Source organism: Zea mays, chromosome 8 (assembly GCF_902167145.1).
Source record: "Zea mays cultivar B73 chromosome 8, Zm-B73-REFERENCE-NAM-5.0, whole genome shotgun sequence".
Lineage (NCBI taxonomy): Eukaryota > Viridiplantae > Streptophyta > Magnoliopsida > Poales > Poaceae > Zea > Zea mays.
Genome location: NC_050103.1, coordinates 73,001,850 through 73,073,938, shown reverse-complemented (window position 1 = coordinate 73,073,938; position 72,089 = coordinate 73,001,850). Strand labels below are relative to the sequence as shown.

Below are 72,089 nucleotides of genomic sequence, written 5' to 3'. Positions count from 1 at the left end.
CGGAATGAAGAGGGAAATCGCAGAGCATGTGGCAATGTGTGATAGTTGTCGGCAGATCAAGGTAGAGCACCAGAGACCAGCTGGATTGTTGCAACCGTTGCAAATTCCTCAGTGGAAATGGGATGAAATCGGCATGGACTTCATAGTCGGATTGCCTCACACTCGAGCCGGCTACGATTCCATTTGGGTAGTAGTGGACCGCTTGACCAAGTCAGCCCACTTCATACCTGTCAAGACCAACTACAGCAGTGCAGTATTGGCGGAGCTGTATATGTCTCGGATTGTTTGTCTCCACGATGTGCCAAAGAAGATAATGTCAGACAGAGGAACTCAATTCACCTCTCATTTCTGGCAGCAGTTGCATGAAGCCTTGGGCACGCATCTGAATTTTAGTTCAGCCTATCATCCGCAGACAGACGGTCAGACTGAAAGGACCAATCAAATTCTTGAAGACATGTTGAGAGCCTGTGCGTTGCAAGATCATTCCGGATGGGATAAGAAGTTGCCTTATGCAGAGTTCTCCTATAACAACAGTTACCAGGCCAGCTTGAAGATGTCACCATTTTAGGCGCTTTATGGGAGGAGTTGTAGAACTCCGTTGCAATGGGATCAGCCTGGAGAAAAGCAGGTATTTGGGCTAGACATTTTGCTTGAAGCTGAAGAGAACATCAAGATGGTTCGAGAGAACCTGAAGATAGCGCAATCAAGGCAGCGAAGCTATGCAGACACAAGAAGAAGAGAGCTGAGTTTCGAAGTCGGAGACTTCGTCTATCTGAAAGTGTCACCGATCAGAGGAGTCAGAAGGTTCGGAGTCAAAGGCAAGCTAGCACCCCGCTACATTAGTCCGTACCAAATTCTCTCAAGGCGTGGAGAAGTGGCCTATCAGCTCAGTTTGCCAGAAGATTTGTCTGCCGTGCATGATGTTTTTCATGTGTCTCAGTTAAAAAAGTGTCTGCGAGTGCCAGAAGAGCAGTTGCCAGTTGAAGGTCTTGAAGTCCAGGAGGACTTGACCTACACAGAGAAACCAGCGCAAATCCTTGAGATGGCAGACAGAGTCACTCGAAGGAAGACCATCAGAATGTGCAAAGTCAGATGGAATCATCATTCAGAGGAAGAAGCAACCTGGGAGCGTGAAGATGATCTGATGGCCAAATACCCTGAGCTCTTTGCTAGCCAACACTGAATCTCGAGGGCGAGATTCTTTTAAGGGGGATAGGTTTGTAACGCCCTGAATTTGGAGGTAGAATTTTTTCTTCTTTTCTCTCACCAAATTCAGGCGTTACTCTTTCCTTTTCCCTTTTTCTCCTCGCTAAGCCTTGATTTTTTTCCAAAAGTTATAGCGAGAATTTGCTCGACATCTTGTGTAAGTAAAACCTAGAACTTTTTTTTGGTTGTTGCATCATGCCGGATTATGCACTCTTTTTGTTTGTGGTTGGGTGAGTTGGAGAATTAGGCATATAAGAAATAGGAGTTATAAAAAATGGAAAATAGGAAAAAGAAAAAACCTTTTCTTTTTCTCTCTCCCCCTTTCTCCCCTTTTGGCCCAGCCGCCCCCTCCCCCTTCGCGCCGGCCCAGCTGGCGGCCCAGCCGCCCCCCTTCCCCCCTTCCCTCCCCCGCCGTGGGCCGTCCCGGCCCAACCGCGCCCGCCCCCTTCCCCCTTTGGGCCCAAGCGGCCCAGCCGCCCCCTCCCCTCCCTTTTTCTTAAAATTTCCCTCCCCACGGGCCCCGCTCGTCACCCTCCCTCCCTCTCTCCCTCTCCCTAACCCTAACCGTCGCCGCCGCCCTAGCGCCGCCGCTGCCCCTTCCCCAGCGCCGCCGCCGACCGCCCCCGCCTCGGTGAGGCCCCCCTCCCCTCCCTTCCCCCTTCCCCGCCCGCCGGCGCCGCTCCCCGGCGCGCCACCCCGGGCCCGCGCCCGCCCCTCGCCGCGGCAAGGCCGCCCCGCCCCGTCCGCTCGGCGCCCCGGCTCGGCCGCCCCCCCGGCGAGCCGCCCCCCCCCGGCGAGCTCGGCCCTGCCCCCGTCCCCGACCTCGGCCGCCCCGTGCTCGGCCCCCTCCGGCGAGCCGCCCCACCCCTTCCCCGCCCTCGCCTCGGCCGCGTCCGGCGAGCCGCCCCCATCCCCGACCTCGGCCGCTCCCTCGCCGGCCCCGCCATGCCTCGGCTCGGCCGCCCCCGGCGAGCCCGCCCCGTGCCCCGGCTCGGCCGCCCCCCGGTGACCCGCCCACCCCCGTGCTCGGCCGCCCCGCCTGCCCCCGCACCCGGCTCGGCCGCCCCCGCCGCGCCCATCCCCGGCGAGCCCCGCGCCCGGCCCGGCCGCCCTCGTCGTCGCCCGTGTTCGCCCGCCCGCCCCGGCGTGCCGCCGGCGTGCCTTGCTCATGTCGTGATGGCCCCGGCGCGGCCTCGAGCTCGGCCCAGCGTGCCTTTGGCGCGCGGCCTCGAGCTCGGCCAGCGCACGGCCCCGACGCGTGCGTGACTCGTTCGCGGCACGTTAAGCGTGGCTTTGCGCGTGCGCGTGCCCGCGCAGCGCCTTGGCGTAGCTCATCGTGCCCGCGACGCGACGCATAGCGCCCTGTCGCGTCCGCGGCACGATCGTCTACCCCGAGCCACCCGTCTACCCCCCATGCATTCCGTGCGTAGTGATCGTGTTATGTAATCAATAAATGGAAACCCAAATTAGAAATTGTTTACGTTAGTTAATTTGTATAGCTAATCGTCTATCTTATTCAATGTTAATCTACTAAAAGTGGTCACGTTTACATTAGTGCATGTAGCTAATTCTTATCATTGAAGCTAAGTAGAACTAGAGCACGTAGCGTGTAGTTATTCGTCTACCCGTAGTGCGCCTCGAGCATAAGCCTTAACCCCTGTGAGACCGTTCCCCGTTTCTTTCTAACCATGGTAAATTCATTATCGTATGTGATATTCTATACATATTTACTTTATTTGTTCTCTTGTATGGTGTACTGTTTGTTTCCTGATTTGGGTGGATGGATGTATGTATGCTTGCAATCGCATAGAGAACGATTCGGTTGAGGAGCCCGAAGAACTCGCAGGAGAAGTCCCTGAGCAGCAGTCGGTTGGTGGAGGCAAGTGTCCCTTGACCTATCTCTGTCCTATTCATTCTTTAATTCACCTCCCGCATTATACATTTATGCCTAAGGATTGACTAGTTTTGTTATCCATGTCCTTGTTTACCTATTTGGGTTGGATTATTATTGTTTAGCTTTATGCTATTGCTCAACTATAATTCAATGAACATGATGAGATTATTTGTGATACGCTGTTTTCCCTTCTCTTATTATGATGTTATACTTGTGGCCTTTAAGGGGGCTTGAGCGGTTTCTCGAGTGCCTCTCCGTAAGGACCTGTACTTTGGATGACCGCCCGGGAAAACAGTGCAACCATGAGGGTGGAATGGGGTGCCCTTAGCTGAATAATTAGAGGATCTGGGGTGTAGTTCGCTTCGCCGTCGTGCCGTCAATGGGGCTCGGTGTATGCGGCTCGCTCTGCCAAGGTTGATTTGTCCCTTGGGGAGGAGTGCGGTACATTTTGGAAACCTAACGGGTGGCTACAGCCCCGAGGAATCTTTGTAAAGGCTACGTAGTGAGACCCTACCTACTCACCTTGGGAGTGTTCAAGGGTCCGTACAACCCGAGGCAAAAAGGGAATCACGACTCATGGGTAAAGTGCGCAACCTCTGCAGAGTGTTTGAAAACTGATATATCAGCCGTGCTCGCGGTTATGAGCGGCCAAGGGAGCTCCAGTGATTAGTGGTACTTGATCAGGGATGTTCGGATTGCGGGTGGCAATGAGATTGATGGTTCTTGGTTTTGACTCTGGTAATGGTAAGTGGTACTCTTTCCGTTCGGAAAGGAGTACGTTTAGGTTAATAACGTGGGTTAAACCTAAAACTTGGCTTTCTCTACTAGTAATGATAATCTGACCAACTAAAAGCAACTGTTGACTTACCCCCACATAAAGCTAGTCCACTACAGCCAACCAGGACACTTGTTGAGTATGTTGATGTGTACTCACCCTTGCTCTACACACCAACCCCCCCTTCCCCAGGTTGTCCGCATTGCAACCACTGCTCAGGAGAAGATGAAGCCGTGGAAGGAGACTTCCAGGAGTTCTAGGACTACGACGAGTTCTAGGTGTGGGTTAGCGGCAACCCCCAGTCGGCTGCCTGTGAAGGCCGCGTTTATCTACGTTTCGTTTTCGCACTTTGATTTATTGTAAGGACTATGTGGATGTCTCAGACATATGATGTAATCGACTATTATTTCCCTTTTTAATACTATTTGAGCACTGTGTGATGATGTCCATGTTATGTAACTGCTATGTACGTGAATTGCTGATCCTGGCACGTACATGGTTTACATTTGGTTTGCCTTCTAAAACCGGGTGTGACAACAACCAATGAGGTAACATCTACAGTTATGTGGTGTAAGTCATAAGGCTCAAGATCAAGCTCGGGAAGTGAACAAGGGGGTTGGAGCTCAGATATGTCAATCTAGATCAAGTCAAGTTGACTTGATGGTTTAGAGTCCAACATCGACCTCAAACATGCCAAATTGGGTAAAACGATGAAAAAGTTAAGTATGTAAGGTTTGAGTGTTCAACTATTTTGCATACACCTCTTACTACAAGTTTGGTGCTTTGGTTTGCTCTCTATCTCTTTCTGTAGAGAAAGTGCCATTCTGATCTCTGCTTGAGGAGAAACAAAAAAGCTAGGAGAAGAAAAAGAAAGAGGTAAGTTTCTAGAACTAAATCAATTGGATTATACTCTAAATGTGTTTGTTTAAGTCTCAGGAAAATCCTCCCAAAAGTTGAAGTCAAACGGAGAAAGAATGGAGCACATGTCTGGTGCACATGACAATGAATAGTAACTGTCCGGTGCACAGGACAGTGAATAGTAACATGTCCGGTGCACATGACAGTGAATAGTAACATGTCCGGTGCATAGGACAGTGAATAGTTACCTATCAGGTGCACAAGACAGTAAATAGTACTCTGTCCGGTGCACAAGACAGTGAATAGTAACCTGTTCGGTGCACAGGACAGTGAATAGTAACATGTCCGTTGCATCAACGGCTAGCTCTTCCAGAGAAGGAAACTGTCAATCAGATCTGTTACTGTTCACTGTCCGATGGCGCACCGGACAGTCCGGTGCACCCGCTACCAGGGAAGGCTGGGAGCTTCCACATGAAGCTTCAACGGCTCCTAGGCCCTTTGGGACTATAAAAGGGACCCCTAGGCGCCTCCAACAAGTACACAAGAGCAGCCAACAAGTCCATACATCATTTGGATCAATTATTTCTCTCCCTCTCTTGTGTATTTCTCTAGTTTGTGTAGAGGAGAAGTTATAAGCCTTTAGAGAGAGGGGAAGTGCTGCTAAGAGCTAGAGCAAAATCTTGAGCGCATTGTTACTCTGTCGGAGTGCTGTCGAGAAGATTGTAAGCAGCCACGACATCGTTGTAACTGATATCAACATAGTGGAAGGCTCTATCTGTCGCACTAACAGATCTGACCAAACAGAGGAAAGAGTTAAAATAGACTCCAAGCCAAGTTGTGGCTAACTCCAACGAGGACTAGGTAAGCATTTCAGGCTAGGCCGAACATCAGGATATATCCCTGTGTCTATGTGCTCTTCTCTGTGTTGTGTGTTGTTTCTCTGTCTTATTTGCTATTTATACTTGCACTTCAATATTTATATGTGGTACAAGCTATCTTCGAAGTGTAGGGTATTTTAAGACAGGAACTTCAATTCCGCTACAACCTACTCAAAGGGTTTTTCATTCCACTGCGATCTAGCCTTCGAGTAGAGTAAGAATTTCTAGTTTTAAAGTGATAATTATTATTCCTCTATTCACCCCCCTCTAGGCGACATCCAGATCCTGTTCCCGGGCATAGGGAACTTTCACCCTAGAGCGCAGTACTCCCCTTCTCTCCACTCCTAGTACATAATTGTCTTTTCACATAGGGAATAGTCGGGTTCAGGCTTGCCCATGACGAGGTATGTGGCCAGATAAAAGGTCTTAGATTAGCAGGCCAACAATCGGTATGGTCCTTAATCGACACAGATGGGCGACTTTTCATGCTCAGCGTCTGGTCTCATTTTAAACTATTTCAAAACTTTGGTGCCTGGTAGAGGGGCCATGCCTGGATAATGAACTCATCAACGTCTTGATGCCTTCATTATCCTATACTCATTTTTCTTTTGTAAAAACATGAGTCATAGATCAAAAACATTTTTCGTAATCTATCAGCGTGACTAAGCATCACTAGTTTTTATTAAACAGGTAACAAGGTATGGTAATCAAGCTTTCAAGGATGGTAATGCATCAAGAGTTTAATCAATCAACTCCAATCACCTAATGCAGCATATAAGTGATAAAATTTTATAAACACAATGGAGGTGGCAAATGCACCGGGGCTTGCCTTTATTGCAGAGAAGAGCCAATGACTAAGAAAATAAATTGCCACAAGTCTTCAAGGTGATAACCAACCTACAAGGAATTACTTCACAATGCGATTGAGCCACCAATAACGTGATCTACACGTAAAATAAAGATGCATGCTATGATCATGATGTGATGATGAATAGAGCACATTCTAAATTGAACTGAACTTTTAAAACGAGCTAATTTAGGCCTATGCAAAATTAAAGGCGAGTCAAGATTCGCGAAAACTACAACGAATCCGACTGAGGCGATTACTGAGCATCTGATGCACGACACACCATACTATATTACTCTACATGATTTACTTCCTTTCTTTCACTAACCGTATGACCGTGACACTCAAGCACAATTAAAGAATCCAATCCAATGACGTGGTTCACAAGTCAGGCCATAATCACTCGCGGACCAATCTCCCCTGAATCCTCTCTCGTTCACAACCCCGCATGAACTTACGACATCAAAATCACAAGTGCAAGAAGCGACGTGCTGAGAAAATAAATAATATGATTCGGTACGCACCCAAGAGACGATGGCGAGGCGAACGACGACTAGCGGAATCAGAACTGGAACGGTGGGTGGGGTGCTCGATCGGCAATCAAGAATGGATGTCGGGAACACGGAAACAAAGGCGAGCGTCGACAGCCGGCTTGGAGACTCGGCACGGCTGAGGAGGGGCTCGCCGAGCTCGACGAACGGACGAGGAGCGAGGAGACACCGATGAGGTGACTCCACGGTGGGATGCTCAGTATCGAATGTTGCTGCTCTGGCGAGCTGCTGGTGGCTGGACGACGTTGGAGAGATGAGGGAATATGCCGACATGGAGGAGACGATGTACATGGTGGGTCCTCGCCACCTCGGCTGAGGAGCACGGCGAGAGGGAGGAAGACGAGGTGCTGGGAACGAACGAGCAAAGGTCATGGTAATCCCTGAGCGCGTAATGGAATAAGAATGAAGTGCTGGTGAGGGAGTAGGACACGATAAAGAATATCCTAAAGAGATGTGTGCGTGCTTGGATGAGACTAAGGAGTCAATGGCTAGTAGAAACATGTAGAATCTTTCTACGTGGAGGGAATAGGTAGGCTGGAGAATTGGAGATGAGCTCGTATGATAAGGGATGAGAGATGGCGTGATGAGGATGAGAGAGAGGTAGGAAAACTGAGGTTTTCTTCTATTTCCATTTTTTCATCATACATACATATATATCTACATATATACTACCCCACAAACTAGAGTTTATAGCCTTTAATACTCCTTAAACATGATGTCAAAATTAAAGCCCCATTTAACTTGGGTTAGCGCCACAAAATCTAGAATTACCGAATCAGACTTAAATTTGAATCTAGTTTTAATCAAATTCATGTCGATTCGAAATAGTTCTAAACGAGCGGACACAATTCTCTCACCCTATCAATTGCAACGCAACTTTATTAGAGTTCACTACAAAAGTTTTGACTAATTCGTATTTGACTTTATTTTGAATCTAAATCTTTAATTAAATCCATACCGGTCCAAATTAATGCGACACAAAACGTAAAACCTAATTTTGATCCTAAAATTATTATTATCCCACGTCTAAATTGAATCCAGCCTGCCTCCACTTGCCCAAATGAATCGGCTTGAAATTTCCCCCTAACTACTAGCTCTTCACGTCTCCAACCACAGCTTCAAATTACTGACACATGGGGAGCATAACTACAATGTGGAGAGCTCTCTGCTCCCAAAACTGAACCAAGTTTTCAGTCACCGAAACTGAATTCAGCTCTAACCAACTGAACCCCCATCCTAAACCCCTTTGATCATCACGATTCCAAGTAATACATGCCAACCTTTGTTAGCAAAATTTGCTCACAAAATATAGCTCTAAGAAAGTGCTGCAGCAACCCAAAACCAAAGGTGCAGGGATGAAGAGTTATAATGCTCCAAAATAGAGTAAAAATATTTGAACTCAGCTGCAGCTAACTGTATAAGAATCTGAGCACAATATGCCTGACAACTGATCTTCGAACCATATTTTCTCCCAATTATGAGCAATAACAGGCCATCCTTTCTTAAGGAAACTTACTTACTATTGCATGGTCTCTAACTTTTCTATAAAGAATATGGCTCACAACTCTATAGACCATGCACAAAAGAGCTCCCAAGTTGTACCAAAACACAATTTCGGGTTCTAGTTTTTTACAAGTCTGAAATCCAAAACTGAACATTACATCTTTGGGCCATTGTTTCTTCTAGTTCCATATAGCTTTAGGGGCATAACTTTTAACCAAACTTACACACCAACTAGTGTTCTTCCACTTTGATACATAAACTTTAACCCATAGTGTCGGCGTTTTGGACCCGCGAGGACCCTCAACCGACTAGTGAATCTAACGCTGTGTGTCCCTGCCCAGATGGATTGATGCGAGATGAGACACAAGAGGGGGATGAGGCTTATGTTATCTTGCACCGGGGTGCTCGTAGTAGGGGTTACAAGCTTCGAGAGAGAGGGTTTGGCCTTGAGGTGAGCCGTCTGAGTTAGCCCCCCTTTCTCCCCTCCCTCCCTTTGGGAAGGCCCTGGGCATCCCCTTTTATAGATACAAGGGGATGGTCCAGCTGTACATATGGGGGTGTAGCTATATGCTAACGTGGCCGGCGGAGAAGTGCTTGAGCCCTGTAGAAGCGTAGCTGGCGGTGCGGCCCTGGGTCCTGCTGACGTTTCTTTGCCTTCGTAGAGAGCTGAGATGTAATACTCAAATTGTAAGGGAGAATAAAAGAGGAATTGTCTCCTTTGAATATATGTGCATCCCCATTTATAATCACATGTGTCTGGTCATGTTTAAAAATGAGTAAAACTTCACTACGACACAAATAAACCATTGCATCATTTTGGATTTTTGTTCGTGCATTAAAAGCAATAATAATATGAATAAAATGTAATGATAATGGGATGAGGATTTAAAATAAACCCTAAATCGAAAATTGATTTGAAAATAGAAAAGGAAGATGGAGATATTATAAAATATAAAACGAAGTTTATAAAAAAATATCAACTCAACCATACTGGTATGATTAAAAATCTATCTTTAATTTGAGTACAAAATTCAAAGTCCTACTTGAGATTCAAATTGGGAATTAAAAATAGGAGAAGAAGAAAATTAGAGAAAAAGTGAAAGGAATTTTGACCTAAATGGGCTGCAGCACTCATTTCAGCCCAGCCAGGCTTCCCTCTGCGCGTCGGACGGCCCAGCTGCACCCTCTCCCCTTTTGCGTGCACTACTGGCAGGCGGGCCAGTCACCAGACATCGCGCGTGGGCATTTTTTTCTGCGCGCTCGACCCTGCCGCGTGGGCCCCACACGTCGGGTGCTCGCCCTGTAGATCTTCTAGGTCCGTCTGCTTCGCAGCTCCTCCGCGAACCACGCGATGACCAAACGAACTCCGCTATGGAAGGAAGGGGGGTTATAACCGAAGTGCCGCAACCGCCGGCCGCGACTCCTTCGCCCTGTTCTCCCATAAACTCGCGGGTCCTGTGGATCCACTGCCTCTGCCGTCGAGAAAAGAGAGAGAGAGAGAGAGCTCGGGAGCTGGGGGGAGCAGGCCCAGGTTCTTCAACACGCGTGGGCCTGCGGTGTTCTTCGCGCAGTGGACATCATCCTCTGCGTCACCGTGTTGGGCACCGGGGCCTCGCCATCGCTGCTCACGAACGCAACGGCGCGCTGCTGGACGCCGGAGCCGGCTACTCTGCGCATCGAGCTCCGGTAAGAAACACACCACTGTGTTCGTCCGATGCTTATCTACGCATAGCGTTGATCCTGGCGAGGCTATTGGGTGCGCGTCAGTACGCATTTGAGGGCACCCCGCTGGCGGAGCTGTGTCTCCCGAGCACGCGCAGGCCGCGAAGGACGCCGTGGAGAAGACGACTCCTCTGCCGTCGATCCCTGGGTGGACAGCCATGATGGGTTAGGAATGGGATATGTGTGCAGCCGTTGGATCCTTGCCGAGCGATTAGGATTAGAAGTTGGGGCGACGTGTGCGTGGCCGTCAGATTCGGTTGGACGGCTAGGATTAAAACCCGAGAATACCGTTCACTGATTTCGCTTGAGCCATTGGATCAGGATCTGACAGTCGGGGTCGTGCGCGGTTGTGTAACTCACTTAGATTTAATCGGCGCCGTTCATTTCTAATCGGATGGTCGTTATCGGCCGATACCTCTTCACCGTGCCATTTCGCAGAAAACCCCTTATAATATTAGGAAAACTAACCCGCCAACCAGAGAGTACTATTCACTGAGTCTAGGGATTCTTTCACGCTTGCCCCTGCGCTTCCTAGTATTTGAGGCCCAATCCAGTAGTATTGAAAATCAGAAATTAATATCAGAAATTAGTTTTTAATGCATAAATAAATGTTAAAACTTGTTTAATTCATAGTAAATGCATATAAACTCCAAATTGGTCCATTCCAGTTCCTAAATTTTTGTAATAATATTGTCTACCCATTAGTGCCTCTGTTCTGACATGACAAACACATTAAAATTATTCTTTCACTTAATCTTGTATTAAATGCATAAAACCTTAGAAATCCATAACTTAAAATATATAACTCCAAATTTAATGATTCCAATTCCTGTGATCTTATTTTAATGTCTAGTTTATTACTGTATATTCTATTTGCATGTTTGATGTGATGTTAATTTATGCTATGCTATGTATGTATTGTATTGATGCCAGTAGACGAGCAAGCCACTGTGGAATCTGAGGTTCAACAAGTAGAGACTGCTGAGCAGGAGCTCGTGGAAGGCAAGTTGTGCCCTTGATCACTTCTTTTACCCATTCATGTTCTTATTATTCATAATGATCTGCATAGGATAATTTTGCTGGGACCCAATAGGATACCCTAGATTTTGACTATCTTTATACCTTGTTTCACCACTGGTTTTACTACTAAAGTTTTGGGTAGTTCATGCTATTGCTTTATATGGTTTTGGGTATAGAGATATTCACTACTCAGGATTACACTTGTTATTATTTATTCATTATTTTATGTTCATGATAAGATCATTATGTTAATGGGAACATGGAGAACCACCCGGGAAAACAGTGCTACCACAAGGGTTTAATGGGACGCCCTTGGCTGATTAACTAGGAAAGCTAGTGGAGGGCTACCTTACCCGAAAGGGGCAAGGGCAGTAGGGGAGTGGTCAGTGTAGGGAGGTCCTTGGGTTGATTTTGCTGCGATGGCGGTCAGGCAAGAACCCTGCACTGGAGCTTCCTATAAACTGTAGCGGGTAGTCTGAAGCTAGTGGAACTTTGTAAAGGCCTCGTAGTGGTACCCTGCCTCGCTTCCTAGGTAGAGGTGTATGGAGTCTGATCAACTCCGTGGCAAATGGGTAACACGACTTGTGGGTAAAGATGCGCAACCTCTGCAGAGTGTAAAACTGGTATACTAGCCGTGCTCACGGTCATGAGCGGCTCGGACACTCACATGATTAAATTATGGAACTTAAACTTAACCTGTCATTTCATTGCATTTGGGATTATTTTATTATTACTTTTACTTATTATTACTATGGTTTGGTATTTACTTACACTTAGTAACTGCTAATAAAATTTTGACCAACTTATAAAAGCAATGCTCAGCTTCAGCCTTTATTTCATTGACCAGCCTTACACTTCATGAACTCCCACCTTTGGTGAGTTCATGCCACATTATTCCCCACGACTTGTTGAGCTATGAACGTATGTGAGCTCACTCTTGCTGTCTCACACCCCCCCCACAGGAGAAGAACAGGTGGTCGAAGAGGAGCTGCCTAACACCGAGGCCTTCGACTTAATCTAGGTGGCGTTTCTCAGTCGACATTGGCGCCGACGATCCTTAGTTCGTTTTATGTTTACACTTTTATTTTGTAATAAGTCTTCCGCTATGTAATAAATACTCTGATGTTTTATGACATTTATCTCTATACACTCTGTTATTGTATATGTTGTCTTCTTTGGCGCATGTATGAGATGCACCCGACTTTGTTCTTTAAAACCGGGTGTTACAGAAGTGGTATCAGAGGAAATGTTGACTGTAGGACGAAACCTAGATAGAAATGGACAAAACCTTTACCTACCTACCTTATTCTGATTCATTCTATACTTACCTTACTCTGATTCTTTCCATACTTAACTTGATCCTATCTCACCTTCTACTGTTCCACTCTGATCATTCTTACCTTTTTATTCTAAGACAAGATGGATTTCATACCTTGGAATCCCTACCCCTATGACATTTTTAAGAGATAGGAGACCTAAGACAAAAAAAATATATTCTCTATTAAAAATGTTGTTTGATTGTTCTGATGATCAATGCCTGATTTGCTTCTTTGATTGATTGAAATAGTATAGATGGACATCTTAGCATGTACCACTATAAGGTATTGTATTAGCTTTAGTAGGTGACACACTAATCTACTTAGCTAATAAATCCCCCAAAGAAACATGATTGTAATTACTGCCTTGGCTACTATTTTCTTACCATATGTGTCTAACTCAGATGGTCAATACCAGGCGGGGTGGTGGAATTGATTTGCCTCCTAATCAACACACTCGAAGAATTTATAGACAACCTCAGCCACAGCCAGCAGGGATGAATCCTCCTAATCCTCCACCAAGGGGAGTTGATCCACTGGTTGCTGCTCAGATGGCGGTGATGCAGCAAATGGCGGACACTATGGTTGATATGCGTGCCCAGATGCAGCAGGAACGCCAGGAAATGCGTCAGGAAAGAGAAGATATACGCCAGGAGTTGCGCCAGGAGAGAGATGAGATACGCCAAGAAAGGAGGGCGCAACAACAGCAGATGCAACAACAACTTCAACAGCAGCAGCAACAGCAACAAGTGCCATTGCCTCCACCACCACCACCAGTTCCACCTCGTGATAAGCACCAAGAGTTTATGAGTCATAAGCCACCGACCTTCGCCAGTTCGCCAGATCCACTTGATGCAGACGATTGGTTGAAGTCAATTGAGAAGATGCTGAATATTGCACAATGCACTGACCGGGAGAAGGTTCTATATGCTTCTGGACGTCTGACAGGTCCTGCTGCTGACTGGTGAGATTCTTATACTGCTGCCCATGATGCTGTGGATACTATTACTTGGGCAGAGTTCAGTACACAATTCAGGAACTACCATATTCCAACTGGTATGATAAAGATCAAGAAGAAGGAGTTTCTGTCATTAAAGCAAGGCAACATGTCGGTCAGCGAGTACAGAGACAAATTTATTCAGTTGTCGAGATATGCTCCAGAGGAAGTTGCTGAGGATGAGAGGAAGCAGGAGCACTTCATTGAAGGACTTAATGGACCCTTGCAGTATGCACTGGTTGCACACACCTTTCCATCATTTCAGAGGCTACTTGATAAGGCTGTTGCTATTGAACACAAGCGTGTTCAACTGGGTGATTTGAAGAGGAAGGCTATCTCACAAGGACAGGGTAGCAGCAGTGTTTGTCCTCGCTACAGTTCACCACAGGGTACACCGACTCGACCAGGAGGACTGCGCCCAGTTCAGCAATCATCACTGAGGACTCCACCTCCTCGACAGGCTACTCCCACGGGCACCCCGACGAAGTTTTCAGGACAGAGTCCGGGCACTAAATGTTTCAAGTGTGGGAAGACTGTCATTATGCAAATGTCTGCCCACAGAGGATTGCTAATACTCCAGCTCAGAACAAGCAACAGACCCCTGGCAAGGGATATTCTATAGCCAGGGTGAATCAAGTCAGCGTTGATGATACTCCTGATGGTGGTGACCTCGTACTTGGTATGTTTTATGTTAATGCGATTCCTGCAACCATATTATTTGATTCTGGTGCTACACATTCATTCATGTCTGCTCGTTATGCCAACACAAATGAAATACCACTGCTAAATATGAGAAAACCCATGATAGTAATTACACCTAAAGGGCCTGTTGAGGCGAATCAAATGACACGTAGATTGACATTAACCATTATGGGTAGAGAATTTGGAGCTACTGCTATAATATTAGAGTCAAGCAGTATAGATCTGATCCTTGGTATGTCATGGCTAAGGAAGGCAAAGGCCGTTATAGCATGTGGTAGAGGTACCGTAGAACTCACTACCACTAAAGGAGAAAGATTTCAAGTTAATATTGCAGTAACCTCCTCATCCATGCGTGCAATGTTCTTTATGCCTGAGGAGTTTGTTGGTAACAACATCCAGGTGGTTAGAGATTTTCCGGATGTCTTTCCAGAGGAGTTACCAGGGATGTCACCTGATAGAGAAGTTGAGTTTGTTATTGATCTCTTACCTGGAACCGCCCCTATTTCAAAACAGCCATTTAGAATGTCCGTAGAGGAGTTGAAGGAACTGAAGAAGCAGTTGACGGAGTTACAAGAGGCTGGTTACATTCATCCGAGTTCCTCACCTTGGGGAGCACCGGTTCTATTTGTACAGAAGAAGGATGGATCACAACGGATGTGTGTGGACTATAGATCACTTAATGATGTTACTGTGAAGAACAAGTATCCGTTGCCCCGTATTGAGGATCTATTTGATCAGATGAGAGGTGCTAGGGTATTCTCGAAGATTGATCTCCGATCGGGATACCATCAGATGAGGATTAGACCATCAGATATTCCCAAGATGGCTTTCTCGACTCGATATGGATTATATGAGTTTACTGTTATGTCGTTTGGATTGACCAATGCACCAGCTTATTTCATGAATTTGATGAATAAGGTGTTTATGGAGTATTTGGACAGATTCGTCGTGGTATTCATCGACGATATTCTTATTTATTCTCAGAGTGATAGTGATCACGAGGAACATCTAAGGTTGGTGCTACAGAAGCTACGAGATAATCAACTCTATGCTAAGTTTAGCAAGTGCGAGTTTTGGATTGACAAGGTGCCATTCCTTGGTCATATTATTTCTAATGGAGGAATAGCAGTGGATCCTGCTAAAGTGAAGGAGATAATGGAGTGGAGAGTGCCCACTACAGTTACTGAGATTCGGAGTTTCTTGGGACTCGCAGGATATTATCGGAGATTTATTGAAGGGTTCTCTAAAATTGCTAAGCCTATGACATCGCTTTTGGAAAAAGGAAGAGAATTTAAGTGGGATGAGAAGTGCCAAGAAAGCTTTGATCAGTTGAAGGAGAGATTGATGTCACCTCCAGTATTGATTATGCCAGATCTGCAGAAGGGATTTGACATTTACTGTGATGCATGTGGCCAAGGACTTGGATGTGTGCTTATGCAAGAAGGACATGTGATTGCCTATGCATCTCGTCAGTTGCGGAAGCATGAACTGAACTACCCCACTCATGACTTGGAACTAGCTGTCGTTGTGCATGCACTTAAGATTTGGAGACACTACATTATGGGAACTAAGTGCCAAATATACACGGATCATAAGAGTTTGAAGTATATATTCACTCAGAAGGATCTCAACCTTAGGCAACGCCGTTGGTTGGAGCTCATCAAGGATTATGATTTGGAGATTCACTATCACCCGGGCAAGGCGAATTTGGTCGCAGATGCCTTGAGTCGGAAGGAGCATGTTCATCTAGCTGTTGTTGCCCAGTTACCCGATGAGATTGTTGAGGATTTCAGGAGACTTAACCTAGGGATAATTGCTCACACTGAAGGAGTTACCATTGAGTTGGAACCTACCTTGGAGCAAGAGATTCGTAAAGGTCAGGTTGGTGATGCTAAGATTCAAGAGATTAAGGATTTGATCACGGATGGTCGAGTTCCGGAATTCACGGAGGATGAGCAAGGTACTATATGGTTCAAAGATCGGATATGTGTTCCAGAGATCGATAGCCTCCGTGAGGCTATATTGAAAGAAGCTCATGATTCTGATTACTCCATCCACCCTGGAAGCACTAAGATGTATCAAGATTTGAAGCAAAAGTATTGGTGGTATGGACTGAAAAGAGATGTTGCTGCTCATGTGGCTAAGTGTGATGTATGTCAAAGAGTTAAGGCCGAACATCAAAGACCCGCTGGACTATTGCACCCGTTGAAGATACCCGAGTGGAAATGGGAAGAAATTGGTATGGATTTTATTGTTGGACTACCCCGCACCCCTGCTGGGTACGACTCTATTTGGGTAATTGTGGACAGATTGACAAAAGTGGCTCATTTCATACTTGTGAGGACGAATTACACGGGAGCCAAGCTAGCAGAATTGTATATGACTCGGATAGTTTGTCTACATGGAGTGCCTAAGAAGATAGTGTCTGATCGAGGATCGCAGTTTACTTCTCGATATTGGAAGAAGTTGCATGAGAGCTTGGATACAAAGTTGAATTTTAGCTCAGCCTACCATCCCCAGACTGATGGACAGACAGAGAGAACTAATCAAGTGCTGGAAGATATGTTAAGAGCTTGTGCCCTCAAGCATGGTGGCAGTTGGGAGAAGAGCTTACCCTATGCTGAGTTTTCTTATAATAATAGCTACCAGGCCAGTTTGAAGATGTCACCATTCGAGGCTTTATATGGCAGGAAGTGCAGGACCCCTCTATATTGGGATCAGACTGGAGAAAGACAGTTCTTTGGGCCTGAACTTATACAAGAGGCAGAAGAACAAGTTCGAATGATAAGAGAAAATTTGAGAGTTGCACAATCCAGGCAAAAGAGTTATGTTGATAATAGAAGAAGATTACTGGAGTTTAAGGAGGGTGATCATGTCTATTTGAAGGTGTCACCTCTCCGGGGTATGAGGAGATTTAAAGTTAAAGGAAAGCTGTCCCCTCGCTTCATTGGGCCTTTCTTGATCTTAAAGCGAGTGGGAGAAGTTGCATATCAACTGGAGTTACCCAATCATCTGTCAGATGTACATGATGTATTCCATGTGTCCCAACTAAAGAAGTGCCTCAGGGTACCTGAGGAGCAACTATCAATGGAAGATCTTAGCATTCAAGATGATGTGACTTATGCTGAGTACCCAATCAAGATTCTGGACATTTTGACTCGAGTTACAAGAAATAAGGTGATAAAGATGTGCAAAGTACAATGGAGTCACCACGGAGAAGATGAAGCAACTTGGGAAAGAGAAGAAGAGCTTCGCATAGATTTTCCCCATCTTTTCCCTATATCTCCTTAAATCTCGAGGACGAGATTATTTTTAAGGGGGGTAGGATTTGTAATACTCAAATTGTAAGGGAGAATAAAAGAGGAATTGTCTCCTTTGAATATATGTGCATCCCCATTTATCATCACATGTGTCTGGTCATGTTTAAAAATGAGTAAAACTTCACTACGACACAAATAAACCATTGCATCATTTTGGATTTTTGTTCGTGCATTAAAAGCAATAATAATATGAATAAAATGTAATGATAATGGGATGAGGATTTTAAAATAAACCCTAAATCGAAAATTGATTTGAAAATAGAAAAGGAAGATGGAGATATTATAAAATATAAAACGAAGTTTATAAAAAAATATCAACTCAACCATACTGGTATGATTAAAAATCTATCTTTAATTTGAGTACAAAATTCAAAGTCCTACTTGAGATTCAAATTGGGAATTAAAAATAGGAGAAGAAGAAAATTAGAGAAAAAGTGAAAGGAATTTTGACCTAAATGGGCTGCAGCACTCATTTCAGCCCAGCCAGGCTTCCCTCTGCGCGTCGGACGGCCCAGCTGCATGTAACACCCACTTTGTAAATTGCTAGAAAGAATACCAATAGAGAAAACAATTTCTCTTTATGTGAATTTGGTCTTTGTGCATCATCATATGTGAACACCATGTCCAAGAACAAGTAATAAAAAGATATGCTACTAAATCCATGCATCATGCTGAATATTTTATTTGTGTGTGCATTTTTGTGACAATATTATAATAATGCAAAAAGAAATAGGTGAATATCCAAATGGGGTTTTAAATCCTAGATAATCCTAGAATTAAGAAAAGAGAGGAGGAGGATTATACAAAATAGAGGAAAATAAATGTATGAAAGAATATATTTTGCCCCCACTAATATTTTAATTAAAGTACTTAACTCAGTTAAGAAGCTCACAAACAAGTTGGAATTCAAATTTGGGATTTAAATTTGAAAGGGAATAGAGAAGGAAAGAAAATATAAAAGAAAAGAGAGACCTAACCTTAACTGGGCCGTCTGGCGCCAATTCGGCCCACCACCGTCCTCACCTCGCGCGGCCCAGACCTTTCCACCGTGCGCAGTAAAGTATCGCTGCTACGCGGGCCCTCACCGTCAGCCGCCCTTACTTCGCGCGCGCGCTGGCTACTCTCTGCACTTGGGCCCCATTGTCGGTCTCAGCCGCTCGCCATCCGCTGCGCCGCGCGCTCGTCACCCAGTCACTGACCCGTGGGCCAACTACGTCAGTGCTACTCCATCTTCTTCGCAACAACCAGCGAACCTACCGCGCCGCTTTTGTCGCCATCCGGGATGCACGCCATTGGACCAGGGCTCGGATGGGGGAGGATAAGAACTCGAACCCGTGCCCCCCGACCCTCCCTACGGGTCGTTCTTAGCAACCGACGCCGAGAAGTCGAGCCTAGGGAGGAAGAAAGAGTGTGCGGGTGCCACCGTGTGACCCCCCCATTGCGCCACCGGTGGAAACCATCAACACCGGGAATCCGACCTCGGAGTGGGGTCTTTGGTGTTCGCAAGCCTCTGTGGGAAGCGTCTGTGCCCGCGGTCGGAACCTACCGCCTGCGTCGAGGGGTGAATTGCTCATCGGACGACAAAGGAAGCTCCGCACTGCAGCTCGCCGCGGACTGCCTCACCTGCATCGGCAATTTGGGTAAGAACCTCCCCTCTAATTTCGCGTTGCACTCCGCGTCGTGTAGGCTAAATTGATCGAGATTTGGACCACGGGCCTGTCGAATCGTAGTTCGCCGGAAAATCGCCCCGCCGTGGCTCGTCGACGGGTGGGCGGCGCCGCCGCGGTTGGTTTTGGGTGGGAGAAAGACATCTGGCCGCCCATTCCCTGACGATCGGCCTGGATCAGACCTGGCGTACCCCTTTGGATTCATTAAATGCAGGCGGTCGGATTGGGATCGGGCGGTAGCGATTAGGCCAGAGCATGTTCGCGGTTTGGATCGTGGATCTCAGATCCAACGGTGGAGATTTCGTACCGCTTCAATTAAATGGGAGGTGTAATCTGGTGCGCCGGTTTCTAATCCAACGACTGAAAACACAAGATACCCCTTCGCGGGTTGGTTTTGCACATGCGCCCCTGTGTTTTTATTATATAGAACCCGCCGTCCATTGCACAGTGCACCGAGTCTTAGGTATTCTTCTGGTTTAGCCCCTATACTTTGCAGAAAATGAGGCCCAGTCCAGAACCCATTTAATTTGAGTAAATGAATTAGAAAATGTATTTTTAATACAAAAATAAGTGCTACATCTTCAATAATTCATAGAAAATTCATACTTGCTCCAAATTAATCCATTCCAATTCCTATAATTTTGTAATTTTATTCTTTATCACCTAGAGCCTCTGTTATGTCATGAAAACAGTAAGAAATTTATTTACCACTTAATCCTATTTAAAGCACATAAAACCTTTGAAAATGCATAACTTAAATCCTATAACTCCAAAAATTATGATTTCTGTTCCTAGAATTTTATTTTAATGTATAGATTATTACTGTGTATTTTGTTTATATGTTTGGTGTAATGTTAATTTCTCTATATGCACTGTGCTTGTTTGTATTGTGGCGAGTAGAAGAGCCCGTTGCTGAGGATCCTGGTGAGCAGCAGGTTGAAGTAGCTGAGCAGGAGCTCATTGAAGGCAAGTTGTGCCCTTGACCACTTTTTACCTAATAATGCTCTTTAATATCACTTATCCAGGCATAGGTTAATTTTGATGGGACCCAATAGGTCACCCTAGATTTGTTTATCTCATTACCTTGTTTACCCCTGAATCACTGGGTAGTTTGCTATTGCTTTACCTGGTTTTGGGATAATCATTTATTATATCTATGTTCCAATTATTCTTTTTTGTTATTCTATTTATGTTCATGTTGAGATCATTAATGTTAATTGGAACATAGAGCTTAACTTGAGTAACACGTGCCACCACAAGGGTTTAATGGGACGCCCTTGGCTGATTAATTAGGAAAGCTAGTGGAAGACTACCTTACCCGAAAGGGGCAAGGGCAGTAGGGGAGTGGTCAGTGTAGGGAGGTCCCTGGTTGATTTTGCTGGGATGGCAGTCAGCCAGGAACCCTGCATTGGAACTTCCTATAAACTGTAGCGGGTTTTCGGAAGCTAGTGGAACTTTGTATAGGCCTCGTAGTGGATCCCTAGCCATTCACCTCGGTAGTGTCTAAGGGCCTTGCAAACCCTGGCGACATGGGATACACGACTTGTGGGTAAAGGGTACAACCTCTGCAGAGTGTAAAAACTGGTATACTAGCCGTGCTCGCGGTCATGAGCAACTCAGGACTCTCTGATGTTTAAATTATGGAACTTAAATTCAATTTGGTCATTTGCATTGCATGGGTTTGTTATTAATTCTGTTCTATTACTTTACTTATGGTTTGGTATTTACTTACACTTAGTAACTGCTAATAAAATTTTGACCAACTACTTAAAAGCAATGCTCAGCTTTAACCCCTATCATTGATTAGCCTTACACATCACATGAACTCACACCTTTGTGAGTTTATGCCCACTGGTTCCCCACAACTTGTTGAGCTATGATCATGTGTGAGCTCACTCTTGCTGTCTCACACCCCCCCCCCCCCCCACAGAAGAAGAGCAGGTGGTTCAGGAGGAGCCGCCTAACACTGAGGAGTTCGATCTGATCTAGGTGGCGTTTCCCAGTCGACATTGGCGCCAACGATCCTTAGTTCGTTTTATGTTTACACTTTTATTTTGTAATAAGTCTTCCGCTATGTAATAAATACTCTGATGTTTTATGACATTTATCTCTATACACTCTGTTATTATATATGTTGTCTTCTTGGCGCATGTATGAGATGCACCCGGCTTTGTTCCTTAAAACCGGGTGTGACAGAAGTGGTCTCAGAGGAAATGTTGACCGTAGGACGAAACCTAGATAGAAATGGACAAACCCCTTTCCTACTTACCTTATTCTGATTCATTCTATACTTACCTTACTCTGATTCTTTCCATACTTAACTTGATCCTGTCTCACCTTCTACTGTTCTACTCTGATCATTCTTACCTTTTCTACTCTAAGACAAGATGGATTTCACACTTTGGAATCCTACCACTATGATCTTTTAAGATATAGGGGACCTAAGACAAAAAAAAATTTAAAACTATTTTCTTTAAAAATGTTGTTTGATTGTGCTGATGCTAAATGCCTGATTTGCTTCTTTGATTGATTGAATTATAGATGGACATCTTAGCATGTACCAACATAAGGTGTTGAATTAGCTTTAGTAGGTAAAATATTAATCTGCTTAGCTAATAAAATTCCCCAAAGTAACTTGCTTGTAAATACCTGCCTTGTCTACTATTTTCTTACCATATGTATCTAACTCAGATGGTCAATACCAGGCGGGGTGGTGGAATTGATTTGCCTCCCAATCGACACACTCGGAGAATATACAGGCAACCCCAGCCACAACCTGCAGAGATGGATCCTCCTCATCCTCCACCAGGCGGAGTTGACCCACTGGTTGCTGCTCAGATGGCTGTGATGCAGCAAATGGCAGATACTATGGCTGATATGCGTGCCCAGATGCAGCAGGAACGCCAAGAGATGCGTCAGGAAAGAGAAGATATACGGCAGGAGTTGCGCCAGGAGCGGGATGAGATACGCCAGGAAAGGAGGGCACAACAACAGCAACAACAACAACAGCAACAGCAGCAACAAGTGCCACTGCCTCCACCACCACCACCAGTTCCACCCCGTGATAAGCACCGGGAGTTCATGAGTCATAAGCCACCTACATTCGCTAGCTCACCTGATCCACTGGACGCGGATGATTGGCTGAAGTCTGTTGAGAAGATGCTGAATATTGCACAGTGCACTGATCGGGAGAAGGTTTTATATGCTTCTGGACGTCTGACTGGTCCTGCTGCGGACTGGTGGGATTCTTATACTGCTGCCCATGATGCTGCGGATACTATTACTTGGGCAGAGTTCAGTACACAATTCAGGAACTACCATATTCCAGCTGGTATGATAAAGATCAAGAAGAAGGAATTTCTGTCGCTGAAGCAAGGGAGTATGTCAGTCAGCGAGTACCGCGACAAGTTTATTCAGTTATCCAGATATGCCCCTGAAGAAGTTGCTGAAGACGAGAGGAAGCAGGAGCATTTTATTGAAGGACTTAATGGACCACTACAGTATGCACTGGTTGCACACACATTTCCATCATTTCAGAGACTGTTGGATAAGGCTCTTGCTATTGAACACAAGCGTGTTCAGCTGGGAGATTTGAAGAGAAAGGCAATATCTCAAGGACAAGGAAGCAGCAGTGTTCGTCCTCGCTACAGTTCACCACAGGGTACACCGACCCGACCAGGAGGACCACGCCCAGTTCAGCAATCACCATTGAGGACTCCACCTCCTCGACAGGCTACCCCTACTGGCACCCCGACGAAGTTTTCAGGACAGAGTCCAGGCACTACTTGTTTCAAGTGTGGGAAGACTGGTCACTATGCAAATGTCTGCCCACAGAGGATGGCTACTACTCCAGTTCAGCACCGGCAACAAACACCAAGTTCTGGCAAGGGATATTCTATTGCCAAGGTTAATCAAGTCAGCGTTGATGCTACTCCGGATGGAGGGGACCTCGTAATTGGTATGTTTTATGTTAATGCAATTCCTGCAACAATATTATTTGATTCTGGAGCTACACATTCATTCATGTCTGCTAGATATGCCAACACAAATGAAATACCACTGCTAAATATGAGAAAACCCATGATAGTAATTACACCTAAGGGGCCTGTTGAGGCGAATCAAATGACACGTAGATTGACATTAACCATTATGGGTAGAGAATTTGGAGCTACTGCTATAATATTGGAGTCAAGCAGTATAGATTTGATCCTTGGTATGTCATGGCTAAGAAAGGCAAAGGCCGTTATAGCATGTGGTAGAGGTACCGTAGAACTCACTACTACTAAGGGCGAAAGGTTTCAAGTTAATATTGCAGTAACCTCCTCACCCATGCGTGCAATGTTCTTTATACCAGAGGAGTTTGTTGGTGACAACATCCGGGTGGTTAGAGATTTTCCAGATGTCTTTCCAGAGGAGTTACCAGGGATGCCACCTGAGAGAGAAGTTGAGTTTGTTATTGATCTCTTACCTGGAACCGCCCCTATTTCTAAACGGCCATATAGAATGTCCGTAGAGGAGTTGAAGGAGCTTAAGAAGCAGTTAACTGAGTTACAAGAGGCTGGGTACATTCGTCCGAGTTCCTCACCTTGGGGAGCACCGGTCTTGTTTGTACAGAAGAAGGATGGATCGCAGCGGATGTGTGTGGATTATAGATCACTTAATGATGTTACAGTGAAGAACAAGTATCCGTTGCCCCGTATTGAGGATTTATTTGATCAGATGAGAGGTGCTAGAGTATTCTCGAAGATTGATCTCCGATCGGGATACCATCAGATGAGGATTAGACCATCGGACATTCCCAAGACGGCTTTCTCGACTAGATATGGATTATATGAGTTTACTGTTATGTCGTTTGGATTAACCAATGCGCCAGCTTATTTTATGAACTTGATGAACAAGGTGTTTATGGAGTATTTGGACAGATTCGTCGTGGTATTCATCGACGATATTCTCATTTATTCTCAGAGTGATAACGATCATGAGGAACATCTGAGGATGGTGCTACAGAAGCTACGAGATAATCAACTCTATGCCAAGTTCAGCAAGTGCGAGTTTTGGATTGGCGAGGTGCCATTTCTTGGTCATATTATTTCTAATGGAGGAATTTCAGTGGATCCTGCTAAAGTTAAGGAGATAATGGAGTGGAGAGTACCCACTACAGTTACTGAGATTCGGAGTTTCTTGGGATTAGCAGGATATTATCGGAGATTTATTGAAGGATTTTCTAAGATTGCTAAGCCTATGACCTCGCTTTTGGAGAAAGGAAAAGAATTTAAGTGGGACGAGAAGTGTCAAGACAGCTTTGATCTCTTGAAGAAGAGGTTGATGTCGCCACCAGTATTGATTATGCCAGATCTGCAGAAGGGATTTGACATTTATTGTGATGCATGTGGCCAAGGACTTGGATGTGTGCTTATGCAAGAAGGACATGTGATTGCCTATGCATCTCGTCAGTTGCGGAAGCATGAATTGAACTACCCCACTCATGACTTGGAATTGGCAGCAGTTGTGCATGCACTTAAGATTTGGAGACATTACATTATGGGGACCAAGTGCCAAGTATATACGGATCATAAGAGTTTGAAGTATATATTCACTCAGAAGGATCTCAACCTTAGGCAACGTTGTTGGTTGGAGCTTATAAAGGATTATGATTTGGAGATTCACTATCACCCGGGCAAGGCTAATTTGGTTGCAGACGCCTTGAGTCGCAAGGAGCATGTTCATTCAGCTATTGTTGCCCAGCTACCCGATGAGATTGTTGAGGATTTCAGGAGACTTAACCTGGGGATAGTTGCTCATACTGAAGGAGTTACTATTGATGTGGAACCTACTTTGGAGCAAGAGATCCGCAAAGGACAAATTGGTGATGCTAAAATAAAAGAGATTAAGGATCTGATTACTGAAGGTCGAGTTCCGGAATTCACGGAAGACGAGCAAGGCACTGTATGGTTCAAGGACAGAATGTGTGTTCCTGATATTAAAAGCCTTCGAGAGACTATATTGAAAGAGGCCCACGACTCGGATTACTCTATTCATCCTGGTAGTACTAAGATGTATCAGGATTTGAAGCGGAAGTATTGGTGGTACGGATTGAAAAGAGATGTAGCTGCACATGTGGCTATGTGCGATGTATGTCAAAGGGTTAAGGCTGAACACCAGAGGCCAGCTGGACTACTGCATCCACTGAAGATACCCGAGTGGAAATGGGAAGAGATTGGTATGGATTTCATTACTGGATTGCCTCGCACCCAGAAAGGATATGATGCTATATGGGTGATTGTGGATAGATTGACTAAAGTGGCTCACTTTATTCCTGTCAAGACTACTTACAAAGGTTCTCAGCTAGCAGAGTTATATATGGCTCGGATTGTGTGTTTACATGGAGTACCAAAGAAGATCGTGTCTGATCGAGGTTCACAGTTTACCTCAAGATTTTGGAGAAGCTTTCACGAGAATATGAGTACAAGGTTGAATTTTAGTACGGCTTATCACCCTCAAACTGATGGACAGACTGAAAGGACTAATCAAGTATTGGAAGATATGTTGAGAGCATGTGCCCTTCAGCACGGAGGAAGTTGGGATAAGAGTCTACCTTATGCTGAATTCTCATACAATAATAGCTATCAAGCCAGTCTGAAGATGTCACCTTTTGAAGCTTTATATGGGAGAAAGTGCAGGACTCCTTTGTATTGGGATCAGACTGGGGAGAGACAGTTCTTTGGGCCTGAACTGATTCAAGAAGCAGAAGAACAAGTTCGTATAATTCGAGAGAATTTGAGGGTGGCTCAAACCAGGCAAAAGAGCTATGCTGATAATAGAAGGAGGCCACTAGAATTCGAAGAAGGAGATTATGTGTATCTCAAGGTATCACCACTTCGTGGAATGAGGAGATTCAAAGTTAAGGGCAAATTGTCCCCTCGCTATATTGGACCATTCTTGATCTTTAGGAGAGTTGGAGAGATGGCCTACCAACTTGAGTTACCTGCTAGTCTATCAGATGTGCATAATGTGTTCCACGTGTCTCAACTTAAGAAGTGTCTCCGTGTTCCCGAGGAACAGTTACCCATGGATGAACTCAGTGTTCAAGGTGATTTGACTTACACGGAGTACCCGATCAAGATTTTGGATACTTTGACTCGAGTTACAAGAAATAAGGTGATAAAGATGTGCAAAGTCCAATGGAGTCACCACGGTGAAGATGAAGCAACTTGGGAAAGAGAAGAAGAGCTTCGTATAGATTTTCCCCACCTTTTCTCTAGTTCTTCTTAAATCTCGGGGACGAGATTATTTTTAAGGGGGGTAGGATTTGTAACACCCACTTTGTAAATTGCTAGAAAGAATACCAATAGAGAAAACAATTTCTCTTTATGTGAATTTGGTCTTTGTGAATCATCATATGTGAACACCATGTCCAAGAACAAGTAATAAAAAGATATGCTACTAAATCCATGCATCATGCTGAATATTTTATTTGTGTGTGCATTTTTGTGAAAATATTATAATAATGCAAAAAGAAATAGGTGAATATCCAAATGGGGATTTAAATCCTAGATAATCCTAGAATTAAGAAAAGAGAGGAGGAGGATTATACAAAATAGAGGAAAATAAATGTATGAAAGAATATATTTTGCCCCCACTAATATTTTAATTAAAGTACTTAACTCAGTTAAGAAGCTCACAAACAAGTTGGAATTCAAATTTGGGATTTAAATTTGAAAGGGAATAGAGAAGGAAAGAAAATATAAAAGAAAAGAGAGACCTAACCTTAACTGGGCCGTCTGGCGCCAATTCGGCCCACCACCGTCCTCACCTCGCGCGGCCCAGACCTTTCCACCGTGCGCAGTAAAGTATCGCTGCTACGCGGGCCCTCACCGTCAGCCGCCCTTACTTCGCGCGCGCGCTGGCTACTCTCTGCACTTGGGCCCCATTGTCGGTCTCAGCCGCTCGCCATCCGCTGCGCCGCGCGCTCGTCACCTAGTCACTGACCCGTGGGCCAACTACGTCAGTGCTACTCCATCTTCTTCGCAACAACCAGCGAACCTACCGCGCCGCTTTTGTCGCCATCCGGGATGCACGCCATTGGACCAGGGCTCGGATGGGGGAGGATAAGAACTCGAACCCGTGCCCCCCGACCCTCCCTACGGGTCGTTCTTAGCAACCGACGCCGAGAAGTCGAGCCTAGGGAGGAAGAAAGAGTGTGCGGGTGCCACCGTGTGACCCCCCCATTGCGCCACCGGTGGAAACCATCAACACCGGGAATCCGACCTCGGAGTGGGGTCTTTGGTGTTCGCAAGCCTCTGTGGGAAGCGTCTGTGCCCGCGGTCGGAACCTACCGCCTGCGTCGAGGGGTGAATTGCTCATCGGACGACAAAGGAAGCTCCGCGCTGCAGCTCGCCGCGGACTGCCTCACCTGCATCGGCAATTTGGGTAAGAACCTCCCCTCTAATTTCGCGTTGCACTCCGCGTCGTGTAGGCTAAATTGATCGAGATTTGGACCACGGGCCTGTCGAATCGTAGTTCGCCGGAAAATCGCCCCGCCGTGGCTCGTCGACGGGTGGGCGGCGCCGCCGCGGTTGGTTTTGGGTGGGAGAAAGACATCTGGCCGTCCATTCCCTGACGATCGGCCTGGATCAGACCTGGCGTACCCCTTTGGATTCATTAAATGCAGGCGGTCAGATTGGGATCGGGCGGTAGCGATTAGGCCAGAGCATGTTCGCGGTTTGGATCGTGGATCTCAGATCCAACGGCGGAGATTTCGTACCGCTTCAATTAAATGGGAGGTGTAATCTGGTGCGCCGGTTTCTAATCCAACGGCTGAAAACACAAGATACCCCTTCGCGGGTTGGTTTTGCACATGCGCCCCTGTGTTTTTATTATATAGAACCCGCCGTCCATTGCACAGTGCACCGAGTCTTAGGTATTCTTCTGGTTTAGCCCCTATACTTTGCAGAAAATGAGGCCCAGTCCAGAACCCATTTAATTTGAGTAAATGAATTAGAAAATGTATTTTTAATACAAAAATAAGTGCTACATCTTCAATAATTCATAGAAAATTCATACTTGCTCCAAATTAATCCATTCCAATTCCTATAATTTTGTAATTTTATTCTTTATCACCTAGAGCCTCTGTTATGTCATGAAAACAGTAAGAAATTTATTTACCACTTAATCCTATTTAAAGCACATAAAACCTTTGAAAATGCATAACTTAAATCCTATAACTCCAAAAATTATGATTTCTGTTCCTAGAATTTTATTTTAATGTATAGATTATTACTGTGTATTTTGTTTATATGTTTGGTGTAATGTTAATTTCTCTATATGCACTGTGCTTGTTTGTATTGTGGCGAGTAGAAGAGCCCGTTGCTGAGGATCCTGGTGAGCAGCAGGTTGAAGTAGCTGAGCAGGAGCTCATTGAAGGCAAGTTGTGCCCTTGACCACTTTTTACCTAATAATGCTCTTTAATATCACTTATCCAGGCATAGGTTAATTTTGATGGGACCCAATAGGTCACCCTAGATTTGTTTATCTCATTACCTTGTTTACCCCTGAATCACTGGGTAGTTTGCTATTGCTTTACCTGGTTTTGGGATAATCATTTATTATATCTATGTTCCAATTATTCTTTTTTGTTATTCTATTTATGTTCATGTTGAGATCATTAATGTTAATTGGAACATAGAGCTTAACTTGAGTAACACGTGCCACCACAAGGGTTTAATGGGACGCCCTTGGCTGATTAATTAGGAAAGCTAGTGGAAGACTACCTTACCCGAAAGGGGCAAGGGCAGTAGGGGAGTGGTCAGTGTAGGGAGGTCCCTGGTTGATTTTGCTGGGATGGCAGTCAGCCAGGAACCCTGCATTGGAACTTCCTATAAACTGTAGCGGGTTTTCGGAAGCTAGTGGAACTTTGTATAGGCCTCGTAGTGGATCCCTAGCCATTCACCTCGGTAGTGTCTAAGGGCCTTGCAAACCCTGGCGACATGGGATACACGACTTGTGGGTAAAGGGTACAACCTCTGCAGAGTGTAAAAACTGGTATACTAGCCGTGCTCGCGGTCATGAGCAACTCAGGACTCTCTGATGTTTAAATTATGGAACTTAAATTCAATTTGGTCATTTGCATTGCATGGGTTTGTTATTAATTCTGTTCTATTACTTTACTTATGGTTTGGTATTTACTTACACTTAGTAACTGCTAATAAAATTTTGACCAACTACTTAAAAGCAATGCTCAGCTTTAACCCCTATCATTGATTAGCCTTACACATCACATGAACTCACACCTTTGTGAGTTTATGCCCACTGGTTCCCCACAACTTGTTGAGCTATGATCATGTGTGAGCTCACTCTTGCTGTCTCACACCCCCCCACAGGAGAAGAGCAGGTGGTTCAGGAGGAGCCGCCTAACACTGAGGAGTTCGATCTGATCTAGGTGGCGTTTCCCAGTCGACATTGGCGCCAACGATCCTTAGTTCGTTTTATGTTTACACTTTTATTTTGTAATAAGTCTTCCGCTATGTAATAAATACTCTGATGTTTTATGACATTTATCTCTATACACTCTGTTATTATATATGTTGTCTTCTTGGCGCATGTATGAGATGCACCCGGCTTTGTTCCTTAAAACCGGGTGTGACACTGCACCCTCTCCCCTTTTGCGTGCACTACTGGCAGGCGGGCCAGTCACCAGACATCATGCGTGGGCATTTTTTTTCTGCGCGCTCGACCCTGCCGCGTGGGCCCCACACGTCGGGTGCTCGCCCTGTAGATCTTCTAGGTCCGTCTGCTTCGCAGCTCCTCCGCGAACCACGCGATGACCAAACGAACTCCGCTATGGAAGGAAGGGGGGTTATAACCGAAGTGCCACAACCGCCGGCCGCGACTCCTTCGCCCTGTTCGCCCATAAACTCGCGGGTCCTGTGGATCCACTGCCTCTGCCGTCGAGAAAAGAGAGAGAGAGAGAGAGCTCGGGAGCTGGGGGAGCAGGCCCAGGTTCTTCAACACGCGTGGGCCTGCGGTGTTCTTCGCACAGTGGACATCGTCCTCTGCGTCACCGTGTTGGGCACCGGGGCCTCGCCATCGCTGCTCGCGAACGCAACGGCGCGCTGCTGGACGCCGGAGCCGGCTACTCTGCGCATCGAGCTCCGGTAAGAAACACACCACTGTGTTCGTCCGATGCTTATCTACGCATAGCGTTGATCCTGGCGAGGCTATTGGGTGCACGTCAGTACGCATTTGAGGGCACCCCGCTGGCGGAGCTGTGTCTCCCGAGCACGCGAAGGCCGCGAAGGACGCCGTGGAGAAGACGACTCCTCTGCCGTCGATCCCTGGGTGGACAGCCATGATGGGTTAGGAATGGGATATGTGTGCAGCCGTTGGATCCTTGCCGAGCGATTAGGATTAGAAGTTGGGGCGACGTGTGCGTGGCCGTCAGATTCGGTTGGACGGCTAGGATTAAAACCCGAGAATACCGTTCACTGATTTCGCTTGAGCCATTGGATCAGGATCTGACAGTCGGGGTCGTGCGCGGTTGTGTAACTCACTTAGATTTAATCGGCACCGTTCATTTCTAATCGGATGGTCGTTATCGGCCGATACCTCTTCACCGTGCCATTTCGCAAGAAAACCCCTTATAATATTAGGAAAACTAACCCGCCAACCAGAGAGTACTATTCACTGAGTCTAGGGATTCTTTCATGCTTGCCCCTGCGCTTCCTAGTATTTGAGGCCCAATCCAGTAGTATTGAAAATCAGGAATTAATATCAGAAATTAGTTTTTAATGCATAAATAAATGTTAAAACTTGTTTAATTCATAGTAAATGCATATAAACTCCAAATTGGTCCATTCCAGTTCCTAAATTTTTGTAATAATATTGTCTACCCATTAGTGCCTCTGTTCTGACATGACAAACACATTAAAATTATTCTTTCACTTAATCTTGTATTAAATGCATAAAACCTTAGAAAATCCATAACTTAAAATATGTAACTCCAAATTTAATGATTCCAATTCCTGTGATCTTATTTTAATGTCTAGTTTATTACTGTATATTCTATTTGCATGTTTGATGTGATGTTAATTTATGCTATGCTATGTATGTATTGTATTGATGCGAGTAGACGAGCAAGCCACTATGGAATCTGAGGTTCAACAAGTAGAGACTGCTGAGCAGGAGCTCGTGGAAGGCAAGTTGTGCCCTTGATCACTTCTTTTACCCATTCATGTTCTTATTATTCATAATGATCTGCATAGGATAATTTTGCTAGGACCCAATAGGATACCCTAGATTTTGACTATCTTTATACCTTGTTTCACCACTGGTTTTACTACTAAAGTTTTGGGTAGTTCATGCTATTGCTTTATATGGTTTTGGGTATAGAGATATTCACTACTCAGGATTACACTTGTTATAATTTATTCATTATTTTATGTTCATGATAAGATCATTATGTTAATGGGAACATGGAGAACCACCCGAGAAAATAGTGCTACCACAAGGGTTTAATGGGACGCCCTTGGCTGATTAACTAGGAAAGCTAGTGGAGGGCTACCTTACCCGAAAGGGGCAAGGGCAGTAGGGGAGTGGTCAGTGTAGGGAGGTCCTTGGGTTGATTTTGCTGCGATGGCGGTCAGGCAAGAGCCCTGCACTGGAGCTTCCTATAAACTGTAGTGGGTAGTCTGAAGCTAGTGGAACTTTGTAAAGGCCTCGTAGTGGTACCCTGCCTCACTTCCTAGGTAGAGGTGTATGGAGTCTGATCAACTCCGTGGCAAATGGGTAACACGACTTGTGGGTAAAGATGCGCAACCTCTGCAGAGTGTAAAACTGGTATACTAGCCGTGCTCACGGTCATGAGCGGCTCGGACACTCACATGATTAAATTATGGAACTTAAACTTAACCTGTCATTTCATTGCATTTGGGATTATTTTATTATTACTTTTACTTATTATTACTATGGTTTGGTATTTACTTACACTTAGTAACTGCTAATAAAATTTTGACCAACTTATAAAAGCAATGCTCAGCTTCAGCCTTTATTTCATTGACCAGCCTTACACTTCATGAACTCCCACCTTTGGTGAGTTCATGCCACATTATTCCCCACGACTTGTTGAGCTATGAACGTATGTGAGCTCACTCTTGCTGTCTCACACCCCCCCCACAAGAGAAGAACAGGTGGTCGAAGAGGAGCCGCCTAACACCGAGGCCTTCGACTTAATCTAGGTGGCGTTTCTCAGTCGACATTGGCGCCGACGATCCTTAGTTTGTTTTATGTTTACACTTTTATTTTGTAATAAGTCTTCCGCTATGTAATAAATACTCTGATGTTTTATGACATTTATCTCTATACACTCTGTTATTGTATATGTTGTCTTCTTTGGCGCATGTATGAGATGCACCCGGCTTTGTTCTTTAAAACCGGGTGTTACAGAAGTGGTATCAGAGGAAATGTTGACTGTAGGACGAAACCTAGATAGAAATGGACAAAACCTTTACCTACCTACCTTATTCTGATTCATTCTATACTTACCTTACTCTGATTCTTTCCATACTTAACTTGATCCTATCTCACCTTCTACTGTTCCACTCTGATCATTCTTACCTTTTTATTCTAAGACAAGATGGATTTCATACCTTGGAATCCCTACCCCTATGACATTTTTAAGAGATAGGAGACTTAAGACAAAAAAAATATATTCTCTATTAAAAATGTTGTTTGATTAAATATTGTCGAAGGGACCTAATCTTGTTCTGCCATATATAAATGGTGGTTTCACCTCTCTTTTCTTGTTGCCAAATAGAAGAAATCCTATCAAAGAATCCCTCTCTAATTAACCATCCTAACTCAAATTTAAACTCAATAGAAATTTCCTAGGTTCATGAGGGCTTTACCATTCAGTAGAAGAGGCGTATGATTAGACCGAGATCTGTCAACCGCTTGCACTGAGACGTTAGGGAATTTAAGTTCCCACTCCGGGCTCATTAAAACCCTATCAAGCTTTTAAAACATGGGTGGATCCAAATCATTTGACCAAGTAAATTGACGTCCCACCATTTCAATTTCGCGCAATTCTAAATTCGCTATGATAATATTAAACAAATTAGGCCATCGAAAGCTGAAGTTATCATTACTTTTGTCTTCCGCTCTTCGCATGATATTAAAGTCCCCCTATCATAAATGGATGTGTTTCAGAACTACACGCACCTACAACTTCAGCTAAAAATCATTCTTTAAATCATCTTGAGCTGGGCCATAAATAGCAAAAAGGGCCAAAATGAATCCATCCTCTTTGTTTCGAAGTCAGAACTTACAATAGAAATTACCTTCATCAATAGCTCCAATGTCATAAACCCCCGGATTCACCCCTAATATCATCCCTCCTGATCTTCCTCTAGGTGGCATGAGGTGCCAGAGAAAATCGGCGCCACTATAAAAATGTCTCAAAGTAGAATCCAAGAAAGAACTACGGTCTGTCTCCATGAGAGCAATAAAGTCAAGTCTATGTTCTCTAGAAAGGTGAGATAAGTAATTGTCTTTAGCCAAATCCCCTAGACCTCTACAATTCCAAAAAATTCCTTTCATTTTAAACTAATTTTAGAGGGTGTAAATGGCTTTATAGAAGGATGATTAACCTTTCCATTTAAGAAAGACTTGTTTGATTTCTTTCTACGCGGCGCAACGGTAAGCTCACAACATCTATCTAAAGTGCTCAAATCCGACCCATCATCCCACCTATCGAAATGTAGGATAATTCAGCATCTAACTCCGCTTCCTCATCATCAATTAAAGGATTTCTGCTATAGGAAGATGGAGCTACCACGAGCCTATCGATCTCAATATTTTTAATAGCAACCACCAATTGTAACACTTGATTTTCCATACTGCCAAGAGTAATCCCAATATTTTCGCAATTAGAAGTGATTACTTCCGGGTAAAAGGAGATGAAGGAAGACTCACTTAATTCCAGATTACGCTTTGCTGCCAATCGTTGTGCTTTGGTCAAAATATCTTCAACAGTATTAGTCCTCTTCGCACTTATTATGAGATCACCATGATTAATCTTTTCAGTCTTCACTCTCTTAGTAAGAGAATTAGCCACCAGTGCGTCCTGCAATGCTATCATTACTTTGTTATCAGATTGAGCTCTTAAGAAAAGAGCTTGTCTCATATCATCATTTCTCATGTTGGCTTTAATATTAAATTCCTTACATAATACCTGAGAACTGAGCGAGGGACCCCTACAAAGGAATTAACATGTCCTAGATGACTGTCTCTCTCCTGAGTATCTGATTCAAATAACAGAGTAACAGAGTGATCAGATACATGATAGGGAATATTAAACAAAGGAGAAATAGGTAAAATATTCTGGTGATTTAGTAAGTTACCAACAGATTTAATATGACCATCATCCAATTCGATCACAACCTTTGGCTGAGCATAGACATCTTCAACAACCATACCGGCTGCCGCTCCAGCAAGAGATGCAGTCTCATTCAGGAACAAATGACCGGTGGCAGGCCCTGACAAGGTCCACCCAACCTCACCCTGTGACATGCCCGCAAGGGAAGAGCAACTAGGATACTGCTCGAGCCAGGAATTGGACTTCCCATCACCGCTACCACAGCCTGGTGACTGATCAAGAGCACCATGTGTGTGAGTGACAACATACTGATCAACAAAAGGAGAAGTAAGTGCCATCAAGTCTGTCGGCATGCCTAGAGATAGACCTTCTGGTTCAATACCCGTTCTTGCCACTGACCCATTAACAATCTGATTCTCTAGCTGAGACACCATCCCCATGGCACAAGTCCCATCTTCAGGCTTCTTAGAATCACCATGCAAAGAGTTATCTTCCATGACAGTATCTTTAGCTAGCTCCTTCAACTGAAAAGAATCATTTTCATGTTTCTCAGAGAAATCATCTTTGTCTCGATTACTCATGTTATCGTTATCCATCCACTTCCCCTCTATGAGAACCTTATCAACTTTGAAGAAAATCTCATATAACCCTTCATCAACTACTATTTCTGCGGACTCCGAAATATGATTCACATTGGTCACTGCCACCAAAATATGAACCACCCCCATTTTCCTGGTGTAGCGCATATCAACTTTCTGAGTTGCACCCAAAATAGTGCCTATTGCCCACAAAGGAAGAGAGGAGCGGATTTCAAAAGGAACCCCGTAAACATTCACCCAAGCCTTCTACAGATAAGAAATAGGCTCTATTTTTTGATTAACCTCCTGAATCACTAAGATACCTTCTCCTCCCAACGTATGAACATATTTCATAGCAATCATGCGCTGAAGCTCAACACTACACGTAAATGGTACTAGAAAGCCATCTGGATGCTTCTGAACCGACCAATTCCACTTCAACGGTATAAGTCTTGAGAGCTCTGACTTAATGAGATCAGCAGAAACAATACCTTCCTTCAATGTAATGAATGTCGTAACACCATCCGACCTCGGAATTGCACCCTTAGATCCCCAAGTTAGAATTTGGAAGAAACCAGACTCACCGCCCGCAAAACCGCATAGGGCTGCCTGTGGCTTTGGAACATTAAACACCAGGCACACCTGAGGGACATGATTATCTTCACAAATTTCGCAACAAAGATCTTCCCATCTTTTCTTCCCCATGTCTAAAACACCGGGTGCTACCATGACAACCTGTTTTCTAGCCTTCTCAGACTGAACGCCTCTACTATTATTCATAACCGCCCTGTCCACTGAACCAAGTGACATAGTGGGCTCAAGAAAACATCCACCACGTCCCCACCATGCATCGCGACCACGTATCTCCCAGCTACCTCGTCCACAGAAAGACCCACTGCTAGGACCCGAGGGACGTCCATGAACTTGTTGACGCCGATGATCCACCACTCGCCAGCCAGCAGCATTGAAACCATCATTAGCCATAATGCCGGACCGACTTGAGGACGATGTATTGTCCCCAGAAATAACGCCCATCTTGAGAACGTCGGCGTATGTTCTAGACGCAAGAAACGACGGCTGGTAGAAACTGCTCGAATGAACAGTACGCCTAGGTTTTCCAGTGCTGTATAATCTCTGACGAAGAGATTGGATGCCTGGGTGACGGCTGGCGATATGCTGGACGGATTTGAATTTTGGTGAAGTTAAATTGGATTAGATGAATGCCTTTAGTAAATTATTAGGATTATGTTGCATGGATTTCGATTTTGGTAAAGCTAAACTGGATTAGATTGAATGTATGTAGTAAATTGTAAGGATAAGGTTGGATAGGAATAGGAATGTGGTTTTAATTAGATTTCAATTGGATTCATGTGATTGGATATGAATATCCATCCATTCTCTGGTTTATTGATAGTGGATTTGTGGTGCCTATTTCATGACTCTACTGCTTCAGTCATATGCGACCTTTGGATGGTGGAGACGAGCTCACTTTGCGCAGAGCTGGAATGAGTTCCACGACTTCTTGGTCATGGTCCTTATGGAAGTATGTCTCCATCTTCCCTTTTAAGTACATCGGCAGCTAGTTTGCAACACCAATAAATTGTTATGTCACGTAATCGCTGTGCATTAACATTTTAATAAATAATTTGTGTACCGTTTCAACGCAGAGATATTATACTAGTAAACATCAAAACATTAGTTACGGTAGTTGTTTAAACACGTTTCAAACTTCTACAATGAGCAACACAAAGTCTTAAGAGTGTGTTTGGTTTGAGGAATGAAGTGATCCATCTTCTTCTCACTCCTCATTTTTTTATTTGGTTTGTGAAATAGAATGGGTTGATCCATCACCACCCCATTCCTTATAAGCTAATAATTAGTATATACATGAGGAGTGGGTTGATTCCACCAAAATTGATGGAATGAACTTATGATGCATCACCTAATGAAGCATAGAGTGACTCCACAAACTAAACACGCCATAAGTGATTTACAAGGATAGTAGCGATGGGTCCTTCTCACGTCCTCGCAGCTTCAATACTCCTTTTTTTACATGTCACCATAGCTTTGTTCAAAGTCAGTTATTATTTTTCAAACCTTAAAAATAGTCACATTATTCCAAAAATAAATACTGGTACCAAACACCTCAACCCTTTGCCCTTTTTTACCAAGCTCTCGACCATAGTCTCTTCTACCATTTTTATTTTGCTATACTACTAATACTTCTAGTGTAGATTGAAAAGCAGTCACAAAAATACGGTCGATGTTGGTGAGACGGATCCACATGCACACATGTGATATCCTAGCTCCGATGGATTGTGTGATAGCTTAGTCAAATGTTTAATAGGATTGATATAATACTCATACCAACAGAGTGTATCTTCTTTTTCGGAAACCTACCTTAAAAACCTTTGGGTTAAGTGTGCTTCGGCAAGAGCAATCTTAGGACGAGTGATCGACCAAAATATATTCATAGGTGTAAATGAGTGAGAACAAAATATGTACAAAAGTATTGTGTTGGTCTGTGGACTGTGTGCCTTATGATCAGCGAGAGATGATTCTACTGCTCCGACCACCTCCAACCCAAACACGACACCATCGTACCCCTACATCCTCAGGATTTACTATTTGCGTCCAGTCCAATTAGGTTATTCTCGGAGTTTCAAGGAATTTTCATTCTCATTAAATCAAGGTGATGTTTGGTTCACGAATTATAATGTAAATGACAACGGTAATGATTCACACTTGAGTGATAGCGATAATAAGTTTGAATAGGACTATATCTGTTTCTCTAGTGCGGTATCTGATTACTGTTGGGCTTAAACAAACATGGTTTAACGTTATCTATTATCCATCATGTTACAATTATGTGAACCAAATAGAACCTAAATGACATGCTCATAAGCAAACAAGATAACATGACATGCAATTTAATGAAGAGAGATATGAGAGAGTTTCATGGAAGATGAGTAAGTTCCATGGGGATGGAACTCTGAATATGTTGTTTCCTAGAAAAATATTGACATGTCAGTTTTGGAAACAGTGTAATAAAATTATCCATTGAAAATGCCCTTAGTCTATTCTCAGTGGAAGTATCATTTTCATTAAAGGCCTGCCACACCTAAGGTTATATAGGACATATAAAAGTGTGGCAATATTTTCTTAGACATGCCAAGTGTGGTGAAGAATTTGAGCATCCAACATTAGGTAAGTGTGGCAGAAATTATATGGCAATTTTTGGCACCTTAGATATACAACCAATAAGGATGAAAACGAGACGGATACAGCCGGATACAGGGTCATCCCGTATCCTACCCTAATATATTTCTCTCGGATACGGGACCAGATACGGGTAGTTAAGTTTCGGGATGGATACATGACGGGACAGGGTAATAATCCGGACGAGTAAGAAACGGATAATGGATACTACTCGGGTAGGTACTAGATAATTATCGGGTAGTTAGTCCCGATGATATTAATTGTCCAACCATCCAACAAACACATAAATTAAGCAATAAATAATCATGTATATGATAGATCAAATGTAGGAAAGGAAACCAATAAAATTGACATCATGTAGTTCAAAGTTACAAATCACAAGGACATTGTAGAACCAACACCACAATATTAAAAATCCATAAAATATTATAGTTTCACTCAAAAATTGCAAATAAGTTACAAAAACTAATAAACATTTTATACGAAGATAACTCAAGTTCTCATATGAAAATGATAAAGTAAAGTACTAATTATGTTGAAACTTGGATATATATAGTGATTTCACGTGTAACTCATACAAATAAGTGAAAGTGAAATGAAAAAAAACGCGGGCATCTTATAAATCTTATGATCCAAACATTTTTATGGTTATATATGGACATATGTTGTGCCTCCGTAAAATTTCACGATTTTTAGGCTATTTATGTATTATTAAATTCTTGTCATAGAAAATCATCAAAATACAATTAAATCCATGAAATATTGTAGCGTCGATCGAAAATTGAAAATAAGTTACCGATACTAATAAATAGTCTATAAAAGGATAACCTTAAGTTCCCACATGGAGATAACCTTAAGCCCCACGCATAAAAATGATAAAGTCTATTAATTTGATATAAATTTGGACATTATTTCAATGATTTTGACATAAAGATATGTTTAAACAAAAAATTGATATACTACAAAGTTATAGATCTCTTCGAGCTCTACAATTTTTATATAAACTTTATCTTCATCCGATTTCATATGTAAAAGATATGATTTTATAACTATATTATACATAAAAAGAAAAAACGGGTACCCGAATTCCGGGTACCCGTATCCGACCTGAATATCTGGGTATTTACCCGGTAGTCCTCGCTCCGTATCCGACCTGAATCCGAAACTGCGGTATCAAGGTATTACCCGTATCCATCCCGAATATAAAAATACCTGAATCCGTATCCGAAAAAACGGGTATTTGTACTATCCGTATCCGGTACCCGACGGGTATACCCAACCCGTTTTCACCCCTAAATACCAAACAACCCCTAAATGACACGCTGCATAAGTGAACAGGATAATATGATATGCAATTTAATGAAGAGAGATATGAGAGAGTTTCATGGTTGACCCCAATAAACCCTTCTAAATTCGCCCCTGAAGATTACTGTAACACCCTGAATTTGGGGTATAAAATTACTTCTCTAAATGCCTATCAAATTCAGGTGTTGCCCTTTGTCTCTTTCTAGTCTCTCTCTCTTTTCCTTTTGAGTAGAATTAGGTTAATTATGTTAGGGTCTAATTATTTATTTTGTCAAAACTGTGAGTCTTGATTTGTTGCATCATGCTGAGCCTAAATTATTCTTTGAATTGATACACATATTTGAATTGGTTTGAATTTGAAACTTGGTTTGAATTTGATTTGAAATCCATAGAGAAAATAAAAAGAAAATGCATTAAAAATTCCCTCGAAAAAGAAAAACCGAAAGCAGCCCATTAGGCCCAATACAGCCCAGCCAGGCCGCTCGCTCGTGCGCCCGCGTCGCCTGATAGGTGGACCCCACCTGTCAGCGACGACCGCGCACGCGCTCCCTCTCCCTCTCTCCTGCTGCCCGGTGGGACCGGCCTGTCGGCGCCGATCCGTCCGCGCATGCACCCGCTCTTGCTCGCTGCTTGGTGGGACCTCCCTGTCAGCGCTGACCGCCCGTTCGCCCGCTCATCCTCGCTGGTCTGTGGACCCCGCCTGTCAGCCACTGCTCCCTTCCCTAACGCCCCGCTCGCGCTCTCCGTCGTGGACGCGCCCATGACCGCGCGTTTCCCAGCCACGTCCCCTGTGCCCGAGCCCTTTTCTAGAGTCCGCACCCACTCACTCACTCCCCTCGCCCAGTTACGCCCCCAGCCAAACTCCCTCGCTCTCTCTCTCGCTCTGCACACGCGCCCGTGGAGCTCCGACGTGATCCGCCTCCGTTCCGTGGCTGTCGTCGAGCATCTGTTGCGTCTGTTGCCTCGGTGAGCTCCGCATATTCTCCAGCAACGCGGGACACCCTCTGGTTTGCCCCCAGCACCTCGGTTTCGCCCGGTCCGTGCTCATCGATGTTCTCCCCTTGCAGCCGAAGCCCCACTGTCATCGACCTGAGGTCTCCCTGTGTCCCGTCGTTGCTCAAGCACTCTAGACTTTCCTCTCGAGGTGAGCAACCTCCCCATGCCCTTATTTCCCCGTTTGTTTCCCTATCCTTCGCACGATTGCTCGCCGGAGCAAGTCCGCGCCACCATTGGGCCACTCTACCACGGTCCGCGCCCTCTAATGCCCTTGTGCCGATGTTGTGCCCATGGTCATGTTCGCCACACTCCCCTGAACCTCCCTGAGCCCTTCCCGGCACCCCAACGCGCTCGCGCCCTCGTCTCCGGTGGGCCACCGCCGTGGACGCGAGCGGGGCCACCGCTGGCGGCCGAGGGACCTGGCCCGAGCAGGTCGTTAGATCCCAGGCGTCCGTCTGAGATCGGATGGCCCGGATCTAATCAGACCAAATCTAATCCCAACCGCCCGCTTGAGATCCGACCGCTCGGATTTCCCCCTCACCCGTGCCCCTACCACTGGGCCTGGCCTGTCAGTCCCGTTATCCCTTGGTCGTTGACCGCCCTGGCCCATTAGTCAGCGCGCGTTCGCGCGCTCGCCGTGGGATCTGTTCTCGGCCGTCGATATGAGACCTGATGGCTGAGAGCGCCCGATACCCCGTCGTGAGGTAAAATTGTTAAAGAGACCCCGACTTTTTAGAAATCAACCTGTCGTCCCTGGTTTTCGCACGCAGGCCCCTATAATCTTGCAGATTGAACCCTGGACTTTTATTTAATTACATATTTAGGCCTAATTTTGTATTTTAAACTTCAAAACTTGTTTATTTCATATCTTTTGCATATGAACTCCAAATTGAGTTATTCAAATTGCAAAATGTCCATAGGATTATTCTCTGTCCAAATAAATTATGATCATTCGCTGTCTGCCCATCCTAATTTTATGCCTAGGCTATAGGTTAGTTTATGTAATAGTTTATTTACTTAATAAGATAAATAAAAAGGAAACCCTAATGGTAATTAGATGTTTAACCTTGTGAGACTAATAATATGTAATGTATGGATTTATCCCTGGTATAACTTTTGTGTCTCATTAAAATAAGTGGAATCGAAAATATGTAATTATGGAGATGGACAACATTTAGAGAATAACAAAATTCTAAATGTGTTAGTTCACCCTATAGCCTAAACTACCTCTTAAGTTTATATTGTTCTTATGAGATGCGTTCACTTGTTTGTACATGATTGGTGTGTTATTCATTTGTCTTTATCCAAATGTATTAAACGCATGATCACTTTGTTTAGACGACGAGCAGTCCATGGTTCCTGAGTGGGTTGCCAAAGACCTTCCTGAGCAACAACCTGGTGAAGGCAAGTGTCCTTTGACCTACTATGTCCTACTTACTTTATAATTCACCGTCCCGCATTACATTATTGAAATCTAAGGATTAACTAGTCTGTATTTACTTTTTCCTTGTTACCTTTTTGGGTTACTATGGTTAGCTTTATGCTTTTGCTTTAACTTAATCAGCGAACATGATGTGAATATTTATGATACGATGTTGTTATCCTGATTATGATCTTGTTATACTTTAGGGGACTCAGGCTGTTTCCTGAGTACCTCTCCGTAAGGACCTGTTCGTTGAGTGACCACCCGGGATAACAGTGCAACCATGAGGGTGGAATGGAACATCCTTTGCTGAATAATTAGATGAACCTAGGGGTGCAGTTGGCTTTGCCAAAGGGCCATCAATGGGAGTCGGGGCATAGTGCTCGCTCTGCTAAGGGTGGGTGCCGAGGTTCATTCGATTTGGTTTTGTTAGTCACCCACCTTAGGGAGGTGTACTGTGTTTGTACGACTGGCGAAATCTAACAAGCAGTTATGCACCAGGGGAGTCTTTGTAAAGGCTACATAGTGATACCCTACCAGGCCACCTAGGTAGTGGTCAATGGGGAGTAGCGCTCTCTGGGTAGAAAGGGAATCACGACTCGTGGGTAAAGTGTGCAACCTCTATAGAGTGTTAGAAACTGGTATATCAATCGTGCCCACGGTTAGCAGCCTTAGGATCGTCTTTGATTAGAAGAACTTTGGATACTCATATGATGATGATTAATATTGATGGTTATAATTCTGGTCTCTGGTATTTCCTCTTGGAGGGAGTACTTTTGGGTAATAACTGGGTTTATTACTAAATTTTGGCTCTACTATTAGTAATAAATACTTGACCAACTAAAAGCAACTGCTTAACCTTAACTCCACATATAGCCAATCCACTTTACCCAAACAGGACATTTGCTAAGTACGTTGATGTGTACTCACCTTGCTTTAAAACCACCCCACCCTAGGCTGTCCCCACTGTATTCAGTGCTCAGGAGGAGATGCAGGCAACGTGGAGGACTTTGAGGAGTTCCAGGACTGCGATGAGTTTTAGTTATGTTAGTGGCAAACCCCCAGTCAGCTGCCTGTGAAGGCCATATCTGCTACGTTTCATATTCCGCACTTTGATGATATTAATGACAATGTTATGTTAATGACCATGTGGATGTTTTCGACATCTTGATGTAATAAAGTACTTATTCCGCTATTTATTTTGAGCAATGTGTGATGATGTCCAACTATGTAATCGTTATGTACGTGAGTTTCTGATCCTGGCACATACATGGTTCGCATTCAGTTTGCCTTCTAAAAATGGGTGTGACAATTACCTTGTGCAAAAATTATTTATTGGCTTCTATACACATTCGTTGGTCGACTATTTCGATCCTCGATTGATTCAACAAATGTTAAGTAATGGATCTAGGGACATCTTCTTTTACATCCTCGTACATATATTTGAGTAATATTTTTATAAAATTTCAATATTTATAGTTTTTCTTACGAAAACAATAGCAAATTCCATTTAAACACTAAAATTGCTAAATGACATTGATTATGCTATATTTCACTATATTTTCTTATAGATCCTAGAGGATGTGCCACGCTATTTGCATATAAAGATGAAATGCTAGAGCTCACTGGAAGAACCATTGTATCTCCTCGAGGGTTTTTCCCTTTGTCTCTGGCACCCAAAGGATGACGAAGACGACCGTGAAAGCACTCACCATCATGTACAAGGCAAATGTACCTGCACAATTTGAAAACAAAGGTAACCTGTCATATGGTTGGGTAGTTCATAAACGATCGACCAACACAAATGTATATATGGACCTGCAGCACTCCAACTTAGAAGCAAATTTGCTGTCATTGTTATTCCAAAGGATGTCAGCCAGTTGGCAAGGGTGGCAAAGCTTCCTGCCACGCTATTGATGCTAACAGGAAGGATCTGTCAATATGCAAAGTTTTGAGAATGAGCTTTCATTCAGCATCCTTTCAACATGTGCATGAGGCTTACTATGAGCTAAATTAGCTATATGTGATAAGGTACTATACCTCAGCCATTATGATCCATGGAATGGCACCCATACCAAAGGAGTAAGCAGTGACACAAGCCTAAACGAAGTATTTGGGAGAAAATTATGGTACATGTTTGAAATTTAAAAACCAATGTTTAGATAAAATTTGTAATCGACATACTTACCAAGACACCAATCAAAGACACCATACTTAAGGTGTTACCCAAGTCAGAGTCATGTGAAATGTTGCCCTGAAATGAATAACCCATGACAAGAAAGAAGAATATTCAGTGAAATGAGTTGTGAGATGCTGCAACAGCACTGCGTGTCAAAATGTACATAAACCATGAATTGATCAGTATACTAGATTACTATTGCAAAGAAAGTTGAACTTACCTTGATGTAAAATACAACAGCAACCGTGAGCAAGCTTAGAGTCATCCCAGACGAAGAAATCTATAATTTGAAGTGACATTAAGTTAAGCTACAGAAGACCCCAAAAATTAGTGGCTTTAGAGGGTAGAAGAAGTTACAATAAGAAGGATTCTCCGTCCAGCTCTGTCCAAGATCTTGGTTGTAACAACACTAGCAAGAACCTGATGGAATGTCGTCAGAAGATCAATAAAATAACAGAGAGAGAGAGAGACTAGATCAGGCCTATCTAGTTATTAGGTACTTGCCCCAATAGCTCCAAGTACACATGTGTCCAAGTTACTGTTCTTGAGCCCTAGAGAACATTGATTGTTAGAAAACTCAAACTTAAAATAAATTCAACCAGCAATGTTGTATATAAATATAGGGGACAACTTGCAATAAACAATAAAATGGTAGCATTCATCGAAGCAGATAATGGTAAACCATGTTACAACTTATTGGGGCACAAATATATTATCTTTTTAGACCATATTATAATGTGTTAGGACTTGGGAAAACTAAGGTAAGTTTACTCCATTTTAGGCTAGAGGCCCTTTCGCCACTTTCCATTTTGACTCTTTTGATATTTTTAATATACTACACTATTCCAGTATATGTAAAATAAATATTGACAAACAGTTCCCTATGTCCCTACTGCTCTAGTTAAATTTGTATGGAACAAAAGTCCTTTGCTAAATATATGATGACCAACTAGTAAATGAAAATTACAAGCCAGTAAACAACTGCATAGCTTACCTGCAGCTTTGAAGATGCTACCTGAATAAAAGATTATGCCATTCATTCCACTTAGCTGTTGCAATACAAGTAAGCCTGTTGCTAGCTGCGAGAGGTTGCAGCATTGTCAACTTACAAAATGTGATTACTAATTTGGTCCTAGATAAGAAGATATAGTTGCAAACTTACAATTATGGGAGTTCGGTATTTCTTTTGGTTCAACTCTAGAAAACGTATTGTACCACTTTTGTTTGTTGATGTTACAACTACCTGTATAAAGCTAAAAAGTTGGTGCCATCATTGATTCCAAAAGAATGGAGCACATGGATCCATGCACCAAATGTTAAAGGAAATATTAAGAATACACAAAGTGAAGATTCTTTTCAAATAAAATGTATCCAACTATTTTAGATGAATGGAAGCATGTGCATGCCTTTATATCATTCACTTCTGCAGTTGTGTCAGCGTCTATCCCCCTCAAAACTTGTAGAGAAGTCTCACACTCATCCATCATATTCATCCTTGCCTATGGATATAAGGAGCAAAATGGGCATTGGAGATTGCAATCTAGCATGATCATTTAGAGTTAATTATCCAACTAGTGTGTACCAGCCATCTTGGAGATTCCGGAATGAAGAATAGGCCAGGTATCAATAGTAGGCAGGGCAAGGTTCCTACAAGTGTGACATTGTAGAAAGTTGAAATGCAAACCAAGAGCAACAACAAGAGGAGGAGGTTTATTTATGTATGAGGGTTTAATTGCCTATTAACGCAAGAAGCCTCCAAGGAAAAAACAAGCCAAGCACATAGGCAAGCATGGCACCAAAGGTTATAGACAACTGTAGAGTGAACAATTGCATGGTCATGGCAACATCAAGAAAGACAAGTGTTTTTTTCATCATGAAAAAACATAAGATGCTTGTGGGTACGGACAAACCGGGTTTACGACGCCAAGAGCTCCTCTCATGTTTTGTGGAGATATCTCTGCTATGTATACTGGTACCTAGTGGCACAAAATGCACAGACCAAAGTTAGCATATGATATTGTTAGACACGTGTGTTACAGTTGTAATGGGACAGGTACAACCCATATATGTTTTCCATCTGTTAATATAGCTCCTCAAACCGTGGGTTTCATTTGCTCCAACATGGTATCTAGCCAAATATTCCATTCTCTTCTCTCTTCCCTCCCCCCTACCTGCACTAAGGTGCCACTAGCCACCCATGGCTTGCCCCCATCGGTGGTTGGTCATCATTGCTAGTTCCCCCTGGCCACCCCTCCCCAAATGAATGCCTTCATGGCGATGACCTATCTTCCCAAAGGCGTGCTACCCATGTCTGCTCCCCCCGCACGTGGCGCACATGGCCGTTGCTGGCTAGATCTCTTCTCTGCACGCGGGGCACATGTCATCCTGCCATTGACTAGGTCACCCCTTCCCCTACATGGTGCAAACGTCATCACCCATCTAGCCATCACTGATGGCATGACCGTCTTCTTGCCTACTCTCTTCTTCGACACTCGCCAATGCATTCGTCATCTTAGTGGATGGTCATCCCGTGCTCGTCATGCCTTCTATCTACTCTTGCTCCACCAGCATAACTTGCCTGGTGCATGTGATCGGGTCTCCTCCACTCACCCCTGCCAATGCTCCACAAATGCTCCATGAACATGCCACCTCTAGTACCTGCGAACGGTCCACCGACATTCGCTGTACTCGCCAACCTCGCCTGCTATAGTTGGTCAGCCACATTGGGTCTCTACAACCCTATGCTTCCCTCCCCAACATCATCGGCAACCCTAGAACCATCTGTAGTTCTCCCCATGGCGCCTGCACCATTAGGATTCATCTCTTCGCCCAGCGTGCATGGCCGCAAGGGCCTCGTCCTCCTAATCTGCACATGCAAGACCCTTAGGGCAGTGGTCATGCCCATTTTCCACTCAAGGCCCAGTTCCTTGGTAACCAGGAGGCCCACTCCCTCCACCTTGATGCCCCATTCCATTTGTTCTCCCAGGTGGACCTCTCTATCACTGAGTACTGCCACTAGATGAAAGCATGGCAGACTCCCTGTGCGATCTAGGTGAACCTATCTCTGACCACACATCCTCCACCTTCTACATGGTCTTAGTTGGCGCTATGACCACCTAAAGGCCTTCATCAAGCGGTCCGTGGAATTCCCCTCCTTCCATGATGTCAACAATGAGATACTTCTCAAGGATCTCATGCTGGATGCCAAGTCCCACGCATCCGCCTGACGCTCTATGATGCGTCCTTGAAAACTCAGTGTGCGCTCTGCATGCCCTTCGATCGCTCTCACTACTCCTAAAGCTTCTCGTTAGGCTACTAGCTCTAGCGATGGTCACCATCTCCGCACACAATAGCCACGAGGGCACTGGCCTCCCTATGGTGGCCTCACGGTCGTGGGGGTGGTCCTGTGTGGCCATCCTTCTATAAACCTTGGACTACGACCATCTCCATGTGGCCAAGCCTGACCCAGGGTGCTTCCTTGTCGTGTCTACCCCAGCTAGCTCTACTAACCACGTCTACTTCGATGCTCCACCGCCTTCAGCGTCCCCTCTTCCACACTCGTCGTCGACTCTACCTCTCCTCTCGCTCAGGGGACCTCTGCCTCCATCATTCCCTAGGGATGGTGGTTGGGATGAAGTCTCCCTCACCAACTCATTCAACACCATTGCATTGACACCGCCTCTCACCTTGCCCGATTAGGTGGTCGACTCCAGGGCCTCCTACCACACCACTCCTGATGCCGACATGTTATCTCACTCCCACCCTCCTCATACATCCATTCCATCCTCTATTATTATGGGGAACGATTCCACCCTCCTGGTTTTCCTTTGCACTCAAAGCCCGATACTTTCACTACTCTTTCACACTCCTTTGCTTGGGTTTCCACATAGTTCGGTTGCCCAATTCGTGCTATCTAGTGCGGCAAGTTCAACCACTCCTCCTCCCGCTCTTTCTTCCTTTCTCATAGATTAGTGAGATTTTTACAAGTCCTAATTCACCCCCCCTCTTAGGCGTCCATGTTCCTTTTAAAGGCCTTCGATGATGACTGTGTCCTAGTCAGTGATGTGAAGGCCTACCAGAGCCTCGTTGGGGCTCTCCAATACATCGCCTTCACCTGGCCCAACATCGCCTACGCAGTCCACCAGGTGTGCCTTCACATAATCACATGCATACCCCGTGGGAGCCTCACCTCACCGTTGGAAAGTGGATTATTCACTACCTCCGCGTCATCCTCAACTACAACATTCTTTTTCGGCCCTTTTTTTGACTTCTGAGCTAATCGTCTACACCGACATTGGTTGAGATGGTTGCCCCGACATGCGCCGGTCCACCTATTGCTATGATGTGTTTCTAGGTGCCAACCTCATCTCTTTGTCCTTGCAGCGCTAGCCCGTTATCTCTCGCTCCAGCGCTAAGCCCGAGTATCGCACTATGGCCAACGTCGTGGTCGAGGCGTCCTAGCTTCATGAGCTACTCAAGGAGCTCTACAATCCCTCGCGCGTGCCACACTCGTCTACCGCGACAAAGTCTACGGGTCTACCTCTCCACTAGCCACATGCAACACAAGTGCACGAAGCACGTGGAGATCGATCTCCATTTCGTCCACGAGTGTGTCACTTTCGGCGATGTTCATGTCCTCCGCGTCTCGGCCACTTCGCAGTTCACCGACATCTTAACTAAGGGACTCTTTTCTATGGTGTTCTCGGAGTTTCGGTGCAGTCTCTGCCTAGAGCTGTGAATGCGAAGGGTGTATTACAGTTGTAATGGGCTAGACCCGGTCTATATATGTTCACTATCTATTAATACAGCTCCCCAAAACTAGTTGTGGTTAGGGTTTCATTTCCTCCAACAGATTTAACCACCAGCCGCCCACGCTCTCCAATTGATCTTCTGCCAATGAAATTAGACTTCACAGGGATTGATCTCAGAGTATGCGTAATAACCAGGCATGGAGTTTTATCAAACTAACCACATAGGAAATGACACCGACACCGAATCCTTCCAGCAGCCTCCCCATGTACAGAAACGAAGTGTCCTGCAGAGCAAAGTAGACATCGACAGCCATCAAAGCCGATGTTGTCATCTGTGAAGACAATGAGTGGAAATAAACAGACACACGTAGCGCCATACGTACTCTGGCCAGGGAGATTGCGAGCCAGCCCATAATGTTCGGAACCGCCGCAATCATCAGTGACTGCAAAAGAGAGCACCACAGCTTAGGATTCAGTGAATCCGTCACCGTCGATCTCTGGTCGTTAAGGCGGGCTGTTTGGTTCAGCTTTTTTCTGACCAGCTTTTCTAAAAATCTGGCTGTGGGGAGAATCTGGCTGTGGAGAGAACCTGAGTATCATTACGATTACGTGTGGAGGAAGATAAAGTTGTTCATAAGGCTCAGGATCTTGAAAGTGACGGATTCCTACTATTACAACGACTCAACCGATTATGTGTTTATGTTGATTTTAGATGGTTTTTACCATAACGAATTTTATAAAAGCTGGCTGAAAAGCTAAGCGTTTGGCAGTCCGCAGCAGCTTTTAGTGGCCAGAAGCTGGTAGAAGCCGAAACAAACAGGCACGACGTCCGATGAAAAGCTCAGTCTCTAACCGATCGATTGAGTTTTCTTGTCAACGCGGATGAAAGAGCGCGAGAGTGAGAGCATGCAATCGTTTTCTTATCAGTTATTACTGGCTAAAAAAGCGCCAAAGATCTCTTAATCTACACTATATTTTTTTGGTTTACAAAATCACCAGAAACAAAACAAAACAAAAATACAAGCAGCATAGACCACGAAATAGTGTGTGCGGCTAGCCCGGCTAGTGAGCAGTGGGACTGTGGGGTTCAATCAACCTGCGCGTATCAAATTGCACCTTAATCAAATTTCAGTACTACGTAGTACGTACAAGTAGGGTCTGTTTGGTACAGTTTTCTTTAAGAAATTTTCTAGAAATCTGGATTTGTAGATAATTTATATGTCATAAGAATTTGAATACTATGGGGCGAAAGCGACAGAATCCTTCACGTTGATTTTAGTGATTTTGCTGAAAAGTAAAATATTTGTCGGAAATTTAACCTGAAACATACAACCCATAGTCTGCGCAGAGCTGTGGTTTGAGTTCTCACCCCTCTGCGGCCGACGTACTTGGCCATCTGGCCGCTGGCGATCGCCCCGACCATGGCGCCCACGTTGGACAGCGAGCCGAACGCCGAGAACTGCGGGTGCGACGGAGCTCCGTCAATCATTTGCTCGTTCGATTTTGAGACCGAGCCGAGCGTGAAGTGCAGAGGCTGCAGCCAGGAGGTACGGTACCTCGGAGATGGAGAGGTTAAGGTCCCGGGTGACGCCGTCCTGCGCTGGCGAGGAGTACCCGGTGGTGAAGCCGAACTGGATGGGGCCGAGCGCGACGACCAGCGTGCAGAGCAGCGCGGGCACGTGGTGGGTCGGCCGCAGCGCGGCGGCCTTGGACGAGGTGCCGGCAGCGGCGGCGCTGAGGCCGGACGGGTGCGCCGTGCTCGTACCTTTCCGGAACCAGCCCCCGCCCCTGGCCGCCTTCGGCAGCAGCGGCTTCTGCAGCGCGCCGCCGTGGTCGCCGTCGCTCGCCATGGGCGCCGCGCTCGCTCGCCGGACCCGCCACCACGAGCACGACGATCACCAGGCAGTGGGTGGGTCTGGCCGGCCGGCTGAGTGGGAGGCACGGAGGAAGAGGAATCGGAGAGGCCGGCCGGCTGAGCTAGAGGCGAGCGCAGAAACCCCGCCGAGAAGTTTTTAAAGCTACTCGGGCGCATGGAAGTTTTTAAAGCTACCTGGGACCTAAAATACCGGAAGAGATTGAAGCTTAAAATCCTGTTTTTATCTAAAATTGAATAAGAAGTGTATTTTAGCCTCTTCAATATTTTTCTAGTTTTGTGGCTTTTAAACTAGCCCTAGGTGTGTTGAGGCACAGCGAGAGTACCCGAACCGACAGCAGCTCGAGGCCAGATTTGAATTGAAAATCAACTAGTATTTAACACAACGTGTGGAGATTCCTCACAAACAGGATTGAGTTATAAGAAAGACATATGTGACACTCAAGTTTGATTTTTAGATGACTTGAGAGGGGTTGAGTGCAACACTTGACCAAAAGAGGTCACCACAACATGGAGTAAGCATTGGTCGAACCACGGTAAAAATCGTTGTCACTTGTCTCTTTACTTTCTTGTGATTATTGTCTTCTTGAGTTCTCGTATTCACTTGAAATATTGTTGCTAGTTTAATATTCATCTTAAGTGAGCAATCAAGTGAAGAGTTCTCATCTCTCTTCTCTCTATTGTCCATCTTGGTTCTGGTTTACTCTAACTCACATTATAGACCAAGTTTGTGTTGTTTTAAGCAAAATTTGCAGGATCAACTATTCACCCTCTTTAGGTGCTCTCAATGTGGAACATTGGTTTTTTATGCTGGGATTTGTCTAGAGTTGATACGTTGGATGGATTTAGCAGAGGCATGAGTGCGTGGGATGCTTTGTGTGGTGTACTTAGCTTAGTTTTAACTGGTAGGTTTAAGGGGTAGAGAAATGCCTTGAGTGGCATAGACAAGTGGGGTTAGTGGGGGCCATGACCCCCTAACAAAATAAAATTTTGTTTTGTAGTTGTTTTTAGGTTAAAAGAAAAGAGTTAGCTTATAATAAGTTAAAATATAGTATGTACTTAGCGCATGTCTGTATTAATTATTATAACTAATGATTATTGTATATTGTATGTGTATATATTTTTTATTTATTAATATTATAACTATAGCTATATATATGTATTGGTTCCTCTCTAAAGAAAAAAATCTGGCTACATCTCTATATATGTCTTAATTTGTGTATCTGATCGTTTACATCCCACGTCGGAGGATATATAGTCACGTTGAGAGTTGAGGTCACTCTCGAGTCATGTTGGATGGAGTAGCTGTCAACATTTATGGTCGATGTTTATTTTCCAACCAAAAAAGGAACCAAATCATTTTCTCTCTATTAATGCGTTAGACTTTTATTGGTATCGCCTTCAGTCTCCACTCGGAGAAAAACAATACCAATGCTTACCAATTACCAACTGTTAAACCTTTAAATACTAGCGTGAACACTCCTCGCATAGGCAGCATGAGCGAGGAATTGCCGAGAGGTAGAAAAATAAACGGCTTGGACATTAGGTTTCCATCCTAGGGCTCATATACGCTGTCATTATAATCTACTATTATCTTACCACTCATATTTTATTAATACTCCTGTTTTTTTCATGTCACAGTAGCTTTGTCCTAAGCCAATTACTATTATTATTCCAAACCTTGAAAGTAACCACGTTATTCCAAAAATAAAATACTACTAGTACCAAACACCTCTCAGACATCTGTCCTTTTTGAGAAAGCTCTCGGTCATGGCCTCATCTGCCATTTTTATTTCGCTATAGTAGTAGATAGAAAGCAGCCACGAAAATACGATCGGTGTTGGTGAGTATATGCGGTAGTCAGGTCCGTTTGGCTCCCATCTCCTAGTGGTTATATAACAACTCTTCAAATATAAATTTAAGCAGTTTTTAAGAAAAAAATCGTCTTACAACAGTTATGTGAAGCATGTCTCTAAATTTATAAACTCCTAACAAAACCCAACTTCATCCCTATATTTAGTCATTTACCAATCTCGGTGCTAAGTCCATCGCAAAAAAAAAAAAAAAAAAAAAAAACTCCAGCTACCGTTTCGCGTCATCCTACCGTCCTCGTGACCACAAATCCATCTACACCATGTCCAAAACTCCTTGATGCGTGGACAGATCTAAACCCGCTCTAGCCGACCTTGATGTATTGGATACTGTAGTATTCGAAAACTGAAGTATTGTAAATTGTAGTGTCCGGGGCAATAATTAGGGACACAAAGTTATACCCCTAGCAAACACACTCAAATAAATAAGGACTAAACCCCCGAAGGGTGACAGCTGAGCCACCTATAAAAACCAGAGACATCTCCCCGAGAGTCTCCCACCTCGAGCAGGGCTCCGCCTTGTCCGAGGTCACCGCTGCTCGCTCCACCTCGCCCGAGATCGCCGTCGCACAGTCCGTCGAGACCGAGCCAGCCTCAGGCAGATAAGACAAGAGCGCCCAAAAACAGACATGGACATGCACATTTATGTGTATGCCAACCCACGCTGCAGGAGCAGAGCACAGTGACAGACAAAACAATGATCACGTCTAGCGCAACAGCATGATTACGTCTACACAACAGTGTGCGCACGTCACCTGACACCCTCCGATGGAATGCCAAATACGACAAGCAGAGTGGACTGGCCTTTGGGCGCAATCTCTCCGCCTCACCCGAAGCAGGATCCAGCCTGCATTCACAACCTCTCTGCCTCACCCCGACCCCGGGTCCAGCCTTCGGCGATTTCTCCACCTCGCCCGACGTCAAGTTCGGCCCTCGAGCGAATTCACCACCTCGCCCGAGCTCGGCCTCGGCCACCAACTATGTTGCGAATCCCACAGTCAGCCACTCCGCCCGGGTTTAGCGCACGTTAAGGGACGGCTCGGCTAACGCCTCGGGAAGACTTCCGCCTCAACCAGGCAGGGGCTCTGATCTCGATAAGCGCAGCAGGGAATCTCGACATCATCACGTGCCAGGACGCTGACACACCTCGTAAGCAGCCTTTGGCCCATACCCCGGCGCTGTTACAACAACTATGGCATGGGCGACCTCTTCCTCGGGCTCAAGCGTACGGACAACCCCTTGGTCTCTGCATCTGTTCTCTACGGGAAATCAGCAGGCGTGGGTCAACAGCACAGTTCACCGTCACGTCGACTTGCAAACGCTAAGGCATCCCTCCTTCGAATACAACACTCGGTTACACTACGGACACTCCCCTTCGTGTATAAATAGGGCAGTGGTCACTCCAGGGACGATGTCCACAACACACGCAGACGAACACTCACTCCTCCACTTTCTCTTAGATATTGGCACTTGCCTCAATCATCTCCAGGGACTTGGGGACCTCCCCTCTCCCGCCGTGCTTGTAAACCCCTACTACATGCACCACGGTGCGAGTAATATAAGTCTCACCCCCTCTGCTGGAAGTAGGGCCTTGTGTTGCCCGAACCAGAATAACCGCTTGTGTCTCCTCACACACCATCTAGAGTCGGCCACGCGACACATTTACTAGTTGGTCAAGGGCCCGCAGTCCAAACACTGACATGTAGTAATGTCATGACTAAAGTACACTATAGTATTTAAAAAACTGCAGTTTTGCAAAACTATGTTCCTGAAAGGGAAATATGGTCAAACCTTTTCCTAAATTATTTTGGTGGTTGAATTGCCCAACACAAATAATTGGACTAACTAGTTTGCTCTAGATTATAAGTTCTACAGGTGCCAAAGGTTCAACACAAACCAATAAAAAAGTCCAAGATAGGGTTCAAAAGAAAGGAGCAAAAGAAAACCGAAGGCTGTCCTAATCTGGCGCATCGGACTGTCCGGTGTGACAGCGGTGCAACGGCTACAGCACAACGGTCGACTCCAACGGAAACCTGTAAAAGCGCTACAGTGCGCGGACAAAGCGCGCAGAGTCAGAGAAGGCGCCAGAAGGCGCACTAGATAGTGAACAGTGACTGTCCGGTGCACCACCGGACTATCCGGTGGCCCCACCTGTCAGAGCTCCAATGGTCGAACCCTAATGGTTGGGTGACGTGGCTGGCGCACCGGACAGTGTCCGGTGCGCCCATCGACAGACAGCCTCCCCAACGACCATTTTGGTGGTTGGGGCTATAAATACCCCCCAACCACCACACTTCAAGGCATCCAAGTTTTCAGACTTCACATTCAATGCAAGAGCTAGTGCAATCAATACAAGACACAAATCAAATAGAATCAAAGCCTCTCCAAGTCTCATTCCCACTCCAAGCAAATAGTGACTAGAGAGAGAGTCTTTGCTCGTGTTCTTGGATCGCTTTTCTTCTTCCCCATTTCTTGTTCTCAACACCTTTGTAATCAAAGCAAGAGACACCAAGTTGTGGTGGTCTTTGTGTGGTCTAAGTGACCCATTTGATTAAGGAGAAAAGCTCACTCGGTCTAGGTGACCGTTTGAGAGAGGGAAAGGGTTGAAAGAGACCCGGTCTTTGTGACCACCTCAACGGGGAGTAGGTTTGCAAGAACCGAACCTCAGTAAAACAAATCACCGTGTCATCCTCTTTATTTCCTTGTGATTTGTTTTTGCCCTCTCTTTCGGACTCGACTTTATTTCTAACGCTAACCCTGGCTTGTAGTTGTGCTTAAAGTTTATAAAATTTAGATTTGCCTATTCACCCCCCCTCTAGGCGACTTTCAATTGGTATCAGAGCCCGATACTTTATTAGAGCCTAACCGCTTGAAGTGATGTCGGGAGCTCACGCCAAGAAGGAGATGGTGACCGGTGAGAAGCCCGCTACAAGCCACGGGAAAGCTCCATCAGGGGAGTCCAGCAACAATAAGAGGGAGGAATCACCTCCCCGCGTCAAGTCGCACCGGAGTGGCGACAAGAAGAAGAAAATGAAGAAAGTGGTCTACTACGAGACCGATTCTTCGTCGCCTTCCACCTTCGGCTCCGACACACCGTCCGTCACTTCTAAGTGCCATGAGCGCAAGAAGTTTAGTAAGATCCCCTTACGCTATCCTCGCATTTCCAAACACACTCCTTTACTTTCCGTCCCACTAGGCAAACCACCGGTTTTTGACGGTGAAGATTATTGTATGTGGAGTGATAAAATGAGGCACCATCTAACCTCAATCCACGCTAGCATTTGGGACATTGTTGAGTTTGGAGCGCAGGAACCATCCGTGGGAGATGAAGGCTATGATTCGGACGTGGTAGTCCAAATCCGGCACTTCAACTCCCAAGCCACTACTATACTCCTCGCCTCTCTAAGTCGAGAGGAGTATAATAAGGTGCAAGGGTTGAAGAGTGCCAAAGAGATTTGGGACGTGCTCAAGACCGCGCACGAAGGAGATGAGGTGACCAAGATCACCAAGCGGGAAACGATTGAGGGGGAGCTCGGTCGATTCATGCTCAACCAAGGAGAGGAGCCACAAGCCATGTACAACCGGCTCAAGACCTTGGTGAATCAAGTGTGCAACCTCGAGAGCACAAAATGAGATGACCATGAAATGGTCAAGGTTATTCTAAGATCACTCGTTTTTCTTAACCCTACACAAGTTCAACTAATTCGTGGTGATCCTAGATACAAGCTAATGTCTCCCGAGGAGCTTATAGGAAAGTTTGTGAGCTTTGAATTGATGATCAAAGGTTCCAAACAAATCATCGAGCGAGGCGCCACCTCCACACCCGAGGTGCAACCCGTCGCATTCAAAGCGACGGAGGAGAAAGAAGAGTCTACGTCAAGTAGGCTCCCCATCGACGCCTCCAAGCTCGACAATGAGGAGATGACGCTCATCATCAAGAGCTTTCGCCAAATCCTCAAGCAAAGGAAGGGGAGAGACTACAAACCCCGTTACAAGAAGGTTTGCTACAAGTGTGGTAAGCCCGGTCATTTTATTGCTAAATGTCCATTATCTAGTGATAGTGACAGGGGCGACGACAAGAAGGGAAAGAGGAGGGAAAAAAGAGATACTATAAGAAGAAGGGCGGCGATGCTCATGTATGCCGGGAGTGGGACTCCGGTGAGAGCTCCACCGACTCCTCCTCCGACGAGGACGCCACCAACATCACCGTCAACAAGGGTCTCCTCTTCCCCAATGTTGGCCACAAGTGCCTCATGGCAAAGGACAGCAAAAAGAAGGTAAAATCTAGAGGCTCCACTAAATATGCAACATCTAGTGATGAGGATAACTCTAGTGATGATGAAGATAATTTGCTTGCCCTTTTTGCCAACCTAAACATGCAACAAAAAGAAAAATTAAATGAATTGATAGGTGCTATTCATGAGAAGGATGAACTCTTGGATAGCCAAGAGGGCTTCCTTATTAAGGAAAATAAGAAGTATGTTAAGGTTAAAAATGCTTATGCTCAGGAAGTAGAAAAATGTGAAAAATTGACTAGTGAGCTAAGCGCTTGCCATGACACTATTTCGAACCTTAGATTTGAGAATGCTAAATTAATTGCTAAGGTAGAGAGTTAAATGTTTGTGATGATTCTCTTGTCAACCTCAAAAATGATAATGCTAGTTTGATTTCTAAAATTGACAAGTTGAATGAATCTCTTTCTAGTCTTAGGATTGAGAATGATAAATTAATTGCTAAGGCTAAAGATTTAAATGTTTGCAATATTTCTATTTCCAATCTTAAGAATGAGAATGCTATTTACATGCTAAGATTGATGAATTAAATACATGCAAACCCTCTACATCTAGTGTTGATCATGTTACTATTTATACTAGATGTAAATACATTATTGTTGATGCTATCCATGACCACCTAGCTTTAATTAAACAACAAAATGATCACATAACTCAACTTAGTGCTAAAATTAATGAGCATGACTTAGAAAATGAAAAATTTAAATTTGCTAGAAGCATGCTCTATAGTGGGAGACGCCCTGGCATTAAGGATGGCATTGTCTTCCAACAGGGAGACAATGTCAAGCTTAATGCCCCTAAAAGATTATCTAATTTTGTTAAGGGTAAGGCTCCCATGGCTCAGGATAACAAGGGCTATATTGTATATCCTGCTGGTTATCCCGAGCACAAAATTAGGAGAATTAATGCTAGAAAACCTCATAATGTGTCACAACATGCTTTTATGTATAAAATGAGGCTTCTAGCTCTAGGCAATCAACCCATGCTAATTTCCTAAAAAGAAATCTCCTATTGCATCTAATGAACCTAATGTTTCATTTAAAACTTTTGATGCTTCTTATGTGCTCACTAATAAATCAGGCAAAGTAGTTGTCAAATATGTTGGGGGCAAACACAAGGGGTCAAAGACTTGTGTTTGGGTTTATGCATCCGGGGGCTCAAGTTGGATCATTGATAGCGGGTGCACAAACCACATGACTGGTGAGAAAAGGATGTTCTCCTCATATGAGAAAAACCATGATCCCCAAAGAGCTATCACATTCGGGGATGGAAATTAAGGTTTGGTCAAAGGACTTGGTAAAATTGCTATATCTCCTGACCATTCTATTTCCAATGTTTTTCTTGTAGATTCTTTAGATTACAACTTGCTTTCTGTTTCTCAATTATGCAAAATGGGTTACAACTGTCTTTTTACGGATATAGGTGTTACTGTCTTTAGAAGAAGTGATGATTCAATAGCATTTAAGGGAGTATTAGAGGGTCAGCTATACTTAGTTGATTTTAATAGAGTTGAACTCGATACTTGCTTAATTGCTAAGACTAATATGGGTTGGCTCTAGCACCGCCGACTAGCCCATGTTGGGATGAAGAATCTTCACAAGCTTCTAAAGGGAGAACACATTTTGGGGCTAACCAATGTTCATTTTGAGAAAGACAGGGTTTGTAGCGCATGTCAAGCAGGGAAGCAAGTTGGTGTTCACCATCCACTCAAGAACATCATGACGACCGACAGGCCGCTTGAGCTACTCCACATGGATTTATTCGGCCCGATCGCTTACATTAGCATCGGCAGGAGTAAGTATTGTCTTGTAATTGTGGATGATTATTCTCGCTTCACTTGGGTGTTCTTTTTGCAGGATAAATCTCAAACCCAAGAGACCTTAAAGGGATTCTTGAGACGGGCTCAAAATGAGTTCGGATTAAGGATCAAGAAAATAAGAAGCGACAACGGGACGGAGTTCAAGAACTCGCAAATAGAAGGTTTTCTTGAGGACGAGGGCATTAAGCATGAGTTCTCTTCTCCCTACACACCACAACAAAATGGTGTAGTGGAGAGGAAGAATAGAACTCTACTTGACATGGCGAGGATCATGCTTGATGAGTACAAGACTTCAGACCAGTTTTGGGTGGAAGAAATCAACACCGCTTGCTACGCCATCAACCATCTCTACCTTCACTGAATCCTCAAGAAGACATCCTATGAACTCCTAACCGGTAAAAAGCCCAATGTTTCATATTTTAGAGTCTTTGGTAGCAAATGTTTTATTCTTGTTAAAAGAGGTAGAAAATCTAAATTTGCTCCTAAGGCTGTAGAAGGCTTTTTACTTGGTTATGACTCAAACACAAGGGCATATAGAGTCTTCGACAATTCCACTGGATTAGTTGAGGTTTCTTGTGACATTGTGTTTGATGAGACTAATGGCTCTCAAGTAGAGCAAGTTGATCTTGATGAGTTAGATGATGAAGAGGCTCCATGTGTCGCACTAAGGAACATGTCCATCGGTGATGTGTGTCCTAAGGAATCTGAAGAGCCTTCACAAGCACAAGATCAACCATATTCCTCCATGAAAGCATCTCCACCAACTCAAGATGAGGATCAAGCTGAAGATGATGAAAATGAAGATCAAGAGGAGCCACCTCAAGAGGAGGGCAATGATCAAGGGGGAGATGACAATGATCAAGACAAGGAAGATGATGAGGTCCAAGACCGCCTCACCCAAGAGTCCACCAAGCGATACAACAAGATCACCCCATGAACTCCATTCTCGGTGACATTCATAAGGAGGTAACCACTCGATCTCGTGTCGCTCATTTTTGTGAACATTACTCTTTTGTGTCTTCTATTGAGCCATACAGGGTGGAAGATGCATTAAGAGATTCGGATTGGGTGTTGGCAATGCAAGAGGAACTCAACAACTTCACGAGGAATGAGGTATGGCATCTTGTTCCACGTCCTAATCAAAATGTTGTAGGAACCAAGTGGGTCTTCTGCAACAAGCAAGATGAGCATGGTGTGGTGACAAGGAACAAAGCCCGACTTGTGGCCAAGGGATATTCACAAGTCAAAGGTTTGGATTTCGGTGAAACCTATGCACCCGTAGCTAGGCTTGAGTCAATTCATATATTACTTGCTTATGCTACTTACCATGGCTTTAAGCTCTATCAAATGGACGTGAAAAGTGCCTTCCTCAATGGACCAATCAAGGAAGAGGTCTATGTTGAGCAACCTCCCGGCTTTGAAGATAGTGAGTACCCTAACCATGTATATAAACTCTCTAAGGCGCTTTATGGGCTCAAGCAAGCCCCAAGAGCATGGTATGAATGCCTAAGAGATTTCCTTATCACTAATGGCTTCAAAGTCAGCAAAGCCGATCCTACACTCTTTACTAAAACTATTGCAAATGATTTGTTTGTATGCCAAATTTATGTTGATGATATCATATTTGGGTCTACTAACAAATCTACTTGTGAAGAGTTTAGTAGGATCATGATTCAAAAATTTGAGATGTCTGCGATGGGGGAGTTGAAGTATTTCTTAGGATTTCAAGTGAAGCAACTCCAAGAGGGCACCTTCATCAGCCAAACAAAGTACATTCAAGACATACTCACCAAGTTTGGAGTGAAGGATGCCAAGCCCATCAAGACACCCATGGGAACCAATGGGCATCTCGACCTCGACACGGGAGGTAAATCCGTAGATCAAAAGGTATACTGGTCGATGATAGGATCTTTACTCTATTTATGTGCATCTCGACCGGACATTATGCTTTATGTATGCATGTGTGCAAGATTCCAAGCTGATCCTAAGGAAGTTCACCTTAGGGCCGTAAAAAGAATCTTGAGATATTTAGTTCACACACCTAAGTTTGGTCTTTGGTACCCCAAGGGATCCACTTTTGATTTAATAGGTTATTCAGATGCTGATTGGGCAGGGTGTAAAACTGAAAGAAAGAGCACATCAGGGACTTGTCAGTTCTTGGAAAGATCCCTGGTGTCTTGGGATTCAAAGAAACAAAATTCAGTAGCTCTTTCTACCGCCAAAGCCGAGTACATTGATGCAGGCCATTGTTGCGCGCAATTGCTTTGGATGAGGCAAACCCTTAGGGACTATGGCTACAAATTAACCAAAGTCCCTCTCCTATGTGATAATGAGAGTGCAATCCGCATGGCGGATAATCTCGTTGAACACAGCCGCACTAAGCACATAGCCATCGGTATCACTTTTTGAGGGATCACCAACAAAGGGGGGATATCGAGATTACTTATGTTAGCACTAAAGAACAATTAGCCGATATCTTTACCAAGCCACTAGATGAGAAAACCTTTACCAAACTTAGGAATGAGCTAAACATTCTTGATTCTCGGAACTTTGATTGATACTTTGCACACATAGCTCATTTATGTACCTTTGATCATATCTCTTTCACGTGCTATGACTAATGTGTTTTCAAGTGTATTTCATGCTAAGTCATAGATTGAAAGGGAAATGGAGTCTTCGGCGAAGACAAGGCTTCCACTCCACTCCATCGTATTATTTACCCTTCGCCGTCACTCCGCATCGCTCTTCACTTTGGTATAATCCTTCACTCATATATTGTTTGCCAAAGGGGGAGAGAATTTAAAAAGGGCTCTTAAGACTCCGTTTTTGGCGATCAATGCCAAAGGGGGAGAGAGTATTAGCCCAAAGCAAAAGGACCGCACCACCACGCCAATTTCAAAAAATTTTGAAACACGTTTAAGTTTTTAAATGTTCTTCAATTGGTATCTTTGAAAGAAGTATTCCTCTAAGCAATTCTATCTCAATTGGTATCTATATTCTAAGGAGGAGTTTTTCAAAAAATTGGTATCTAAAATATTTGATCTTCTTTCAATTGATAAAACCCTCTTGAACACTAAGAGGACAATTTCATTAAGGGGGAGTTTTGTTTAGTCAAAGGAAAAAGCATTTGAAACAGGGGGAGAAAATTTCAAATCTTGAAAATGCTTCTTGAAATCTTATTCATATACCTTTGACTATTTGCAAAAAGACTTTGAAAAAGAATTTCCAAAAACATTTGCAAAAACAAAACAAGTGGTGCAAGCGTGGTCCAAAATGTTAATAAGAAGAAAGCAATCCATGCATATCTTATGAAAATGTAAATTGGTTTAATTCTAAGCAACCTTTGCACTTACCTTATGCAAACTAGTTCAATTCTGCACTTATATATTTGCTTTGGTTTGTGTTGGCATCTGAGAGCACCTAGAGGGGGGGGGGGTGAATAGGTGATCCTGAAAAACTTGAATCTTAAGCCACAAAAACTTGGTTAAGTGTTAGCACAATAATCGCCAAGTGGCTAGAGAGGAGTCTCAACAAAACACAATAACCACAAGAGATCAATCACAGAGATGGCACAGTGGTTTATCCCATGGTTCGGCAAAGACCAACGCTTGCCTACTCCACGTTGTGGCGTCCCAACGGACGAGGGTTGCAATCAACCCCTCTCAAGCGGTCCAAAGACTCACTTGAATACCACGGTGTTTTGCTTTGCTTTTCTTAATCCCGTTCGCGAGGAATCTCCACAACTTGGAGTCTCTCGCCCTTACACTTGAAGTTCACAAAGAAGCACGGAGTAAGGGAGGGATTAGCAACTCACACAAGACACAAAGATCGCAGCAATTACGCACACACAAGACCCAGACTTAAGCTCAAAAGACTAGCACACTAGAACGGAGCTCAAATCACTAGAATGTCGAACAAGTGCGCAAGAATGGAGTGTGAGTGATCAAGAGTGCTCAAGGAATGCTTTTTGTGTACTCCTTCATGCGCCTAGGGGTCCCTTTTATAGCCCCAAGGCAGCTAGGAGCCGTTGAGAGTGATCCGGGAAGGCAATTCTTGCCTTCTGTCGCCTGGCGCACCGGACAGTCCGGTGCGGATCTCCTTCCTTATTTGGCGAAGCCGACCGTTGGCGCCTAGGAGCCGTTGGCGCACCGGACAGTCCGGTGCCCCCTCCCGACCGTTGGCTCGGCCACGTGTCTCGCGCGGATCGCGCGGCCGACCGTTGGCTCACCGGACAGTCCGGTGCACACCGGACAGTCCGGTGCACACCAGACAGTCCGATGAATTATAGCCGTACGCCGTTAATTCCTTCCCGAGAGCAGCAAGTTCGCCTGAGCCAGCCTGGCGCACCGGACACTGTCCGGTGCACCACCGGACAGTCCGGTGCACCCAGACAGAGCTGGCTTTGGCTAAAACAAAGCTATCTCTCTCCAATTTGTTTTCTCCTGTTTCCAGCACTTAGACACAATACATTAGTCTTCAAAACATTGTACTAAGTCTGAGAAACATACCTTTTGACTTGATTTGCACTTTGTCCACCACTTTGCATAGATTAACACAAAAGCACTTGCGTTGGCACTCAATCACCAAAATACTTAGAAATGGCCCAAGGGCACATTTCCCTTTCAATCTCCCCCTTTTTGGTGATTTATGCCAACACAACATAAAGCAACTAGAACAAGTGCAATATCAATGCAAATGAAGACTCAAGGTTGTTTTGAATCATATTTGGCATATATGGATCACTCTTTGCCACCACTTGGTTTGTTTTTGCAAATCAAACTCAAATTTCTATCTCTAAGTCAAACATACTTGTTAAGACATAAAGAGACTCATTCCAAGAGAAATAGATTCAAGATTTCAAAAACTCCCCTTTTTCTCATAATCAACACTTCTCCCCACAAGAAGCCAGCTTTTGACAATAAGAGCAATTAAGAGTATTTTGACAAACAAAATCTCTAACTCTATTATTTTCAAAATTCACAAGTGGTAGCTGATCCATTTATTGCTTTGGCCTTATTTTCTCCCCCTTTGGCATCAAGCACCAAAACGGGATCAATTTTGGCCCTTTAACCCCATTGCCTCACCAAAATCTTCAACTAAGAGTAAAAGGCAATAAGATCATAAAGATAAACTTGGAATAAGTTACCCTCTCATCGGAGTGCAGTGGAAGTCTTGCATGGTCCAAGTCCACCTTTTCCCTTTCAATTCTCCTTCGAGACTAAATCAAGCAAACTTAAGCACATGGTTAGTCTCAAAGGGTCAAGTTGTAACACATCTCCCCCTAAATATGTGCATCACTTTGCAACGGACTTGTGAGGTCTGGGGAGTGCTTGTACAACTTGAGCACCATAAATAAGCAACAAAATGCATAAGGAACATGATCAAATGCATAAACACAAGTATGCTTATAAATCAATCCAAGTTCCGCGAATCTAAGACATTTAGCTCACTACGCAACTTGCAAAAGGTCTGCTCATCTAAAGGCTTGGTAAAGATATCGGCTAGCTGGTTCTCGGAGCTAACATGAAACACTTCGATATCTCCCTTTTGCTGGTGGTCTCTCAAAAAGTGATGTCGGATGTCAATGTGCTTTGTGCGGCTGTGCTCAACAGGATTTTCCGCTATTCGGATAGCACTCTCATTATCACATAGGAGTGGGACTTTGCTCAGATTGTAGCCAAAGTCCCGGAGGGTTTGCCTCATCCAGAGTAGTTGCGCGCAACACTGTCCTGCGGCAACGTACTCGGCCTCAGCGGTGGATAGGGCAACAGAGGTTTGTTTCTTAGAACTCCATGACACCAGGGACCTTCCTAAGAATTGGCACGTCCCCGATGTACTCTTCCTATCAACCTTACATCCAGCATAGTCGGAGTCTGAATATCCAATTAGGTCAAAGGTAGACCCCTTTGGATACCAGATCCCGAAACAAGGCGTAGCGACTAAATATCTAAGAATTCGCTTCACAGCCACTAAGTGACACTCCTTAGGATCGGATTGAAATCTAGCACACATGCATACGCTAAGCATAATATCCGGTCTACTAGCACATAAATAAAGTAAAGACCCTATCATAGACCGGTATGCTTTTTGATCAACGGACTTACCTCCTTTGTTGAGGTCGGTGTGTCCGTCGGTTCCCATCGGAGTCTTTGCAGGCTTGGCGTCCTTCATCCCAAACCTCTTGATCAAATCTTGTGTGTACTTCGTTTGGGAGATGAAGGTTCCATCCTTGAGTTGCCTCACTTGGAACCCAAGGAAGTAGCTTAACTCGCCCATCATCGACATCTCGAATTTCTGAGTCATCACCCTGCTAAACTCTTCACAAGACTTTTGGTTAGTAGAACCAAATATTATGTCATCGACATAAATTTGGCACACAAAAAGATCACCATCACAGGTCTTAGTAAAAAGAGTTGGATCGGCTTTCCCAACCTTGAAAGCATTAGCAATCAAAAAGTCTCTAAGGCATTCATACCATGCTCTTGGAGCTTGCTTAAGCCCATAGAGCGCCTTAGAGAGCTTACATACGTGGTCGGGGTACCGTTCATCCTCGAAGCCAAGGGGTTGCTCCACGTACACCTCTTCCTTAATTGGCCCGTTGAGGAAAGCGCTCTTCACATCCATTTGGAACAACCTGAAAGAATGGTGAGCGGCATATGCTAGCAAAATACGAATGGACTCTAGCCTAGCCATAGGAGCAAAAGTCTCTTCAAAGTCCAAACCTGCGACTTGGGCATAACCTTTTGCCACAAGTCGAGCCTTGTTCCTTGTCACCACCCCGTGCTCGTCTTGTTTGTTGCGGAACACCCACTTGGTTCCCACAACATTTTGCTTGGGACGAGGCACCAGTGTCCAAACTTCATTTCTTTTGAAGTTGTTGAGCTCCTCCTGCATGGCCAACACCCAGTCCGGATCTAGCAGGGCCTCTTCTACCCTAAAAGGCTCAATAGAAGAGACAAAGGAGTAATGCTCACAAAAATTAACTAATCGAGATTGAGTAGTTACTCCCTTGCTAATATCACCCAATATTTGGTCGACGGGATGATCCCTTTGAATCATTGCTCGAACTTGGGTTGAAGGTGTCGGGTGTGCTTCTTCCTCCATTACATGATCATCTTGTGCTCCCCCTTGATCACACGCCTCCTATTCATCATCTTGAGTTGGGGGTTGCACCATTGTTGAGGAAGAAGGTTGATCTCGCACATCTTGTTCTTGTGGCCGCACATCTCCAATCGCCATGGTGCGTATTGCGGCTGTTGGAACTTCTTCTTCATCTACATCATCACAATCAACAACTTGCTCTCTTGGAGAGCCATTAGTCTCATCAAATACAACGTCGCTAGAGACTTCAACCAACCCCGATGATTTGTTGAAGACTCTATACGCCTTTGTATTTGAGTCATAACCTAACAAAAACCCTTCTACGGCTTTGGGAGCAAATTTGGAATTCCTACCCTTCTTCACTAGAATGTAGCATTTACTTCCAAAAACTCGAAAATATGAAACATTGGGTTTGTTACCGGTTAGTAGCTCATACGACGTCTTCTTGAGAAGGCGATGAAGGTAGACCCTGTTGATGGCGTGGCAAGCTGTGTTCACAGCTTCCGACCAAAAGCGCTCGGGGGTCTTGAACTCTCCGAGCATCGTCCTCGCCATGTCTATAAGTGTCCTGTTCTTCCTCTCTACCACACCATTTTGTTGTGGTGTGTATGGAGCGGAGAACTCGTGCTTGATCCCTTCCTCCTCAAGGTACTCCTCCACTTGAAGGTTCTTGAACTCGGACCCATTGTCGCTCCTTAACTTCTTCACTTTGAGCTCAAACTCGTTTTGAGCTCTCCTTAGGAAGCGCTTGAGGGTCCCTTGGGTTTCAGATTTTTCCTGCAAAAAGAATACCCAAGTGAAGCGGGAAAAGTCATCAACAATAACTAGACCATACTTACTTCCTCCTATGCTTAGATAGGCGACGGGTCCGAAGAGGTCCATATGTAGCAGCTCCAGAGGTCTTGATGTGGTCATCACATTCTTGCTGTGATGCGCTCCTCCCACTTGTTTACCTGCTTGACAAGCTGCACAAGGTCTATCTTTTTCGAAAGTTACATTGGTTAGACCTATCACGTGTTCTCCCTTTAGAAGCTTGTGAAGGTTCTTCATCCCCACATGTGCTAAGCGGCGATGCCACAGCCAACCCATGCTAGTCTTAGCAATCAAGCATGCATCTAGACCGGCCTCCTCTTTTGCAAAATCAACTAAGTAAAGTTTGTCGTCTAATACACCCTTAAAAGCTAGTGAACCATCACTTCTTCTAAAGACAGACACATCTACATTTGTGAATAGACAATTATATCCCATATTGCATAATTGACTAACAGATAACAAATTATATCCAAGAGACTCAACTAAAAACACATTAGATATAGAGTGCTCGGATGAAATAGCAATTTTACCTAACCCTTTTACCTTGCCTTGATTCCCATCACCGAATATTATTGAATCTTGAGAATCCTTGTTTTTGACGTAGGAGGTGAACATCTTCTTCTCCCCCGTCATATGGTTTGTGCATCCGCTGTCGATAATCCAGCTTGAACCCCCGGATGCATAAACCTGCAAGGCAAATTTAGGCTTGGGTCTTAGGTACCCAACTCTTGTTGGGTCCTACAAAGTTAGTCACAATTGTCTTAGGGACCCAAATGCAAGTTTTATCTCCCTTGCATCTTGCCCCTAACTTCCTAGCAATCACCTTCTTATTCTTTCTACAAATGGCAAATGAAGCATTGCAAGCATGATATATTGTAGAAGGTTCATCAACTTTCCTAGGAACATTAACAACATTTCTCCTAGGCATATGAACAACATATCTCCTAGACATATCTCTACTATGCATATAGGTAGAACTAGAAGCAAACATGGCATGAGAGTCAAAAGCATCATTACAACTCCTATAAGACTGTCTTCTATCATGGTACATAAAAGCATGGTTCTTTTTAGCACTACTAGCCATAGGGGCCTTCCCTTTCTCCTTGGTGGAGATGGGAGCCTTATGACTTGTTAAGTCCTTGGCTTCCCTCTTGAAGCCAAGTCCATTCTTAATTGAGGGGTGTCTACCAATCGTGTAGGCATCCCTTGCAAATTTTAGCTTGTCAAATTCATTCTTGCTAGTCTTAAGTTGGGCATTAAGACTAGCCAATTCATCATTCAATTTGGAAATTGAAACTAGGTGTTTACTATAGGCATCAATGTCAAAATCTTTACACCTATTGCAAATCATAACATGTTCTACACAAGAGTTAGATTTACTAGCTATTTCTAGCTTAGCATTCAAATCATCATTTATGCTTCTTAAGCTAGAAATTGTCTCATGGCAAGAAGATAGTTCACAAGAAAGCATTTCATTTCTTTTAACTTCTAAATCATGAGATTTTTTGTGCCTCTACAAATTTGTCATGCTCTTCATATAAAAGGTCCTCTTGTTTTTCTAAAAGTCTATCCTTTTCATTCAAGGCATCAATCAATTCATTAATCTTATCTACTTTAGTTCTATCCAATCCCTTGAACAAACTAGAGTAATCTATTTCTTCATCACTAGACTCATCATCACTAGAAGAATCATAAGTGGCATTGTTTTGATTACATACCTTCTTCTCCTTCGCCATGAGGCATGTATGACGCTCGTTGGGGAAGAGGGATGACTTGTTGAAGGCGGTGGCGGCGAGTCCTTCATTGTCGGAGTCGGATGACGAACAATCCGAGTCCCACTCCTTGCCAAGGTGTGCCTCGCCCTTAGCCTTTTTATATGCCTTCTTCTTCTCTCTCTTGTTCCCCTGTTCCTGGTCACTATCATTATCAGGACAGTTAGCGATAAAATGACCAATCTTACCGCATTTGAAGCAGGAGCGCTTCCCCTTCATTTTGTTCTTGTTGGGGTGCTCCTTGCGACCTTTTAGCGCCGTCTTGAACCGCTTGATGATAAGGGCCATCTCTTCATCATTAAGCCCGACCGCCTCAACTTGAGCCACCTTGCTCGGTAGCGCTTCCTTGCTTCTTGTCGCTTTGAGGGCAATGGTTTGAGGCTCGTGGATTGGGCCATTCAATGCATCATCCACGTATCTCGCCTCCTTGATCGTCATTCGCCCGCTTACAAATTTTCCAAGAATTTCTTCGGGTGACATCTTGGTGTACCTAGGATTTTCACGAATATTGTTTACCAAATGTGGATCAAGTATGGTAAAGGACCTTAGCATTAGGCGAACGACGTCGTGGTCCGTCCGTCGCGTGCTTCCATAGCTCCTTATTTTGTTGACAAGGGTCTTGAGCCTGTTGTACGTTTGGGTTGGCTCCTCCCCCCTTATCATCGCGAATCTCCCGAGTTCGCCTTCCACCAACTTTATCTTGGTAAGCATGGTGACGTCGTTCCCCTCATGTGAGATCTTGAGGGTGTCCCAAATCTTCTTGGCGTTATCCAAGCCGCTCACTTTATGGTATTCATCCCTGCACAAAGATGCTAGAAGAACAGTAGTAGCTTGTGCATTTTTGTGAATTTGCTCATTTATGAACATGGGACTATCACTACTATCAAAATGCATTCCATTCTCAACTATCTCCCATATGCTTGGATGGAGAGAGAACAAATGACTACATATTTTGTGACTCCAAAATCCGTAGTCCTCTCCATCAAAGTGAGGAGGTTTACCAAGTGGAATGGAGAGTAAATGAGCATTTGTGCTTTGAGGAATACGAGAATAATCAAAAGAAAAGTTTGAATTGACCGTTTTCTTTTTCTCGTAGTCGTCATCGTCCTTTTGGGAAGAAGTGGATTCGTCGTTGTCGTCATAGTAGATGATTTCCTTGATGCGCCTTGTCTTCTTCTTCCCGTCTCTTCTTTTGTGGCTTGAGCCCGAGTCCGTAGGCTTGTCATCTTTCGGCTCATTGAAGATAGACTCCTTCTCGTTGTTGTTGACCACCATCCCCTTTCCCTTAGGATCCATCTCTTCGAGCGATTAGTCCCTTCTTGAAGAGAACGGCTTTGATACCAATTGAGAGCACCTAGAGGGGGGGTGAATAGGTGATCCTGTAAAACTTGAATCTTAAGCCACAAAAACTTGGTTAAGTGTTAGCACAATAATCGCCAAGTGGCTAGAGAGGAGTCTCAACAAAACACAATAACCACAAGAGATCAATCACAAAGATGGCACAGTGGTTTATCCCGTGGTTCGGCCAAGACCAACGCTTGCCTACTCCACGTTGTGGCGTCCCAATGGACGAGGGTTGCAATCAACCCCTCTCAAGCGGTCCAAAGACTCACTTGAATACCACGGTGTTTTGCTTTGCTTTTCTTAATCCCGTTCGCGAGGAATCTCCACAACTTGGAGTCTCTCGCCCTTACACTTGAAGTTCACAAAGAAGAACGGGGTAAGGGAGGGATTAGCAACTCACACAAGACACAAAGATCGCAGCAATTACGCACACACAAGACCCAGACTTAAGCTCAAAAGACTAGCACACTAGAACGGAGCTCAAATCACTAGAATGTCGAACAAGTGCGCAAGAATGGAGTGTGAGTGATCAAGAGTGCTCAAGGAATGCTTTTTGTGTACTCCTTCATGCGCCTAGGGGTCCCTTTTATAGCCCCAAGGCAGCTAGGAGTCGTTGAGAGCGATCCAGGAAGACAATTCTCGCCTTCTGTCGCCTGGCGCACCGGACAGTCCGGTGCACCACCGGACACTGTCCGGTGCGGATCTCCTTCCTTATTTGGCGAAGCCGACCGTTGGCGCCTGGGAGCCGTTGGCGCACCGGACACTGTCCGGTGCACACCAGACAGTCCGGTGCCCCCTCCCGACCGTTGGCTCGGCCACGTGTCTCGCGCGGATCGCGCGGCCGACCGTTGGCTCACCGGACAGTCCGGTGCACACCGGACAGTCTGGTGAATTATAGCCGTACGCCGTTAATTCCTTCCCGAGAGCAGCAAGTTCGCATGAGCTAGCCTGGCGCACCGGACACTGTCCGGTGCACCACCGGACAGTCCGGTGCACCCAGACAGAGCTGGCTTTGGCTGAAACAAAGCTATCTCTCTCCAATTTGTTTTCTCCTGTTTCCAGCACTTAGACACAATACATTAGTCTTCAAAACAATGTACTAAGTCTGAGAAACATACCTTTTGACTTGATTTGCACTTTGTCCACCACTTTGCATAGATTAACACAAAAGCACTTGCGTTGGCACTCAATCACCAAAATACTTAGAAATGGCCCAAGGGCACATTTCCCTTTCAACATCAATCACCAAAAAGGGGGAGATTGAAAGGGAAATAGGGTCAAACCTTTTCCTAAATGATTTTGGTGGTTGAATTGCCCAACACAAATAATTGGACTAACTAGTTTGCTCTAGATTATAAGTTCTACAGGTGCCAAAGGTTCAACACAAACCAATAAAAAGTCCAATATAGGGTTCAAAAGAAAGGAGCAAAAGAAAACCGAAGGCTACCCTGGTCTGGCGCACCGGACTGTCCGATGTGCCGCCGGACAGTGTCCGGTGCACTAGGGTGAATCAACTCGAACTCGCCACCTTCGGGTTTCTGGAAAAGCCACTCCGCTATAATTCACCGGACTGTCTAGTGGGCCACCACACTGTCCGGTGTGCCAGCGGTGCAATGGCTACAGCGCAACAGTCGACTCCAATGGAAACCTATAAAAGCGCTACAGTGCGCGGACAGAGTGCGCAGAGTCAGAGCAGGCGCCAGAAGGCACACCGGACAGTGAACAGTGACTGTCCGGTGCACCACCGGACTGTCCGGTGGCCCCACCTGTCAGAGCTCCAACAGTCGAACCCTAACGGTTGGGTGACGTGGCTGGCGCACCGGACAGTCCGGTGCGCCCATCGACAGACAGCCTCCCCAACGGCCATTTTGGTGGTTGGGGCTATAAATACCCCCCCAACCACCACACTTCAAGACATCCAAGTTTTCAGACTTCACATTCAATACAAGAGCTAGTGCAATCAATACAAGACACAAATCAAATAGAATCAAAGCCTCTCCAAGTCCCATTTTCACTCCAAGCAAATAGTGACTAGAGAGAGAGAGAGAGTCTTTGCTTGTGTTCTTTGAGCTCTTGTTCTTGGATCGCTTTTCTTCTTCCCCATTTCTTGTTCTCAACACCTTTGTA

General features: G+C 44.6%; 1 protein-coding gene across 4 annotated transcripts; it reads right to left on the bottom strand.

Moving 5' to 3' along the window:
* Positions 1 to 17,951: 17,951 nt before the first annotated feature.
* Positions 17,952 to 51,105, bottom strand: LOC103637010 (sugar transporter ERD6-like 6). 4 transcript variants are annotated; one of them, XM_020542834.3, is made up of 18 exons: positions 50,634 to 51,105; positions 50,447 to 50,536; positions 49,461 to 49,520; positions 49,296 to 49,361; positions 46,237 to 46,302; positions 46,063 to 46,138; positions 45,909 to 45,973; positions 45,733 to 45,825; positions 45,489 to 45,569; positions 45,321 to 45,405; positions 44,831 to 44,877; positions 44,684 to 44,746; positions 44,547 to 44,606; positions 44,336 to 44,401; positions 44,188 to 44,247; positions 43,966 to 44,080; positions 43,774 to 43,882; positions 17,953 to 18,104 (listed from the first exon to the last, which is right to left on the bottom strand). In XM_020542834.3, the coding sequence occupies exons 1-18, from the start codon at positions 50,925 to 50,927 to the stop codon at positions 18,059 to 18,061; spliced, it is 1,542 nt and encodes a 513-aa protein (XP_020398423.1). In that variant the 5' UTR covers positions 50,928 to 51,105; the 3' UTR covers positions 17,953 to 18,058. The 4 variants fall into 4 exon arrangements, with proteins under 4 accessions (XP_020398425.1, XP_020398426.1, XP_020398423.1 ...); XM_020542836.2 differs by lacking the exon at positions 49,461 to 49,520 and having other exon boundaries at positions 17,952 to 18,104; XM_020542835.1 differs by lacking the exon at positions 17,953 to 18,104 and having other exon boundaries at positions 43,458 to 43,882; positions 50,634 to 51,104.
* Positions 51,106 to 72,089: the final 20,984 nt, after the last annotated feature.

Coding starts and splice junctions, on each gene's coding strand:
- LOC103637010 (XM_020542834.3), bottom strand. CDS start 50,927: ATGGCGAGCGACGGCGACCACGGCGGCGCGCTGCAGAAGCCGCTGCTG. Junction 49,521..50,446: donor AGTACGTCGGCCGCAGAGGG/GTGAGAACTCAA, acceptor TCTCTTTTGCAG/TCACTGATGATTGCGGCGGT. Junction 45,826..45,908: donor CGGAATCTCCAAGATGGCTG/GTACACACTAGT, acceptor TTATATCCATAG/GCAAGGATGAATATGATGGA.